Source organism: Pinus tabuliformis, chromosome 1_2 (genome assembly GCF_031772625.1).
Source record: "Pinus tabuliformis cultivar Carrire ecotype Pingquan chromosome 1_2, CPIR1, whole genome shotgun sequence".
In the NCBI taxonomy this organism is placed as follows: domain Eukaryota; kingdom Viridiplantae; phylum Streptophyta; class Pinopsida; order Pinales; family Pinaceae; genus Pinus; species Pinus tabuliformis.
Window position 1 is genome coordinate 337,704,497 of NC_142298.1, and position 72,089 is coordinate 337,776,585.

The window sequence follows — 72,089 nt, forward strand, 5'->3', positions numbered from 1 at the left end:
AAACCCGTCGTGACGCCGCTTTGGCTAACGAAGCCCATAAGAAACGAGTCAAGGCGCAGTTCGACAAAAATGTCAAACCCCGTGTCTTCTCGGAAGGTGACTTGGTCTTGCTTTACGACCAAGAATCCGATAAATTGGGAGCAGGTAAATTTAAGTCTTTATGGATGGGCCCCTATATTGTTAAGCGGGTGTTAGCAAAAGGAGCCTACGAGTTAATGGATTATGACGGAATTCCACTGGCGTAACCTCGTAATGGGTTGTACCTCAAGCGTTACTATGCATAGTAGTAACCAGTATGCTTTTGTTATATTTTTTTTTTTTGCTAAAGTGTTTGTTTTGGTCGAGTAATCCACCTTTTTACATTTATTGCAGATGTCAAACCTATTGGAGCCATGTGTTGGATATGCCGACGGAGCGAGTCGTAGTTCGCGGAACCTGTCCTCCGCAGCCTGGGCCATTTTTGATCCAAGCGGCGAGTTAGTAAGTTTCAGAGGTGTATGTATTGGTCGATCAACGAATAACATCGCTGAGTATAGTGCGTTGATAGAACTTCTCTCTGATGCCATCACTCATGGTATACGCCGACTAATTGTCAGGCTAGACTCACAACTCGTAATACTACAACTCAATGGTATATATTCCATCCGAAACCCAGCTATTTATCGCATGTTCCTAAGGGTTAAGATTTTGGAAAGACAATTTGATCTTATTCAGTACCAACATATTTCCAGAAACTTAAACACATTAACCGACTCATTAGCAAACTATGTGTTAGATAGACATTTGCAACATTTATAAAAAGAAACACATCATCAATGTTTTACATGTGGATCATATATCTCAACCAAAATAAAACCCCGAAAATCAAAAGTGTATATAGCTGTTTATGGTTTACACATAATGTTCTGTAACCAAGACAAAACCGGTCAAACAACCCAAAAACTCAAAATGCTAGGGGGCACCCTAGTCTAATGATGCTCGTGATAGCAAGTCACAGCCTGTGCGATCATGCGTAAGATACGAGTCCATCGTCTGGGCACACCAGTAGTATGCCGCTGTAACTGCAAAGGTAGCTCGTCAGTCCTCACATCTGGTATACCGAGAGTGAGGCCCTCAACCTGCTCCTGTAAAGCTGTGAGAGTCTCGACCACATCAAGGTCACGAAGAATAGTTCTTCCGGCAGCCTCTCCTGCTGGAGCAACAACTGGTACTCTCAGGCGAACTACTGGATGAACAGGACCAACATCTGCATGTACACATGAGTTTGATTAAAGTCTTACTAGAATAAAGCACAAGGACATTATAAACAAAAGCAGTAAATAGCAATATGGTCAGAGATTTTACCAATAGCACCCCACTGCTCGCCATCCGGCAGTACTAAATCTGGATCACCCCGGAAGTCCATGCCAGCATATGGATACTCGGCATAAACCATCTCCTGACGATCAAACCACCTAAAGAAGGTATCAGAAAATGAAATCTGAGATTGGCCAGCATGCCTAGACATATGGTCAACCCATCTCTGCATACGTGGTTCAGTAGGAGAAGGTAAATCGAGTGCAATGTACTGCGGCTGCATCAGTGGTATCTTCTCCAAGGCAAAGGCAATCAAAATAGAACCGAACCCAAAGTTCTTAAACCTCCCGTTCTTTATCTTGGTCAAATATTCTTTCATCACAAGAAGTACTGTGTCGCACCAGTTGAACACCTTCGGTTGGAGGCATTCAAATGCATGCTGCATATAGGATCTGTTGGCTACATGAAGAGACGCACTACCGACCATCCTACCAAAAGTAAACAGGATAGTCCTAAGGGACCTGTCAGTGACATCACGGATGATGATCTTGCCGTCTTTACTCGGCTGAGATCCTTCTCTGCAATACCGGTGGACATAATCTCTCACAGAATCGCCTCCTCGGGCCGAACCTGACAAAGAGATGGGGGCACCCCGCCTCGACAAGCCAGTCAAGAAATAGATGTCTACTGCAGTCAAGGGGATAGATTTTCCCCTAATCTGGAAAACCTGATTGATAGGATCCCAAGCATCGAGCAAATACTGCAGTAAGTTGATCTGCTGTCTCATGCTAGAAATGCGGAAGAACTTCAGCAAGCCACAATTCCGCAGCGCGTTCACTGTAACTGGATCATGTAGGGCAATCATGTCCTCTTCTTCATGCTCACGTTCTCGCCATGTAAGGGTCATTTTGCTCCCAAATCTCTGAAAAAACAAACAAGAGAGGAGTTAGATCCTGATTTTGGTGAGAAACAGGCAAAAATTCCATCAAAAATTGTGCAACAAATTCCCTTTCTGCGCCCAACGCACCTGCAGCAGTGTTCTAGGTGCGTTGAATGTCAAACTGCCTTCATACAAGCCAACATTCAACGCAGGTTTCGATACACTGGGGGTGCGTTGATGGCACAACGAATCCCTCAAACCCAGGGGCTCAGAAAAGTAGGGAATCAGGGTCAAAAAGCAAAATGGAAACCATGAAATGAAAGAGCTCAGGTTTAGCTCCTACCTGGTCCAGACGGCGCCGAGAATCGTCCACAGGATCTCCCAAAATCAACTGATGAAAATCGAGGGGGAAAAGCACCTCCAAAGCTCCAACAAACCAAGTTCAAATGAAATGGTAAAATGAGAGGAAAACACTTTTTGATTACTTTTACGTAGTTCAAAGTAAAATATCAGCGCTTTAATCTCATTTTCAAGCAAATATTGTTCATTTCTGACTAGTTTGATGAAGCAGTTGAAAATACAGTACGATCTTTGGAAGGACAAAGCTATTTATGGTAAAAAATCAAAACAAGACCATCTGATCGAGCAGTTTTAGCACATAGTTCAAGCTCGTTAAAAATTAAACATAAGACATGAGCAAATGTTTCCTCCCGCGTTTAAGCTCGTTAAAAAATGAACTATTCCCTGGTAAATAACCACCGTGAATGTAGCATTTCAGCCATTAAAGCCTTGGTCGTGTTTGCACCGTCACCTCCACCTTTTCATTGGCCGATCATTCACCTCCACTTGATTGTTTACCCATTTTGAGGAACAGCTGCGAAGAGTGATTTCACTAGCCATCCTTGTGACACTGCCGTGATTGGAAAATTCCAAACCTTACCTGGAATCAGCTGCTACCCATTTTATCACTCGTTCCTCAAAAGACGAGTCTTCTTTAAGCTCTTTTCAACTGGCTCGTAAAATATGAAAAGATTGCCGAGTTTTGGCCTTCCAGCTCGTTAAAGCGACGGGAAGTGCTATCCCTCCTCTAGATTTTAATCTTTTTGGACCTGAGGGATTATTGCACAAAAAGATCGAGCGCTTGTTTTGTTCGGCTCGTTAAAACTATCGAAAATTCATCCCTTCTGTATTGTTTTATACTTTTTCGGACTTAAGGGATTAGATGACGAAAAAGGAATTTTGGAGTTACCTTTACGTACCTTTTCAGACTCTCTAAAAATGAAAAGGACCGAGTTATCTTTGTCGTTAAACTCGTTAAAAAGATTAATAGCGACAAACTTGTCTTTAGACAAGAACGAGTTTCACTATCGCTAGGCTCGTTAAAACATAGCGATGGGTTTGCCCGAAGGGAAAATTATAGAACAAGCATATGTTATCCTCCTCAAGCTTGACAAAAATAAAGAGGTACTGGTTAGCAATGACTGGGGAAAAATTGGGAAGAAAACTCAAAGAACCTTTATTGGTAGCAAGTCGCTCTTGAACATGACACTTCCACTCCGTGTCCGAGTCGGGTTGGGTTGTTTCATTAACCGGTCACATCACCATGGTCGCGCCATACCATCCACATTTGGGGTAAATGCTACGAATCCATCACATAAGTGTCGCCGACATGTTCAAGAGAAGTCATCCAGAGAAGTCACCTGTGTCCCATCCACTACCATACATTATACTTCATTCTTTCATGACCGCCATCCTGAACCATATATCATCAGATCGTTTCCACCTCCATCAAAATCATTTGCTCCGTTCCGTGTCATTGATGTGGGATTCATTAAGGCCCTCCTTTTATGGATCGCTTCTTGTCGACATCAGCTCATTATCCAAGAAGTTGATCTAGGAACACCCCGTTCAGTACTTTGAAGCTTGCATGCCTCAATGGCAAGTTTCTCACTTCCGGCGACAGGTATACATCAATGACCTTCGACCGAAAGATTTTGCGTGGTGTTCGACGCCAAGTCCTTTATTCACACCACGTGAATTGTACTGTAGTACCTTGAGGGTCATTATCATTATCGGTGATTCCTCTCGCGCTTGCAAACAGTTTACATCATTGACTGGTAATCAAGCGATGTCTTTCCATGTTCGACTTAAAAACATTTCTCACATGGATCGACTTGTACTTCGAGTAAAGATCGGACGAGATTGAAGACCTCGGATCTAGTTTCATCCATCCGGGCTGCGATATATATTCAGGAAAATAAAGACATTGAAATGTACAGCATTGCAGCACAGATAATCATCCCTACCAGAAGGATGATGGCTCTATCAGAATCATCAATCTACCATCAGACGATTGTCTGTCCTATGTACATGAAAATGAGTTTATAAAGCTGAGCATGGGAATGCCCGCCTCAGCTAGATCATGAAAACAGTATGAAGATAATGTATTGTATTGTATCTTATTACAGGTCTCCTCCCAGCATTGAAAGAACTTCGGATCCTCCTAATAAAGCATTTCACCCGATAAACGGCCTCATACTTTAGGGGGCAACTGTTATAGACATTTTTGTGCCTTACAGCTCTAAGCATGAAATGTCCATAAACCAAGGGATCCTAAGTCCCTAAAAGTGTTGTTCCGGCCCCTAAAGGAACAAGGTCAACAAATTACAGCTTCTCCCAGAAGTTCTCCACCAGAAACTGCTCAGAATCAGTCAAATCAGGATCATTTCAGCTGCTCCACTAGCTAGCTGCATTGCATAGCACCCAAGTACACTAGCTAGGTGCGTTGCAACACACCTAAATGCACTACCAGGGTGCGTTGAGCGGGAAATGACAAATGGCAGTGTCATTCCGCGAGGTGGACAGACAATGGAAGCTTCCAGAATCTTCCCCAATGACACTTGCCTCACTGAGTTCGACCAAGGATGAGTAAGAGGCTCTCAGTCTCCAAGTGGAAGCAAAAACTGACAGAGAGAAGCCACTAGTCAAATCATAAGCTGACTCATCCTCCTTGCATACATCTATATATGGATCCCTCATCCCAGAGATCCAGAGGCTGGAATTTTGTACATTGCAAAGAATTGCTGTTGGTTTTGAGATAGATATCAGAGTATTGGGTGATTTATGCTTTGTTGGAGGTGAAGAGGGGCTTCTTTGCTGGGAGGTTGATGCTGGATCAGGAATCATCGGTTGTAAATCCTCCTGGATCTTCTTGTTATATCAATAAAACTATTTGAGTTTCTCCTACATGCTTGTGTATCATTGATGTTTGTTACATTTGTATGTTTAGCTTAAATCTGATCCTAAGCTTTTTATGAATATAAACCCATGTCTTTGTATAGTTTCCTTCTTTTGTGATCTTGCAGGTATTTGGTGAAGCCAGGCAAGTAAGGGAGCAGGTAGCTGGAAGCTGTCAAAGAGGAGAGAGATTGGATCAAAGGACTAGCGCAAGACACAGGTTGGTTCATCCTATTCCTCTTCGTTTATAGTTCATAAAGAAGAATACAAAAGTAGTTTTCTCTGTTTGTTTCTAAGGTCACTGTCACACCTTAGTGGGATAGGGTCGTTCTGAATAGACACTTTTCCCGTTAACATCCCTTTTGTTGTTTTCCTGCATAAAGAAGGGTAAACGTTAGCTAAATCATAACTGCAAATAATTCCTTCATTTCTTACCATAATTCCTAAATATATTAATGCATTAAGATATAGAAAAGATAAGAATAAAGGAAAAGGATGATGAGATTAATAGTAACTACATACCCATTTCGTGCCTCAACATACTCCTCTGCTTACCCTGCTTCATGGCCTCATGAAAAGCAAGTAATTCGTATACAGAGCAGTTAAAGAATAGGCTAGAGAAGGAACGTCGTAAAGTGGCATAAAACCATGATTCTGGGCCAAGAGCTCAAATATGGGCCCTGTTTGTCCCTCAGGCAATTCATATATAGCCTGATAACCCTTAGTAGGATACCAAATGATGGGGCTACGAAACCAACATCCTAACCAATAAGGACCTTCTTTTAAAATGAGATTGCTACATGTGACAAAACGTTCTATAGCTAGTTTAAAATTTCTGTAATTAAATGGATCTCTATCCTGTACACTACTAGTGGAGACTGTCCACCTGAGCTTGGTTGCAGCCAAAGAGATTTCCTGAATGGAGAGGAAGTATTCTACTCCCTTCTATACAATCTCTTTCTGAATAGGCCCTAAAATTTTAATCACCCCTTCCCTTGTCATCAGACTCTTGTGATTGGCAAGCATTTGCAAAGGGTGCTTGGGTTCACTTCTTACCCAAAGATCCAATCCATGCTCTTGTCTTTGGAACGTGTTATGAGCCTTGAACCATTTCAGTTGATTGACTGCAAACGAGATAAAGGCTTGGAATTGAACATCTCCCACAAAAGGGTTGGGGTTCCTTTCCACCTCTTCCTCTAATACAAAATTGTGTAGGTAAAATTCACAAAGCAACCTTTAAACTTTTACCCCATGCTGTTTGCAACAATTTATAAAATCCTCAATCATTTTTAATTCGATTGGTTTTCCAGCTCTCACGACTTTAATTTTCAACAAGTATTATTCTAACAAAAATAAGGCATAATTATTGGTAGGGGATCTGCATGCTAAGACATCTGTATATAATGAGAAGATAGTGTCTTTCTGACTCATGACCCTTTCTAATCTGAGCTTAATTTTCTCAAATTTTTCTTCTGCTTTTTGGTATCTGTTGGAGGTCTCACTCTCTGATGTATTCATGTTCCGAAGCTGCCTCTGCAATTCTTGGTATTTTTGCTAGGAAACAGTTTCTTGTTCAAGCTGTTCTAAGGCGAGCCAAGCCTATGCTAATTCTTCTTGAAGATTCAATATAATGGGGTCATTGTGTGTCATGACATATTTGGCTTGAATGATTGTCTGAGTACTTTTGCTATGAGAAGGGATTCCTACTGTATGTGTTTCTTTATTATGGGAGGTCCAAACCTCTGTCTGGGTCGCCATGCTGTAGGAGGGTACCACCTCCATCTGAGTAGCTATGTTATAAGAGGGTACACCCTCTGTCTGAGTAGCAATATCTACTAAAATTGCATGCTATTCCTTCTGAGTGATAATAGGTTGAGTGGATATGGGTTCGGTTTGGGTCCCTGTAGCCCTCCCTTCATATGATTCTGTCTATACAGCCGCATTTGTTATTACCGGGGTTTTGTCCGGGATCTTTCTCGCAGATATTTCTTTTATCTTTCTTCTGAGTCTTTTTACCATTTTCTGAAGCCTTTGTTGTTCCTTCCTAAGCTCTTTGAATTTGGTTCTATACTTTTTCGGTGGAGCAACTAGTCTATTAATAGTTTCTGCTTCTAATGAGCCCGATTGCTCATCTTGACTCTGTTCTAAAAGGACCGTGTCTCCAGATTGGTAATCCTTTTCCTGATTTATTTCCACTCTTTCTTTTTGGCCTATTTTTTCTGTGTTTAGGCCTACCTGGATGGTTTCTCTTGGAGGCGTGTCGCCAGGTTGGTTCACCTCTTCTTGAATGGCCTATGCACCTATTTCCGGTGTGCAGCTTACATCTTTTGATAGAATTCTATTGTGGCCACAGTTTTCTAGAGATTGGGTTGCTCCCAAATTAAAATTGAGTGGGCTTTCAGGCTGTAAGAAATCATTCATATTGGCCAGGATTTGGGAGAATTCGATATCGTGCAATAAATCACCTTGGGGACTTGTATTTGGTGTTGAGGGGAGTCCTGATTCATTTCTTTGCTCATCTTCAGAATTCCCTGTTTCTTTCTCATGGTCTGATTTAGGGTTATCCCGTCCTTCTAACTGCAAGTTTTGTTCACTTCCTGCGCTAGATAGTTCTATGGATTGATTGATACTGCCTTGGGGGTTTTCAGCGGTTCCTAATTTTGTCCTCATCCTTGTAGATTGTCTGCGCTTTTGGGGTATGTTCCTTGCAAGGGTAGTCCTTTTCCTTTTTGGAACAGGGTTAGGCGTAGGCAGAGCTAAACCTCCTTCGAGAGCAAATATTAGTTCCTCCCAGCTTGATTGTTGCTAGGCGAGGTTATAGCTAACTATCAGCCTAATGAGATAGAAGTGGCTTACTACAATTTCTATGTGCTGGGATCGTCTTATCCTCTCGGTGGTGTCATGCAGTAAAAAATTCAATAGTGCAGGTAAATTTACAGAGCACTTTTGTTTCAGAACTGCTAAGAGTTTGAGTTTACGCGGCCTTACCACGTCTTTGTGATCGTCGCATGCGATGTAATTATGGACAATTCTTGCTAATTCTCTCCATGGTTCTCCAAGCGAAGATGGTTGAATTCCTTTGCCTTTTTTGATCAGCTCCTGTCCTTCATCCTTAAAGGCTTCGATAGCATCATGCAACTTCAATCGTTTGTTAGCCCATACGGGTCCTTTGGTCGACAACCTGGATACTTCTGCTATCACAACATCTGATACTGTGATTTGCCTGCCCCTTACCATGGATTGTCCATTATGTATATTTCGTAGGAATTCAATGGAAATTTCCTCGTTGGGTGGCTGAAATCGCGTAAAGTATGTTATCCACCCAGCTCGGGCTAAAATTTCTCTGGCTGCATCAGAAACAACCAGTATTATGTAGGAATTTACAGGGTAAGTTCCTCAGACAGAACACTAAAGGACACCGCTCACAAACAAATCACAGATCAATACACCAGTACTTTTGACATGGTTAAAACCCTCAAAGAGGGAAACAGTCCACGGCCTGAGCCAACGCGGCCACTTCAGGCAATTTATTAATAAAAGAATGAAAATTTACATAAGTTTCTCTCATGGATGGTTTACCTACAAATGACCCTCCATGCTCTTTAAATAGAGATCATGGACCAATCGGGTGTTAAGCCATGGATCAAGTGTCGGTAATACCGAGGAGAGAATGAACCATCGGATCACTACATATCGTGACTGTCGGATTGTAAGTTACAAAATGTACATAGTAAAGAAACACATTTTACCTAACTCTATACTAGACCAAGTTATACTTAACTATTTCCTATGTGTCAGAATATCCTAACATCCCCCCTTAAGAACAACTTGGGATAGGATTGAAGGATTTACAAATATGACACAATAGGAGAAGGAAGGAGGCATTAGAGCCTATCCCCCCTTAGTGACAACTTCCTGAACTCCAACCATAAATCGAAGTTTAGTGAACTTCGCCTCTGTGAGAGCCTTTGTAAAGATGTCTCAACTTGATCATCTGTTGAACAATATTGCACTTCAAGAACATGGTCATGAATGAGCTTTCTGATGAAGTGCATGTGCAGTTAAATGTGTTTGTTGCGCTGATGTTGGACTGGATCTTTGCATAGTTGAATGGCACTTTGATTATCACACCAAAGTGTAGTCGGATGTTGCTGCTGAAAGCCAAACTCTGATAGGATCTGAAGAAGCCACAAGGCTTCCTTACTAGCTTCTACGGCACCACGATACTCTGATTCTGCTGAAGAAAGAGAAATGGCACCTTGTTTCTTGCAAGCCCATGTAATAGGTCCTAAACCAAGAGTGAACACATAACCTGCAGTAGACTTCCGATCATCAGGGTCACCAGCCCAATCGGAATCAGTGAAACCAACCAATAGAGGAGATGCTTCGGCACTGTAATGAATCCCAAACTGAACTGTACCTTGAACATAACGAAGTATTCTTTTAGCTGCTTTCCAATGACTTTCACATGGGTTTTGCATAAACCGAGCAACAAGGCCAACAACAAAGGAAAGGTCAGGACGAGTATGGGTTAGATACAAAAGTTTTCCTACAAGTTGACGGTATAAGGTAGCATCAACTTCAGGAGAAGTACAAGTGACTGAAAGTTTGACTCGAGACTGAAAGGGAGAAGGGGCTGGCTTACAGTGTTCCATGTGAAAATGGCGTAGAATATCACAGGCATACTTGGACTGGGAAAGGGAAATACCTTCCTTGGATTGCAAGACTTGAAGACCAAGAAAATAATGTAAGTGTCCTAAGTCTGTCATTTCAAACTTCCTTTTAAGGCTAGTCTTCACATGGTTTATAAGGTTAGGATCACTACCAGCCAGGATAATATCATCAACATAAAGAACATGAATGATAAGAGACTTGCCCACTTTCTTGGTGTAGACAGTATTATCAGAATGACACCTAGAAAAGCCATTCTCTAAAAGAAAGTTATCCATTTTGGCATACCAAGCTCGAGGAGCTTTCTTGAGACCATAAAGGGATTTCTTAAGCTGACATACAAGGCTGGTGTCTGTTTGTATAAAGCCAATAGGTTGTTCCATATAGATTTCTTCATGCAAGTCCCCATGCAAGAAGGCGAATTTAACATCCATCTGATGGACTTCCCATTAGAAAGAGGCAGCAAGGGAAAGAACAAGGCGGATAGAGTTCATTTTGGCAACAGGGGAGAAGGTTTTAGTATATTCAATGCCTTCAACTTGTGAAAAACCCTTAGCAACAAGACGAGCTTTATGTTTATCAACTTTCCCATCTGGTCCATACTTGGTTCTGTAAACCCATTTTCATCTAACAAGTTTTCGTCCCTCTGGTAGAGGAACAAGATCCCATGTATCATTTGCCAATAATGAATGATATTCTTCATTCATAGCTGCTTCCCAATCTGGATGGCTTGAAGCTTCTGCAAAGGTGTCAGGATCATAATTCATTGAAGCTTGAGCCAGTAAAGAAGAGGCTCTATCAAACTGAGAATGTGTACGTCGCTGATCTGTAGGATCACCGACAAGATCACCTGCTGCATCCCGAGTAGCACGGACCCATTTTGGAAGCTGAGGAGTTGAAGGAGGATCCTGAGAAGGTGGGGGAGGATTTTCATCCTCGCTTTCATCATCTGAAGAAGAAATGTTTTCAAAAGTAGAAGATATAGGGAGAGGTGGCACATCCACCGAACTAGGCTCGTAGGCCGATATATTTTCAGCAAATTTTACATCTCTTCTAATGATAACATTTTTGGACTTAAGTGGAATAAGTCTATATCCTTTGACTTCTTCAGAATATCCAACAAAAATACATTTTTCACTCTTAGGTTCTAAAGCTTTATGTTTCTCATCTAGAATATGGGCCCATGCTTCACTTCCAAAAACACGAAAGTGACTTACATATGGTTTAATTGAGCTCCATGCTTCTTCTGGAGTGATATTCTTTAAAACCTTAGTAGGAGTGTGATTTATTATGTAATTTGCACAGTTAATTGCTTCTGCCCAATAATTAAGACTAAGTCCTTTAGATTGAAGCATACAATTAGCCATTTCCTTTAAGGTGCGATTCTTCCTTTCAGCTACACCATTTTGTTGTGGAGTATATGGAACAGTATGTTGCATTTGAATCCCATTCTCAGTGCAAAAGTTGATGAATTTGTTGTTAACATATTCTCCGCCATTATCAGATCTTAGCTTAAGAATTTGATGTCCAGATTGTTTTTCAACAAAGGCCTTAAAGGCCAAGAACATGTTAAATACTTCACTCTTGAGTTTTAAGAAGTATACCCAAGTGCGTCTGGAGAAATCATCAATGAAAGTTAAGAAATACTTGTAGCCAGAGAATGAAACAACTGGAAGTGGACCACATAAATCACTATGCACAAGCTGTAAAGGGGCTGAGGCGTGCCAAGAGGCACGTTTTTCAAAACTGTCCCGATGATGTTTTCCGAGTACACATCCGGAACAAACACCATCTCTGCAAGATACCATTGGAAGACCTGTCACCATATTTTCTTTACATAGATTCTGAAGAGAGCGATAGTTTAAGTGACCAAATCGCTCATGCCAAAGTTTGCTCACTTCATCATTATGAGCGACAAATACTGAGGGAAGATTTGATGACCCAAAGTTGTGAAACTTATACAACCTTGTAGAATCATCAGCAATGCCAGTAGCTAAAATCTGTCTAGGATCTCTTAGGTCCTTAATTACAACATCGTGAGGTGAAAATTCAACGATTTTACCTTCACCTGAATGAGTTATCTAATATACAAATAGAAGGTTGTAGGATAAGGTTGGAACACATAATACATCATTAAACTGACCATTGTCTATATGAACAGTTCCAGTCCCTACAACACTAAGAGATCTATCATCACCAACATATAAATTTTTGGTGTTACAATCATTTAAAGAAGAAAACATGGCTTTGTTTTTGGCCATGTGATAAGAAGCTCCAGAATCAATGAGCCACTCATGAGAATGAGAAGAAGAAGATACATTTAGTGCATAGCCAGACCGAGATGCTTGACAACCACATGCAGAAAGTGCCATTCCTGAAGATGAAGTTGAAGTTGAAGAGTGCTCCAAATTGATGTTATGCTTCTTCATTGCTGCTTCCAAGGCTTCCATCTTCTTAAAGCATTTGGATTCTAAGTGGCCATCTTGATTACAAAAGTTGCAATGTCTATCAGTCTTCTTCCCTTTGTTTTTATTTGTCTTATCATTTTGTTGAAATGATTTTTCATTTTGAGGCTGAAATTTCTTAGGACCCTTGTTTGGTTTAGGACCATTCCTTTTAGGATACAACTTCTTAGGATTCTTTGGATTTGGTTGCTGCTGGGCGGCTAAGGCTTTCTTAGAAGAGTTTCCAAGATTAAGAAGACCAAGGTGTAAGAGTTTTTCTTGTTCTATTATTAAAGAATCACAAAAAGAATCAAAGGAAGGGGACTTGTAGTCTTGTCCTTGAGAAATGAAGGCTTCTCTTGTAGAATGGAAGGTGGAAACAAACACAGAGTAGGTTGGTCCCAACTTAGTAAGAATGGAATAGATATGGTTACTATCTTCTTTCTTAACCTTAACACTTTCCAAGAGAAGTCTAAGGGTCTTGAATTTGGACAAAAAATATTCAATGCAAGAAAAATTATTGGGGTTCAATGTAAGCAACTCATTTTCAAGTTGATGGGCTCTAAGTTCATTTTTTATTCCAAAAACTTTAGTAATCTATTTCAATGCTTCATCAGGAGTATCAAGTTCTGCAATATGGAATCTAAGATCTGGAGAAATAGACATCCCTATCAACCCACGTGCTTGATCTTGCCTATTTTCCCATTTAGCTACCTTATCTTCATCTTTCGGTTTGGTCTCTTGGCCTGAGGCTATTCTGCAAAGACCTTTACTTCTAAGTAAATCCACAATGTAGGACCACCATTGGAAGTAGTTGGTGCTGTCAAGACTAACTTGGCATGGAATTTCCATTTTAACAAAAACTGAAGCTATAGATGCTGAAACTAAGTGTTCCAATGGAAATATCTCGAAAAATTAGGCTGGTTAAAAAAAAACGGCTCTGAAAACGGCTTCCTGATGAAGAAGTTATGGCTTTTTGAAACAAATTTGATGAATATGTTGACGAAGTGCGGGAATGTGCGGAAATGAAAAATCCGCTCCCACAAAAAGGAGACTTGAACTCAAGACCTCTACTCTCATAAATTAGCTTTGGACCAAGTGAGCTATACAAAAATTTTGAGAGAGAGAGAGAGAGGGGGGGGGGGGGGGTTGAAGCTTTGGGTTGCGTGCTTGCTTTGAGAAAGCTCTTTTTCCCTACAAAACAAAAAAGACAAAACCCAAGACGGACATACCAAAAAAAAAAAAAAAAAACGAACCTTACGGCTCGAAGTTAGCTTTAGCCGGAAACTAAGTATTTTCCTCAATGTTTCTGATTTTCCAAGATCACACTAAGGCGCAGCGGAAAAGAGCATACGCATGAGAAAAATCCTTCCTTTCTGTTTCTGATTTGCCCAGATCACACAGAGTCGCGGGGCAAAGAGCATACACAGAAATGAAAGGTATAGATCCGGTAATAAAAGGGCTAAATAAACCGAAACTGAAATAAACAGAGAGAAAATAACTGTAAACTGCAAATAAACATTATATACCTCCAGATCTTAAAAATGATGCAGCTAGGGCTACCAGAAACCTTTTTGCGTGAAACAAAAGGGGTTCCTCACTGGAACAGATGATCGCAACACAACAGAGCAGTCCTCTCGGCCCAAAAGCAGTCAGAAACAGTAGATCTAGGAAATGGTAGTCAGATGCAGTTCTACCGGCCTCAGATTTGGATCACCAACAGACGCGGCCCTCAAATAGCTCTGATACCATGTAGGAAATTACAGGGTAAGTTCCTCAGACAGAACACCAAAGGACACCGCTCACAAACTAATCACAGATCAATACACCAGTACTTTTGACGTGGTTAAAACCCTCAAAGAGGGAAACAGTCCACGGCCTGAGCCAACGCGGCCACTTCAGGCAATTTATTAATAAAAGAATGAAAATTTACATAAGCTTCTCTCATGGACGGTTTACCTACAAATGACCCTCCATGCTCTTTAAATAGAGATCATGGACCAATCGGGTGTTAAGCCATGGATCAAGTGTCGGTAATACCGAGGAGAGAATGAACCGTCAGATCACTACATATCGTGACTGTCGGATTGTAAGTTACAAAATGTACATAGTAAAGAAACACACTTTACCTAACTCTATATTAGACCAAGTTATACTTAACTATTTCCTATGTGTCGGAATATCCTAACATATTAGCGGTTCTCTGTGCATTGTTCTTCCTCCCATACTGTTTGAATTCTACAAACGGTTAGTGTAACAGAGATAGCACAGTAACAAACAGAGCCGAGTGATGGAACAAAAAATTGTTATAATGGCTATATCAGATGATACTTTATAAATATAAATACAGTTATTGAGGATTGTCATCATACCACATGCTCTGTAATCATAGAATGCTGTATCATTTTGCAAAACCCAATGAAAAACTGACAGCACATGCATAAGTATGCTGGAGGTCCCTGCCCCCCTTCAAAATGATAGGTCGCCTACGACCAAATGAATGAAAGGGTAAAGTTCTGGCGGTGAAGTACAGGGGTGATGTATTGGCAAGGTATGCTTATTAATGCAAGGATCATAAAGAATATTGGAGTGGTGAAATCAAGGCTTGTACCTGAGAATTATCAATAAGTGATAGGCTGCCGTGATGTGATATGATAAGGAAAGAGGGACAATATGCGCTAGAAATAATACTTTACTGCCTTATTCCACGTAAAACTGTTGTGATCTGTTTTGTACAAAATTACTCATGCATAAAGGTTCAAGGGACTTTAGGGACATAATCTCTCAAAAATAGGATGTTCTCAAAAATATGGAAGAGAAAGGGGATGTTCTCAAAAATATTCACAAAGTGCTATTTCTTGAAGGAAACAACAAAAGAAAACTTCACACAAAAGGTGTTGTTCCTTATATGGAACATCAAGGAAAGACATGCAAAAAGGTGCTGTTCCTTACAGGGAACAACAAATGAAAAATACACACAGACGGTGTTGTTCCTTGTAGTAAATAAAAAAAAGATATATATGCAAAAGTGCTATTCCTTATAGGGAACGACAACTGTTCCCTGTAAGGAACAATAAAGATAATGCACATGAAAATTGCTGTTCACTGTAAGGAAAAGCAAGGGAAATACACGCTAAAAAATTGCTGTTCCCTGTAGGGAACAATAACTATTCCCTGCAGGGAACAACAAAGAAAATGCACACAAAAATTGCTGTTCCTTATAGGGAACAGCAACTGTTCCCTGTAGGGAATAACAACTGTTCCCCGTAGGGAACAACAAGACAAAATGCATGCCGAAACTGCTATTCCTTAGAGGGAACAACGACTGCTCCTTAGAGGGAACAACATCTTAGAGGGAACAACAACTATTCCTTGTAGGGAACAACAAGAAGAAAAACTGCACGCAGAAACTACTGTTCCTTAGAGGGAACAACAAATGTTCCTTAGAGGGAACAACAACTGTTCCTTAGAGGGAACAATAAGAAGAAAAACTGCACACCAAAATTGCCGTTCCTTAGAGGGAACAATGACTGTTCCTTAGAGGGAACAACAGCTGTTCCTTAGAGGGAACAACAACTGTTCCTTAGAGGGAACAACAAGAAGAAAAACTGCACACCAAAACTGCTGTTCCTTAGAGGGAACAATGGATGTTCCTTAGAGGGAACAACAACTGTTCCTTAGAGGGAACAACAAGAAGAAAAACTGCATGCCAAAATTGCTGTTCCTTAGAGGGAACAATGGCTGTTCCTTAGAGGGAACATCAGCTGTTCCTTGTAGGGAACAACACAACAAAATTCACATGAAAATTGCTGTTCCCAGTAGGGAACAACAATTGTTCTTAGAGGGAACAACATCTGTTCCTTAGAGGGAACAACAAAGCGAAATATACACAAAAATTGCTGTTCCCAGTAGGGAACAACAGCTATTCCTTGTAAGGAACAAAAAATCAAAATACACACGAAAATTGCTGTTCCTTGTAGGGAACAACAAAGGAAAAAAAAACTAATATACAATCTATTATCCAAGCAAATCCAAATCAAATAGAAAAAACATAAACATAAATTTATGTACAAGCTTCAAAAGAATAAATTCTTTACTGGACTGGTGTTGTGGGAGGGTTTCCCTCCTCAACAAGAATTTGTATTGTGGGATCTTCACGTATGTATTGGCAAAAGGATTCCCTTATAAGCGGTTTATGATAGAGGCGCACTTGATGTCCATTCGCTTTAAAAGAGTAATCAGACCCATCGATGGTGGTTAATGTAAGGGTACCGTTATCGTGCACCTCCTTTATCTGATAGGGACCTAACCATCTAGTTTGGAGTTTGCCTAGGAAATCCTAGAACCTAGAATCGTACAGAAGTTCCCAATCACCTTCATGGAATATATTCTTCTTGATGAGGGCATTATTCCATTTCGCTCTTTGTTGTTGGATCAGTGTAGTATGCTGAAAATCTGATTGCTAGATTTCATCCAATTCATTAATTTCATGTAGTCTGTTAATCTGTGCTTCATTCAGGTCCAAACCTACTTCTTGAGCTATCCTTAATGTCTGAATTTAAAATTCTATTGGGAAGATAGGTTCTTTTCCAAACACTAACTGGTATGGGGAGTATCCTGTGGTATTTCTCCATGTCATGAGATATGCCCACAGGGCTTCTAGCAATCAGGTAGCCCAGTCACGTCTATGTGATGCGACTGTCTTTGTTAGTATAGCCTCGATTACCTTATTGGTACTTTCTACCTGGCCATTTGCCTGTGGGTGGTATGGAGATGTGATTCTGTGCATGATATGATGATTTTTTAATGTAGAAGCCATATTATGGCCTACAAATTGTGGCCCTCCATCCGTGATTATTTCTCTTGGCAAGCCATACCACACGAAGATTTGGAAAAGAAAGTGGATTACTGAATCCTCAGTTGCCCTTGGTAATGCTTCTGCCTCCACCCATTTAGTCACATATTCTGTTGCGACCAGTATATATGTCTTTTGATTAGATGATGGGTTTATTGGGCCAATAAAATCTAATGCCCACCATTCAAAAGGTTCAATAACTAACTGTGGATGTAGGGGCATCTCGTCAGACTGTCCAGGGCGGCCCATTCTTTGGCAGCTATCACATGCCTGGACAAACGTCTTGGCGTCCTTAAAAATGGTGGGCCAATAATAGCCCATCTGTAAGACTTTGTGACCAGTCCTACGGTCTGCAAAATGTCCACTGCAAGGTCCATTATGGCAAGCTTTTAGGATGTCAAAGATTTCATCTTCCCTGACACACCTTTGGATATGCACATTAGCTCCTGAGTGAAAGAGGTATCCTTCGATCTAGGAGAACTGAGTGCTGCGTTGTACTATTTGTTTTCTTTCACTGGTCGTCAGGTGCTTGGGTAATTTTCCCACTGCTAGGTAGTTCACAACATTTGCGTACCACGATGTTTTCACGATTACAACAAACAAGTGCTCATCAGGGCACTGGTCTTCTACTACTGCCGAGTCGTTTGTCTTTGGCACATGTGAGAGGAAGTCTACCACCAAATTTTCCTTTCCTGGTCGATCCTTAATTGTTATGTCGAATTCCTGCAAAAGGATCAACCATCTTGTCACTCTTCCATTCGTAACATGTTTATTGGCTAGATATTTAATAGCAGAGTGATCAGTATACAAAACCACAGGGTATCCTGTTATATAATGTCTAAATTTATTAATAGCATAGATTACAACCAGAAATTCTTTTTCGGTCACAGTGTAATTCAACTCAGCAGGAGATAGATTTTTGCTGATGTAGTATATCGCATAAGGTTTCTTATCTTCCTCCTGGCCGAGAACTGCTCCAATGGCTGTATTTGATGCATCAGATGAGATATGGAATGGCAAATCCCAGTTTGGGCCCCGTAATATTGGGGCTGTTGATACTAGCCGTTTTAAATCTTCAAAAGCAATGTCACATTTGTCAGTCCATATGAAATTGATATTTCCTGTTAATGCATATAATGGTGCAGCAATTTGGGAGAAATTATTTATAAATCTTCTATAATATCCAGAAAATCCCAAGAAACTACATACCTCAGTTTGTGTGGAGGGTGTAGGTATTAAGAGAATTATCTAAATTTTTGCTGGATCTACCTGAATTCCAGCTGTTGAGATGTAGTGATCTAGGGTGAGGCCCTCGGTCATCATCATGTGGAATTTATCATGGCTTAAATAGAGCTTGGTAGCAATGCATCTTTGCAGAACTTTCTTTAGCGTTTGTAATGCTGGCACGAAGTCATCTCCATAGGGTGTAAAGTCATCCATGTACACCTCGAGCCCCTCGTTTATCAAGTCTGAAAAAATGCTGAGTATAGCCCTCTGGAATGTCGTAGGTGCGTTTCATAGTCCAAAAGGTAAGGCCCTGTAAGAAAATGTCCCCCAAGGGGGGGTGAAGGTAGTCTTATCCTAGTCTTCAGGGGCAATTTGGATTTGATTGTAGCCGCTCAAGCCGTCTAGGAAAGAGAAGATTTTTTTACCTGCCAATGTGTCTAAGACCTGGTCGATGGATGGGAGGGGAAAATGGTCTTTTTGGGTTGCTTTATTAAGCTCTCTATAATTGACACATATATGCCACTTTCCATTCTTTTTAGGCACCACAACTAATGGAGAAACCCATTTGCTATCAGATATAGGATAGATGAAATTTACATCTAATAGTTTTTGTAGGTCATGTTTAATGATATCTTTAAGGTGAGGGTTTAACCTCCATTGATGTTGTCGAATGGGCCTCACATCTTTCTCTGTATAGATGTGGTGCATACATAATTGGGGATCAATCCCTTTCATATATGGGTAATCCCAAGCGAAAGCCTCTTTATATTTTCTAAGGAGTTGAACAAGCCTCTGCTCCTGGTCATCAGTCAGGTTTTTGTTGATGTTTAGGACTTTCCTTGGCTCAATTTCAATGGTTTTGCTGTTATAAATAGTAGTTGTTGGTATTGACTGGTCATTAATATCTTTTAGGGGATCTTCTTCAATTTCGTTATCTAGGGCTGCTTCGATCATGTGACTTTTTAGATTGGATATGGATTTTGGTTAGCAATTGAAAAAACAATTGCAATAGCTAAATGATGATGAGCCATATCAGTCAGCCATAAACTTTGAGTTTGTGTTAATGTAAGTGTTAATGATGTCATCTTCTGTTTGATTCTTAAATTCGAGAGTATATTCTACAGTTAGCGGTGATTGAATCTTTTCAGTTAAATTTGATACATGTTGTTTTCTAGTTTTTATTATTGTTAGGTTTGGCTGAGCTGGAGGATATAAAACTAGATTTTTCACATTACTTCCTCTTGCTATCATCATACTGCTTGTTCGACAGCTTATGTAAGCATCTGTGGTTGCTAGCCAAGGTATTCCTAGAATTAGGGGATGTCCATCTAGCCGGTTTCTAGGATTAATAATCAGGAAATCTGCTGGGTATTCCTAGGAGTCTACAGGCACATTACATCCTGTAATGTCCCTTCTGGTTTGACAACAAATCGGTTAGCAAGTTCCATTAGGGTTGTAGTTGGATCCAGGGATGTAATGCCAAGCTTTTGATAGGTTGTTTTTGTGAGAATATTAATGGCTGCTCCTAAATAAACTAATGCATTAGGGAAGGAACATCCATTTATTTGTACTGTGACTATAGGGTTTCCTTGGTCCTCATATTTCACGGTGTTTCTTTGCCTGATAATAAATCAGACAAATTTTTGACTACGTGGATAGTTGGGGTTGTTTTTATTTTCATCTTAGGCTCTTTAGTACACAATTCCTTAATAGTTTTTGCATAAATGGGAATGTCCTGAATATCCTGGAGGAGGGGTATTTTTACACAAAGATTTTTTAATTCTCCCAGAAGATCGAAATTAGGATATTCTGTTGGGCGGGGTATAATGAATCTCTCTGGAAATGGTGGAGAAGAGGTAATAGTTTGATCATGGCTTTTATGTGTAACCTTATTCTCCATTTGAGATGTTTGTTCTATAGGTAACATATCTTCTATTTGTATGTTTTTATCCCCTTCTAACTCAATTATCCATCCAGACCTTAATTTGAGTTCATTACACTCCCTCAACTCAGTTTTTGGCTCCGATCCTTCAATAATTTGTACAAATTGGACGGGTCTATTGTTGGGATTTGGGTTGGGCTGGGCCGGGAGCTATGGTCGTAGATTGGTATGAGGGTTTTGTTGCAATGTGTAAGGTGCTGGTAGCATAGGTTGAGACAGGGGGATTGTTCCTACTGGATGGTTTGTAGGTCTTTGCTAGCTTGACTGCCAATTCTGGTTCTGTGAAGTGGAGGGTGGCCATTGGGATGGATATGTATTGTTTTGCCAAAATGGTGGGAAGTAAGGGGAATTTGGCCAACTATTGTTTTGATTTGTTCGATTGGACCAAGGTGGCATAAAGAATCGTTGCTGTGACCAATTAGGGAAAGGTGGCTGGTTCTGCCATGAAGCTCTTGTGTATTGTGGGAATTATATTGCAAGGGCTAAAAGAAAGAATATGGGTCAGTAGGTGTACCTATTTGTCGTGATTTCCATTGGCGACATTGATTTAGTAGGTAGACTGGTTCTGTTTCTTCCTCTACCTCCTTGAAGACTTCTTTTAACCCTGAGAGAGATGGATAACTTTCTGTAGCATGATCTTTAGTGCATATGGCATAGGTCTGTACCATATCCAGTGGGCATTCTTTATGACTATGCTTCTTCCTGTATCTAGGGCAAAATATTACCAGGTTTTGTTCTGCTTCAACCTGCTTCTGCTTGGCTTGCATGATGTCTAATTGCATCATCAAAGTTCCCAAGATATCTGAGCAGGTTGCCGATTTCTGCATGAGTGATGCTTCCACTAGAGATTTTGCTGTCCCTGGTGGTCATATCGCGTTCTGCTGGTTTCAATCTCGTACTGCCTCTTGAGCACCTGATACACAATTTAATAATATCAGCATAGTCTTCTTGATATATATCACCTTTACCCATAACATTTAATGTCTCTATCCATTGGTCTTTCATCCCTTTAATCAATGTAGTTTTTAGCACATTATCAGGCAAAGGCAGAGTTGCATAGGGAGACCTTTGGAGGTTATATTGAAAACGTTCTACATACTCCTCCAACGTTTCACTAGGTCTTGCTACCATTTGGAATATTTCGTCTTTCAGTTTCCTAGATCTGCAATAGTCCTGATATTTTTTAAGGAAAGCGATTTTCATTTGGTCCCAATCATTTATGGTTCCCCTACCTAGTCCCATAAACCAACACAAGGCTGCTCCTTTCAACGTAGAAGGAAACAATTTTAGTTTCTGGGGGTCGGTGGTATAATCATAACCTCGACATAATACATCAAATTAAAATAGAAATGCATCTAGATCCTCTGATGTGAGTCCATAAAAGGTGGGAATATTTTTTAGAGGGATAGCTTTCATGGGTGCGTTGACAACTGTGTCAATGATGGGATACTGTAATGTAGAGGTCTGGGGTGCCTATGGATTATTGGCCATTTGATCAAATATATGCCAGTACCCTTCTGGGATCTCTGGGACTGGAGAATTATTCCTAGTATGTCTAGGAGGGGTGGAAATGATCTTAACATCACTCCCTCGGTCTGGGATACTGGGTGTCCTTTGCTCAATTACTACTGTGGAGCACCTGGAAGGTATGCTTTTGACTAGCAATCTAGTGGTTTTTCAATAATAGTTGTAACCTTTTCTGCATTATGAGTTCAAAGAAGATAAAGGGTTTTGATAAAATGTGCAACAATCGATAGAGGAAGCTTAAGTACTAATGATTGATGTTTTCTATGCAGGAAGACGTGAAAACAAAGGATCGGCGATTGAAAGCAAGAAGCAAAGGGAAAATAACTACTGTCCCGCCAACAGGGAACCGGATGCGGACAAGATCAAGTAAAATTAGAGCCGAATAGCCCAAAGAAAGAAGGCGGGATACTGAGACGGAGAATGCAAGAAGGGAAAGAGAAGAATCGAACGATTAGCGAATCCCTCAGGATCCTTGATCCTGAGGGATCGCTGCTTTAAGTTATCTTTTGATTATCTAGATACCTCCGTCATTTCTGTTATATAAAGGCACCACGCCATTGAACGGAGGAGGACTGTCTTTGTAATTTTCAATTCCAGAACCAACTGTAATTATTGAGGCTCTCTGAGACCTGACTTTGTTATACTTTCGTTGATGCAATTAATATAAAAGACTTGGTGTTCATTTCGTCTCTGCATCTGGAGTAACCTCAGGCAGTGTTCCATTGGTAGCCAAGGGCCCAGCTCCGAAGGACACTTTCTCTTGTACTATTATACTGTGTGGTTTGTTTATTTCCATTATTTCAGTAATATGATACATCTTCTATATGATATGCTATGTTTCGTTATAAATGACATCTGAATGAGTTCTTTTATCTCATGTCTCTGCATTGTATAAGTGGATCCATTCGAATTACGCCCTTCGGCTATCGGAATGTTGGTATGAATATTACTGTTATCAGATCCATGTGAAATAGTATTTGTAAGACTTGAAAGCAATATTACCTCGTTCAGGAACATAGTCATATCATCCATTATTCTCAGATTGCTGTAGTAGTAGAGAACGTGTACATACGGTTGAGGATTGCTGTTCCATTTTACTTTTCGTTGCTTGGTTTACCTGCCTCTATTGTTTTAGTGTGAGAGCAGGCCTAAGGCTGTCGTGAGCCTCAGCAAGACGCTGCTTAGCCCCAGACCTATAAGTCCATGCTCTGATTTCCTTTCTTTATCAGTTTCTAAAGGGATAGGTTATTGTTTCCATACCCTTGACTGATCAACTTCCTTGCGTGATTTTAACTTTTGGGTTAGTTTCGTTACAGCTTAGCATCTGTTTCCTTTCAGACCATTAGGACACTATACTACTGAGCATTACTCGGACAAACAGCCTCGGATTGAGTTACTCCTTGCAATAACAAAATGTTCCCGGATTGACTTATTAATGTAGGATAATTAGCGGTGTGAGAGACCCTAGTTACAGCTCTACATTTTGGCGCCGTTGCCGGGGAGGAGTAATAGCCATTTGCCCTTTACAGAGTAGTGCGCAAATATGCTAGGGGGGAGTTGGATTTTAAAAACGGAAGATAAGAACCTGCGTACGGAGCACGTAAAAGCCCTGCTCCACCGTCCGCTCTCTTAGTAGAATTGCTGGTTGATAGGATTTAGTAGTTCTTAGAGTGCATGACTAAGCAGAAAAAGTTAGAAAAGAATACCAAAACCCCAGCCAAACCTGAGAAAGCCAAAGGACCGGTGACCCTTGGCCGAACGACCTTCATAGACGAAATCTACAAGAAAACTGAATCTCAGCCGTCAGTAGGCCTCAGAAAGACTTATTCTAAGCAGCCTACCAATTCCCTTCAGGCTACAGCATCACCATCTGGAGCCTACGCTGAGGTGCAGAGTCAGACTGTTGAACAGGACTTCCAAGAAATTGAAAATCCTGTGTCTGAACGACTGCAAGAAGGGAACTTAAACAACCTTTGTGAAGGAGAGGGGGAAATAGGGGAAATAGAGGAACCGAAATCTCCTTCCAGGATAATCCAGCCGTTAAACAGCCCAGATAAGGGAAGCACAGCCAGAATTAATACTGAAAGCACCCCATTCCTTCAGATAGAAATCCCTGATAAAGGAAGTGTCATCAAGACAGCCCCTGCCAAGGCCGCCCCTTCTCAACCTAGGAACACCCTCCTAGAAATCCCGAAAGGTTACTGGCACATCTTCGATCCCATGGCACAGAATCAGCCAAATACCCAAACTTCTACACTGCAATATCCTATAGTAGATTCTGCTGCGAATGCCCCCATGAAGGCAATTCCTCTTCAGCACATCCCAACGTTTCACGGACTGACATCAGAGGACCCTGATGCGTTCTTATTTGAATTCAATGTGTTATGTAGAGGGTATGATTACACCACTGATCCTCAGAAATTAAAGTTGTTTCCCTCTACTTTGAAGGGAGCAGCTCTGAGATGGTTTATGGGTCTAGGTGGTGGAGTCATAAACAATTGGGAGCAAATGAAAGAGTCCTTTCTCAAGAAATATCAGGATTACTGTAGGTCAAGGGAACTGAAAGATGAAATCTTCCAAATGACGGCCAGACCAAATGAAACTCTAGAGGAATATGTAGAACGCTTCCAGTATAATTTACAGAGATCCCCTTATGCATCATTACCTCTGCCTGACAATGTGTTGAAAACTGCATTAATTAGAGGTATGAAAGAACAATGGATCGAAACGTTGAATATCATGGGAAAAGGAGATATTTACCAAGAGAATTTTGCCGATATCATTAATTTATGTATTAGGAGTTCAAGGGGTAGCACAAGGATAAAACCAACATAATATGATAGGTTTGTTAGAGATAACAAAATATCAACAGAAGGGGTAACACGGGTAGAACTTGGGAATTTACTAGAAAATTTTAAAACTGATATCCTAGGGACATTAACTACTTAGCTTGATATTGTGCAGGCTAAACAAAAGAAAATGGAGGCAGAGCAAAATCTGGCAATTTTTTGCCCCCGATGCAGAAAAAAACACAGCCACAAAGAATGTCCGCTAGATACAGTTCAAGCATGTGCTATCTGTACGAAAGACCACCTTACTGAAAGCTGCCCCTCACTTCCTGGATTGAAGGCTGTATACAAGGAAGCAGAAGAAGAATCAGAACCAGCATACTTTGTTAACCAACGTCGCCAATGGCAACCGAGGCAATCAGGTATGTTTTCGGATCCAGCTTCTTCTTTTCAACCTCCACAATACAATGCTCAGCAATATGGTATGTGGCAAAATCAATCTACACCCCCAGTCCCGAATTGGTCATCACAGCCATTTCCTTCTCCAAATCCATGGATGAATCAGACAAACCAATTCGGATGGCCAAATTTTCCCTACACCCCACCATATTGGCAGAACAATTCATACCCTCCGCAATGGATTCCTCCCACATCGCAAGGTTCACCCTGGCAGACCAATTGGCCAAGATCGACATATCAGTCAACAGGAACTATTCCACTCCCTCAACCAACTCTGCCAGCCTTACAACAAAACCCCCAGTCTAATTTAAGGCCACAACTCCCAGCCCAACCCAACCCTAATCCTAATAATAGACCAGTCCAATCCATCCAAATCATAGACACATCAGAAACTGGACTTGACTTAAGGGAGTGTAATGACCTTCAGTTACGATCTGGACGTATCATAGAAACAGAGGGAGACAAAATAGGTTACATTGAAGATCAGTTACCAATAGAACAACCGCTACAACAAAAGGATGTAAATAAGGAACAGGCCCATCAACAAACAAATACATCCTCTCCTCCTTTCCCGGAACGATTAGTCATACCGCGACCAGTGCAACATCCAGACTTCGACATTCTGGGAGAATTACAAAACCTGTATATAAAAATTCCATTCCTCCAGGCCATTCAAGATATTCCCATATACACAAAGACTATAAAAGATCTGTGCATAAAAAAATCAAGGAGGAATATAACTACTAACCCTAGAGTCCAAGTAGTTGGAACTTTATCCGACCTGTTATCAGGAAAAGAGACACCTATCAAATACGAAGATCCCGGGAACCCAATTGTAACTGTCCAAATCTATGGTCAAACCCTGCCTAATGCTTTAGTCGACTTGGGAGCTGCAATCAATATTTTGACAATTTCCACCTGCCAAAAGCTTGACATCACATCGGTAGAACCTACTTCTACTTTGTTAGAATTGGCAGATCGATCTGTAGTTCGACCCGAAGGTACTCTATATGATGTCATGGTTTCCGTAGATTCCTGGGAGTATCCAACCGATTTCCTGGTAATTAATCCAAAAACCCGACTAGATGGACATCCGCTAATATTAGGAAGACCTTGGCTTGCTACTTCCGATGCCTACATTGGTTGCCGGTAGGGAAACATGACTATAACTAAAGGACCAGATGTTAAAAATCTCGTTCTATATCCTCTAGCACAGCCAAGCCTGCCAATGATCAAAACCAATCAGTATCCTGTAGCATACCTTACTAACAATATCAGAGCCCCATTAACTGTACAGAAGGCTTTAGATTTTAAAGATCAAATAGAAGATGATGCTATCAATAACTTCATCAGTCAAACCGAATCTAGCTCTCACACACAGTGTTTTATGATAGAGGCAGCATTTGATAGTGAGCTAGAAGAAGACCCCTTAAAAGATCCACATGACCAAACAATACCAGTAACTGTTGTTGCCAATAGTAAAGTAGTGGAAATCGAACCTGGTAAGACTCTAAATATTAACGTCAACCTGACACCAGATCAAGAAATGAAGCTTGTTAGTCTGTTACAAAAATATAAGGGAGCATTTGCGTGGGATTACTCTGACATGAAGGGGATTGATCCTCAATTATGCACCCACCACATCTATATAGAGAAGGATGCAAGACCTGTTCGCCAGCCACAAAGAAGACTCAACCCCCATCTAAAAGAAATAGTAAAAGCCGAACTTCAGAAACTTTTAGATGTTAATTTTATTTACCCCATCTCCGACAGTAAGTGGGTCTCTCCCTTAGTGGTGGTACCCAAGAAAAATGGGAAATGGAGGATTTGCGTAGATTACAGGGAATTAAATAAGGCCACACAGAAGGATCACTTTCCCCTCCCATTTATAGATCAAGTACTGGACACTTTAGCAGGGAAGAAATTTTTCTCTTTCCTGGATGGCTTCAGCGGATATAACCAAATCCAAATCGCCCCTGAAGATCAGGATAAAACTACCTTTACTTTCCCTTGGGGAATGTTTGCCTATCGAGTACTACCCTTCGGCCTATGCAATGCCCCTGCTACATTTCAAAGAGCGGTTCTCAGCATCTTTGCAGACCTAATAAATGACGGACTTGAGGTGTATATGGATGACTTTACACCATATGGAGATGATTTTGACCCAGCTCTGGATACCCTGGAGAAAGTCCTACAACCACTACAACAAAACCAGCGATTAGCGTCCCTTTTTACTTCTTTTTTTGCATCTAGAGCCCATTTTTGGTGCTATTTGCATCCATTTATCAAATATGGTGCAAAACTTGACACAAAATTTGCGTCAAGTTTTGCACCAAATCTTACACCAAGTTTAGCACCAGGTATTGCAATAGGTTTTGCACCACGTTTTGCACCAAATTTTATGCCAAGTTTTGTGTCATCCTTTACACCAGGTTTTGTTCCAGGTTTTGCATCAAGTTTGGCACCTAATTTTGTTTGACATACTTTTGCATCCTCATTTGCATCCACTTTTTTCACCTACACTTGCATCAACTTTTGCATCCACTTTTGCATCCTTTTTTAAATCATTTTTTGCATCCATTTTTTCATCCATTTGTGCATCCCTTTTGCGCCAAGTTTTACATCGTGTTTTGTGTCTAGTTTTGCATAAAATTTTGCATCTACTTTTGTTGCATCCACTTTTCCCTCTTGTTTGGCATCCATATTTACATCCTCTTTTGCATCTATTATTGTACCCACTATTGCATCTAATATTTTTGTGCCACAATTAGCGCCTAGTTTGGCACCTCCTTTTGCACCCACTTTTGATTATAATTTTGCATCCACGTTTGCATCCTCATTTGCGTCTAGGTTTTCATCAACTACTACATCTATTTTTGCATCCCTTTTTGTATCCAATTTTGGACCGGGATTTGCATCAGGTTTTGTGTCTCGTTTTGCATCTACTTTTGCATCGACTTCTATTGCATCCACTTTTGCACACAATTTTGCATCCACTGTTGCACCCATTTTAAATTTCACTTTTTGCATCCCTTTTTACATCTTCATTTGCATCATACTTTGATTCTTTTTTTGCATCTATCATTACATCCACTTTTGTTATGCCACAATTTGCACCATGTTTTGCACTCACTGTTGTATCCACGTTTGCTTCCAATTTTGCATCCATGTTCACATCCTTTTTTGCATCAAATATTGCATCTATTTTTGCATCCACTTTTATGTCAGGTTTATGCATTGGGTTTTGCATCTCGTTTTGTATCTACTTTTGCATCTACTTACATTATATCCATTTTTTGCATCCAATTTTGTTTTGCCTGTTGCATCAATGTTTGCTTCCACTTTTACATCCATTTTTGCATCTTATTTTGCATATTTTTTTGTCTATTGTTACATCCACTTTTATTTTGCATATTTTTTGTCTATTGTTACATCATCATCGAACATCTGTCAAAAATAGAGTTGTTATTTCTCTTACGTATATCAATGTGTCCTAAACAACCCTTTTCTAGCACTGATCACATTTTTTGGGTTGATGATATTTCTTACAACATCTACAATTATGAACAATTGCAAACAATGTCCATAATGATGATGATGATGGCATGAATGGTGATTATGATGATAATGTAATGATGGCAATAACAATGACAAGGATGATGGTGATGATGATGACAATGATTATGATAATGAGAATGACCTTACAATCTTATGGATTCGTGAACAATTACTAGTTTCAATACCATCTTCTGGATACGTATTACTATCATACTTTTTAAATTTTCTGTCTCTCTTGAGGTATCTTACTATAATGGTGTTGTCAACACTAGAAAGATATCTTGTTGTAATGGTGGTTCTAATGTTAGCACTAGCAAAGTTTAATAGGGAGGATGCTACTACAAGAGGAATTCCTTCTAAGTGACTATGGCATTCAAAATGAGGCTTTATGGGCTGCTTGTTAACACATGTTCTCATGCTCATATAAAATTAATGTGAAAAGTTGCTTTAATTGGTTCCCATGCATAATTGATATTGATAATGGGGTGGTATAAAATTGTAATGGGCATATCCGTTAGTTAGTTATGATGGGTCAACAACATTGAAACCATCCAAGTGACATTTCACCTTGGAACAATCGTCGCTCGTGCGAAAACACGAAGTTTATGTAAATGAAAGTTGTGATTGTAGTGGAATTAAAACCATCGAGAAATATCAAAGAAGACGCTACCTACCAGTTTTGAAAGACAACCAAGGCATTGAACAACTATTTGCGTTAGGATGTAGTGAGGGAATCGAAGGAAATTTGGCAGCCCTAAGTTGCCATTACTATTGCCAATCACACATTCAATAGTAACCATAAAAGGTAGCCACATATAAACAGAACCTCGAGGTGTTGACAGTTAGAATCTATTGTAATAGCTTTGACGTATATATAGTTTTGTGTTTAGATGAGAATGAAGTGGGTTTCATCCAGGGTTCAGCTCAATCCTCGTCCATTCCATGCAGTGGTGTTTAATTCGCCAAGCAAGAGAATATTACGTGAGTGTTCAGAGTTAAATCAACAGAAATCAAGGACGTGTGATTGTCAAATTATTGCTCCTCCCTTATGATTGAGCGCTTGATGCGATGGCCATTATCCTTGGGTGATACTTTTATTCCCCATTTTCTATTGAAAAAGTAGCGTTTTTCTGTTCGATTATGATAGGATTGGATGAACGCCGGTTTGGGTGGATGTAGACCCATGTTTTTTTGTGGTGATCTTCAAATGTCTTGAGGATAAGAAAAAAATCCTTGACCAAGGTCCATGGTTTTGGGGATGAGTTGGTCTTCTAGTGAAGCCATGGTTTCCCAACTTCAATCCTCTCACTATGTTGCCGATGACTACTCTAGTATGGGTAAGATTCCCAGTTTTCCCATTCACTTTACCCATCTAGATCTCTTAGAAAAAGTGGGCAATTTTATTGGAAGATTCGTCAAAGTAGACAGGGAAAGACTTTTGAAAGGCATTTTCACCTATGTTTGCATATGTGTTTAGGTAGATCCCAATGAAGTTTTGCGAGATAAAATTGAGCTCAAGTGGATGGGAATTGTGTATTCCCAACCCCTGGACTATGAAAATACAACTTTTCAATATAGGAATTACCAACAAGATAGACACCTTCAAACTGTCTGTCCCTTTCCAATAGGGGCTTCCTCCTTACAGTCATCTAAGAACTCTAGCTGCAGTTGGAGGGATCTTAAGGAAAGAGAGGGATCCAAAATGTAACACCCCTCCCTTGTGTGTCAAACTTTGCAAACCTAAGCTAAGAAAAGCTAGGTATGATGTGTAATATAAAAAGTAAATACATTATTAATAAATTAATCACTTGGAAAAGCGAGACACCAAGAGATGAGATTCTTGCCAAATCACATTGGTGAATGGGAAAGGATAATTCTTTCATGGTAAAGCTTCTCGATTTAATTCTAGATAAGTTGGATGGATTGGAGATAAATAGCCATTGAGAAAAACATAAAAGTTGTGCGGGAGAGAAAGGCAATCTTCTATGAGGAAAATCCTCATGGGAGAGAAAGGTGAGCTTTTATGAGATAAGCCTACGCAAATGGATAAAAAGATCCATAAAAGCGAGACACCGCTAATGGAAACCATATCATGAAAGAAGGTATTAAATACCCATTGCATAGATCAATTGGAGGCGGTTGATCCATGGCAAGAACCTCGACTCGGTGGTGAACTGAAGAGTCATTTCTAGGTTGGGTAGCGGTGCTCTGTTTTCCAAGTGTCGTTCTCTCTTTTGATCTAGTTTGACTCACTTGCGTGGACTGTTCTGTATGTTGGTTTCTTACCCTCTATGTTATAAATTCCTTAGCATATGAGAGAATTTGCTTGAGTTTTAAATGCACTGCATGTGGCGTTAATGAGATGATTTTATGGATGCACATAAATGAAATTCTAATTACAGTCACAGTATGTGGATCTTATGTAGAATTGGTGTTAACCTGTCTTTTGTTAAGATAGTGAATAGTCGTGCTTGAGCCGCTATGCAAATTTGTTAACTGTGGTTAAGGCTCGACTGTATAAACTATGGTACAAGTTATTTGTGCTACGCATCCAATGCTGCGCTTCTGATTAATTGTGCATAATCCCTAAGATACACATGTTAACGTGTCATGCAACTGTGGCAGACGAATTATTGATTATGTATGATAAATGATTTTGTTTTGAAACGGTAGAGCCTATGGTTCGGGTTATCTAATATATGCATTATGCATTATAGGATGAATTGCATCCATTGAGGCGTTCTAATTATTTATTCGTATTGCATAAGATATATGTCGGTGGTACTTTCGGCCATGACAATAGGAATATGAACATGCTATATGGCAAAGCTAGTTATTGTAAATGGATGACCTGATCTCCATAAATGTTGGATTGAATCCTCGAAGGAGGGATACTCGAATGCGGGATATTGAATAATATCGATTGATTCCTCCTCTGTGATGTGATGTAGGCATGGGTAGAAGTGCTTGTGTTAGCTTTGTTATGAGGTAGTTGTATATGAACGCGTGTGACAACCATTACATCTAAATTTATTACAAGCTAAAATTAGTAAAGGAAACCAATATGTTGCCTTTAATACTGTGGCTAGGAGGTGTCTACTGAAAGAGGACCCAAAGTTGATCATAATTCGTGGAACAAGGTACCAATCAACCTTAAGCACAATGCAAGAATAGGATGAAAACCTTAAGCATGACCACCAACTCATCGAATGGCCTTGATGCTGCAATATGCAAGAAGAGGATGAAAAACATTGACTTTGAAAGCTTTTACAACCAGAGAACCTTAAAACCCCAACTCCCTCCTTAGGACAAGTGTATTTGAGTTTACCAAGAGTTGGCTTCCAACACACCCAACGCTCAATGCCAAACATGACATGGTACACTAAAACACAAAGACCGTAAAACCTTTCAACATATCGACAAAGTACACATTCTTCCTTGAAATACACATTCTAAGGAAACCCACAAATGACTTCTCCTCATTTTGAGGATGGTACCTAAGTTAAATTGGATTGCATAGGGATTTCTTAACACAGGGTTCAAAATTATTACAACAATATACTCATTAATCCCTAAATATGTCATTTGTAGGAATTGCAGTTAGGTGGGGAGGATAACACTCCTATCCATTTTTAAAGCTACACCCAATTAATAAGTTCTCCATGTGCCACAATAAATGCAATTTTTATGACTATAGTGACACATCCCTCGAGATTTCCTTCCACACCAACACTTTTATCCATGAACTAAAGAGTGACTATTTCATTATTATATTATACATACATGTTAATATAAGCATTAAAATTTGTATTCCTTTGTAAAAAATGCTAGTCCAAGAGATACATTTGATCACATTGTCTTGTATCCAATATCCAATGTTGACCCCTATATCCTTAGATCTAGAGTGAAGGTTTCATTTCTAAAGTTGTGTTTGAGCTTAAATTCTAATTAAATATTTGGGTTAGCCAAGGTCATTACTTAACTTAATGGCTTTGCAATATACAATGTATCATATTTTTTTTAAGTTCAATTGGTGAGATATGTCTGGGGGATTGAACTTTCGATCACTTGGATACACAAGGGCTTGCCAACATGCTTTTTTCCAATTGTGCTACTACCCTCAGAAAATATACAATGTATCATATTAACATCCACTTAAACCAAATTGACTTTTGGGACACATGTCTCTTTGATGATGAAGGGAATCCAATTATGTGATGTCAAACACATTCCCTCACAAACACTCACAAAGACCCTACACTTTTTAGGGTTCGAACCTAGGTTGTCTGTTATGAAACCAACTCACAAAAAGATAGAAAAGATAGATCAACAACTTAGAAATCAGCCTCTTCGAGGGGGCAACCTCCTTTACATTACACAAAAGAACAATTATTGGATGATACAAATGACAAAGCCTCATTTCTATATATAGGAGTCTAAGGGGTCACAATATAATCAAAGTCAACATAACAATAATAATATAAGGGCACAAAAATAACAATAGTGGGCTTCTATGGGGCACAATAATAACAATATGGGGACAATAAGGGCACAACAATAACTGTAAGGGCCACAATGACACTAGTAATGGGGGAATCACTAGTGTTATAGGGACCTAACATTGTCTATATGGAAACACTGTATAATTTTGAATTTATTTATTGTAGATTTGTACATAGATGGATATTCCTTTCTTTGCATTTATCTTTTAGACTTCTTGCTTTCACCAATTGATTTAGAGCTTATGGAGTCTCAAGTAGCACCAATCCCCTTGCTTCTATTGGATTGAATAACATGATTTCTCTTTTGAAATCCATAATATCTCATTCACATGCTTCCTATTTCTCCCATAAGACTTTAGCACAGACTCCATGATCATGTTTGTGTCCCTCTTAATAACACACTCCTTGGAAGGGGCCATAAAATCTTTTATTAGGACTAAACTTAGATGTCTCTTCTTTCTTGCCCTTTGATTCTTCATTCAATCATACCACCCATCAACTTGTTATTTTTCCATTTTTCTTATAATGACCTTTGTTGTTGGGAAGGTGCCTTTCAAGTATTTTGTCTTTGCATATAGATACACATAAAGTATCATTATTTTAATCTAATGGACGTGGTTGTTAAAATCACCAATATTTAATTAAATATGCATTGTTATACCTTTGCTCAAGTCAACTTCAATTCAAATTCTAACACATGTGTGTATACCCTTCCTTGCTTAGTTTGTATATTGTTGTAAGTCCCCAATATATTTATGTTGGCTTTTGAAAGATCATCTCATCCCAAAATAAGTAGGGGGGATTCAATATTCAAATCCAGAGTGGGGTTGAAGAAATGGATATTGAAGATGGATTCAATTATAATCTTTTGAAAAAAGGTTAGTTTTGCCCCAAAAAGAAAGTCCCTCCTTTGAGACCTTGCCACAACTTCCATAGTTGTGAAATTTTACAATAATAGAACCTCTAGAGTAGAGGTTTACCATATACTTAGAACTTAGGTTGGAATTGATTTGATTCTTGAACTCTTTAGATGATGACTAGAGATCATTAAATACATAGTTTGAAGTGTTTTCTTGTAGTTATTAATGAACTTGTTAACCATCCATAGATGAATACTTCCCTTGCACATGTGCTTGATTTTGTCAATAATGAAAGAATCCTACTATGTTTTTGGTATATTCGACAAGACTACATCTTTAAAATAAAGAAGATTCAATTCTTAATGCTTTGCAATCGTGTAAGAGGGAGGGACAATCGAAGTCACGCAGGAGGAGGTATTCCCTTTGTTTAGCGAAACTCTACAGAGATAAAGCACTAAATGCAAGATTAACCCCTTGTTTATGTGATAATTAGGGAATATATATCTATTCTCTCAAAGATTAGTCTTATATATTCAAAAAGAATTTCTCATTTATTCTAAATAACACTTAACACTGTTTATAGAATAATTTCTCACCATTACAATCACAATAATCATTTTTCAAGGCAAAAACTACATCAAAACTTTTTGAATATGCAAGTAGATAATCTCCACAAATGAAGATGAAAACATATTTTGAGCATGTTTAAAGTGGATTAAAATATAATAATAAAAGACACAACAAAAATCTTGATACAATAATAGCTCAAATAATTATCTTTAACAAAAATCTATTAAAAATTACTATAAAATTATAAAATGAAATTAACATTAATAAATAATCAATTAATTTATATAAATCCCAATTTAATAATGAATAATTACTTAATTCTTTAAGTTCCACTTCAAAGAAAGCATTGACACATCAGCTAGAGAAGGGTGCATTATTGTTTTGGAGTGAGAGAAGGGTGCATTATTGTTTCGGAGTTCTATGTCCGTCGCATCAATATTTTATTTGATGTGCCCAATTATTTTTCCAAAGTAAAACTATTATTCAGCTTAAATAATAGAATGTATAATATTTCAAATTCTATAAAATGTATAATATTTCAAATTCTTTGAAAATCCATTTTACTGAAACACAAATATATGGCTGTCGATGACATTATGGGACGGTAGATATTCTATCCCGCCTTTAAATTCAAATCCTCTTGGTAGTTTGGCGCCATTGCGCGTATCCCTCTCAACGAGCTCAGTAGCTCGCATATGAACAATCATGGTTTGCAATCGCATAAACATTGCCCCAGTATCGATCCACGAGCCACCAGATCTCTCTCTGCACGACTTCCAACAGTTCATCTGCGTTTCTTCGTGGTCAAAACGATTTCAGAAAAGGTATTTTTCTGCAAGAGAGTGCTAAAATTGCAAAGCGCCATTATTTTCTTGTCGCTGTGAATCCTCTACGCCTTCTAATGAAATTATTTAGAGTTCTTGATTGGAAAAATTTGCCATATTTCAACTTTCTGGAAATATTTCATTAAATAAGCTACCCTATTATCTAAAATAAATCTGAAGAAAGAGGCCGTGCTCAAAACAATGTTTTAAGCAGCAAATTTCAGAAGGGTTATTTCTGGTTCAGTTATTCTGAGCTTTCAATGGAAAATTTTGACTCTATTTTGGCTTACAGGCAAGATTTCATAAACTAACGCTCTCTATAAATGGACTAGACAAGGTTGTGCTCAAAATTTTGTTTAAAAAATGGCAAAGTTTGGGAAGAAGTTCTTTAAGTTAATGGATCAGCATTCAGATGCATTTCGAGTGGTTTGATTGAATGATTTCTGTCTCAGTTCCGCACATTTAAAAGTTTTGGAGAATGGGAATTGATAATTCTGGTATTTGATGGTGTTCTATTCAAATTACACAGAAGAAGATAGAAAGCTAGGGCTTTTAGAGGCTAAGCGTACACAATGGCACAATCTTTACAGGTTTTCGTGAGATTTTTAAGACAAGCAAATAGGATAGAAAATTAGGGATTTCACTAAGCCAAGAAAGCTAATGCTACATTCTTTACAAATTTACTTCAGAGTTTTGAGACTGAACATTTTTGATGTTCAAGTGGTTCGTAGATATCTTCATGCGGTTTCTATTTCCATGGAACCAAGAATTTGATACCTCAACATGAAATACTGTGCTCCGAAGGGTTTTCCCTTCCAGCTCATCTTTGTGTAATGGAATAGAATCGTTAATGCTCTTTAGTGTATGGAGAAGTCAAAACTAATGGATCAGGAAGCAGGGGCTATTGGAACGGTTAGTAATTGAGGGAAACACTATCCTTCACAATATAACAACGTAGAGGAAAACTCATGGTACATTTTTGTAGTTTTGGTCAGATTAGGCCATCCAAGCACGCCGTTAGAGATTTCAGAGAGAAGCTCTTTGTTTTCTTTAGCACCGGCTGAAGGGGAGAACTTTTGCCACATTCCGGGGTCATCTCTGTTCATTATAGAAGGAGGTCTTGTAACCTGCTCCAAACTGCCAGTTTCTCTCTTTGAAAGTTTGTATTGAAAACCAGTGCTGGGTCGAAGGTTTACTCATATGAAGGATGCAGAAAATGAGAGTCCTTTAGTGAGTCCATGAAAAAGGCTTGGCGAAGATTTGGGGCAAAATGATACCTGCAGCAGAGCCAACAAAGTTCCAAAATTAGAGCCAACCTCACCAATTAAAATCTGCAAACAACCTGGAATCCTATCTTTAGGACGAGATTGTTTGAAGCACCCCGAAAACTCAAGTATGTTATTACTATGCTACCTTTCTATAGACTGGAATTATTTCTTTTATTGCTGCAATATCCGTGATATAGTCCTGGTTCAAGCAATTGAAAGATAGACTTGATTTTTCTTCTAGTTGATTATGAGACTCTGTAGTTGAAATTTAAAAAATGATATGCCCAATGTTGCATGGCCCATTGATTTATGCAACAAAGGTTTTATGTTGACCTAACAGGGGAATGAACTCCAGTGGGCCCAATTCTGGGCTATACAATATTTTTTGTTTAATAACAGAAATGATAATTTGAATAAATTATTTAAATAAGCAACCTTACTATGGGCCAGTGACACAAAGAACAATAAACTTAGTAATCTATTTTGCTGAACAAAAGAAACAAGCTTGGAGAATATTGTTACTCTAAAGATTCAACTTCAACTTCATATGACACAAAAGATGGGGTGTTAACTTACGATATTTAGCCAAAGTAAATCTGATAGGAATGACTAACTTGGAAAGTAAACAACTGGGCTCCCAATGCCATTTAGCGGCCAGCCTTTCATGAAACAAACAACGCAACCTTGCAGGTAGTACATTCCCACAGTGCAAGTTGTTTATGAATAGCAAAAGGAAGCACTGCAAAACTGGTTTATGTAGACCTTCTGTGTTCAGTCCTCCTGTCTATCTGTTTTATACAATTTGACAGCAGTATTAACTGATACTCACATGGGGACCAACATGAGAAGCCATAAAAATTCAAAATGATTAAGCACTGAGAGAACTCTTTCTGCTCATACAGACCTGTAAAATGTCATCAAGATTAGAAAGGGAATGGCATATATCAGGAAGATCATAGATCACAAATTTCACCCTAATCTACACTGTTTGTTGTTTCTGAAGTGAGGTTGTTTTTCTTTCCAGTGAGAAGATATACTTGAATTCTGAAAGGATATGTTATAATGCTGATACTACTTGTGACTGCACAGAGAGTCCCTGAGTCACTGAACAGCCACCATTCCTCTGTGGAAAACTGGCTTCTGTATGAAGGGGTGTTACCTGCAACAATGCCTATGGACAATCCTGCAGAAAAATGGGCTCTGCTTGAAAGGTGTGTGATCCCTTCAACATGCCGATAGCTGATGGTTATAATTTTGAAACATAACCCAGAGGAGAAAGAAAGGAAACTTCTTCCTAATCGTGCACAGGGCAGCCCTTTCATATTGATTAAGCCAGATGCAACTACAGTTCCATGGGAACAAGACCAAAAGCCATCATCAAAACACAGTGTTCCATGACACTAGGAAATAGACCTTGAGTCAATCTGGTAAATGCATTATCTGTAACAGTAAGAATAGATGAACCGTATTCCTCAGTAACTGCTATTCCTCACATCTAGAATTTTGCACCCCTTGGTATCCTTAGTGAGTCTTTTCCTTCTTTCCAGAATGGAATTTTGAGTGTAGGTGCTTTTGTGATTGTTTCATTGCCTTCTTGTATATTATTGGTCTCTCACGTGCATTCATGGACAGGCATAGCCCACTAGATATCTGAGAGTCTGAAACAGGCTTGACAATTCTCAAAGTTTTGTAAACTTTTCTTGTCATTTTAGTATCTAGAGTCTTGTCTGCTATGGTTTGGAACTTCTTGAAAAAAATGTTGGCATTGGGGGTACACATGCTAGTTTTACATTTTTACCCAATATGGTGGTGTGTAGGGGTATCACAAGATAATGTTTTGTTGGAAACACATCAGGATGGTTTTCCTGCTATTGATGTGAATGACTACTTCTGTTAAGTATATTTTGCTCTATGCCATGTTGTAGGAGGATGCATACCTGGGATTGAGGAACACATCCTATGGTCTGAGGGATTTGTCCAAATTTTGGGGACATGTCTTCTGGCAACATATCATAGTTAAAATTAGGCTTAACAGCAATAGCCATTTGTATCAACAGCAGGAAAACCATCCTGTTCTATTGTCAACTGTGCGCTCTATAAAAAGTACATCGCAAATTAAAAAGTTTTATTGTGCACGCATGGCAAGTTGTTAGATATGTGTGTGGTTGTCACTGAAGTATTTTACAGAAAAGTCTCTGTCCATATCGTAAGAAATTGTTTTATTTGATGGGTTCTGGTTTACAGGTTGGCAAGGGGTTATCTAGAGATGAAAATGCTCGTGAACTAGCTATCCAGCACTGGCTTGAGGCTGTAAGTCCTTATCAATTCCCAAGATTAGACTAATGTGGACTATGGGTATAATGTTTTCTTCTACACTCTAGTTTCAACTTTCATCCTTGGGACCAACATTTCAGAGCTCAGAATTATCGTAAAGCAGAAATTCCAGTAAAGGGCATACAACAGTATTGATTGTGGTGTAAATTTTCACATTGTTGTAATAAACACTCATATCATGTCATATGATTAATTTAATTTGTTGTTTGATAAATGCAGATCGATCCGCGGCATCGTTATGGACGCAATCTGCATGTATATTATAATGAATGGGTTAAACGTGATACAGCTCAACCTTTCTTCCAATGGTGAGTTCTGTATTAAACGCTGTTTTCATCATACATCTGATAATGTGTACAGTGCTAGATACTTTCCTACTTGACATTGCCCTAGTAGGTCCAATACCCTGCAAATGTTTTGAGATTTCTTGCAGTGTCAACAACAAGGGAAACAGCTTTTCTCTTCATATGAATGAGATATTGTTTTACAAAATTTCATCCACCCTACCTTTAGTGGGTCTATTACCTGGTCCTGTAAATGTTTTTAGATTTCTGGCAGTGTCATGAAGAAAGAAAACCATTTTCTTTTTCATATTGGGACGTGCTAAGCTTGTTTTCATTCTATCAAATTTATTATCTTGTTGGTTTTACACAAAGAGACTTGAGGACAATAGGACCTCCGTCACATTAGACACAATTCAGTCATTTCATTTGTCACTGAATCTAGTTATTTTTTGGCATGTTTAATGAGCGATGAAGCTGAGTCAATTTAAAATATCAATGCAGGCTGGACATCGGAGATGGCAGAGAAGTAAATCTTCCAGACAAGTGTTCCAGGTCAACGCTAAAAAAGGAACTCATAAAATATCTTGGCCCGGTAAGGCTTTATCTATTCTTTTGCTGCGATCCTATCTAGTATACAACACTAGCTGACTGAGAAATTTTTAGCCTGGTGATTATGTCACGGAAGCAAGGGGAATTGTTCCCAGGGGTGGGGGATGTTTCCTGGGGATCAGGATACTAGGGGATGCCTTGGGGACATCCACTGCCATAACTAATCAGCAGCTGATGCTAAGGGATGCCCCTGTCATCGACAGGGAGCTGCCCAGCGACATCCTCTTCTGTTTGGGTACACCAGGATTCCCCCTAATTCTATGGAGATTCATAGGCATTTTTCACGGGGCCTGATGCCTCTAGATGAAAAATAGTCATTTTCCAATTTATTTCTCCCTAGAATGTTAAAGGCCGCCGCACATATTTAATGATAGTTACGGTGGCATTGACACCGATGATGCCAAAGACTCGTTGCTCTGCATGGCAGCAGAAGATTGAGCATACGCTCTTTAGGGTTGGCTAGTGGCTTTGCTATTTTTATTTTTTATTTGGTCATTGTGCATTTTTATAATGTGAGACTATGATTTATGGATGCATCACTGTATTTCCATTTTTCATTTCGTAATGATAAACCCAATCGTTCATATACTTGAATTGCAAATTGTGTATTTGGATATTCCATCATCACTAATTATTGATATATTTTTTCTATATATTGCAGAGGAGTGGTTCTCCTATATCCAATCCTCTGCTGTCCCCTGAAATTTGGGGGTCTCTAGCCATCCCAAAACTTGTACCCTGTCACTGTATCTCTGAACCTTTCTGAAACATTATGTTGGCTTTTGCTATCTATACAAGTAATCCTGTTAGAGATTGCACATAAATATGTGGTCTGCATAATAATAATAATAGTAATAATCCAATTTTAATGTCACAACCAAGTTAGACATCAAATTGATGTATAACGTTCTCTTATTTGTGGTATAAGAAACCCATCTTGATGAAGTGATTTGACTGTTAAATTCTATGAAAGCATACATACTCTACTTTTTTCTATATTTGAACCACACCCACCCATTGTTTAGACAGCTTGCCACATGGGTTCTGCTTTGTAAGTAAATAAATCATAACCTCCCTTAAATGTCATTGAAATCTTGCAAAAGTATTCATCCGGGTAAGAGGAAGATGTTATTTATGGTCTTGTCTAAATTTGTGTTGCACTACAAAACTAGAATATCATTCGCACACATAGAAGTTGGATATGGAAGAATAGTAGTCCTGTGTTCGGTGGTTGTTGATGGCCGTAATGTTCGATCACGCTTATTTGGTTTTGTCCCCTGCATGGCATGACTGTTGCCTTTTAGGAGTTTAGACCTATATCTTAGTCTCCTATGGAGCAATTCATCTATATATTTTTGTACAACGGAAGAGCCATCCATCCATCAATCATGCTTTCTTGTACCTAGTTGTTTGGAAATGAAATTATAAGGAGACATCAAACTATAAATTATATTAGCTTGCTTTAATGCCTTGCCATCTTAAGAATTATGATATTATAGCCATTGATTTCTCAAATGTCATGGGAGGAGATGAGCTCTGTGTGGAACATTGTAGTTCAGCTTTCAATATGGACATTCAAACCATTGTAGCTTATTTTTTCTTTTCTACTTTTGAAACTCATTAAAAAACTAATTCTCACTTGTTCTGCAGAAAGAGAGGGAACATTATGAGGTTATTCCTGAAAATGGTAAACTTGTATACAAGCAAACTGGGCTGTTGGTTGACACTACCGAAGGGAGTGACACCGAAGGGAGTGGAGAATCACCCTGGATATTTGTTATGAGCACGTTGAAAAAGCTATATGTTGGAAAGGTATTTCGACATTAACTAGATGAATCAACAATTCTGTAATAGTATTTCAATTTCCAGCATAAAGTCTTTTTTGGATATTTTAATGGCAGTTATAAATGTTGTCTTCGCTTTTGAAGCGGACCTAGAAGGATCTATGTTTTCAATGCAAGGTGTTTTTTAACATGGTCCGTTTGTTGCTGTGTGTACAGAAATTGAGGGGGACATTCCAACATTCTAGCTTCTTAGCTGGAGGGGCTACATCTGCAGCTGGAAAACTCACTGTACAGGATGGAGTTCTCAAGGTAATCTATCAAATTCTTTGAAGATATTTAATATTCTTCAGAAATATAAATATCAGGGTTTTGTTCAGTACATTCAGCATTGGTAAAACTTATTTGAGTATTTATTAATTTTTCTTATGCACTCAGTTGAGGCATATCTGAAAATGTTTATCCATCTGTATAGAATTGCTGATGGGATTTGAGTAGCACGAACACTATGATCAAGTTTCTGCCAACTTAAACAGTCACTTTAATGATTCAAACAGATCTTGTCACATGTAGATGTTATGCATGGTGACATTCCTTATGGAATCTTAGCACGAGAGTAGTCACAGACTGCATTCAGGAGTCAAGAGACAGCTCCACAAGATCTGGTCTCATTATTCATTAGTCACAGACTGCTTTCAGGAGTAAAGAGACAGCTCCACAAGACTGGTCTCATTGTGCATGTTATGAACTTGAAACAGTCTGTCCACTTATTGTTAGAATTGGGACAGTCCAACTATTTCCAAAATGCATTAGCACTATAATTCTACCAAAGTCAATAATAGGGCATTCTTGCTTAGGAGAAAAGTCTTCAGATTCCTGCGTTTTATAAATACTGAATAGAAATTCAATAAACATCAGAATTTAATCAAGTAGGCTAAGCTTACATAGAAATAATAGTAATTAGTTACCTAGGGAAAAAGGAAGAAGGTATACGGTATTTACACATTCAAAAAAGCAAAGCTACGTCCAAAGCCACACATTAACAAAGTGAAACGGCTTCCTCAAATCTAAGATGGTCATCAAAAGGAACCGTCCAGAAGTGGATGGGGATTTGAAATTCAACAGCTAGTGAGACATCCTTTTTCATTCTGTGAGCGAATGGTAGGATAACCATGAATCTGCATGGATAGAATATGCTAAATCAGCCGACAATCAAATACATATGAGATTAAGTCTTCAAATTAAATAACTTTAGATTATAATTTGAATTTACGAGCAAAGGTAATATGCGAGTCGTGCATTTTGTTAAAAATGTAGCATTTCATGTTAGAAAACTTTGATGGAGTTTTTGGAACACTATCAATGTTTAATCCTCCATAAATATTGTAATTGTAATTAATTATGTTAATGATACTTGTATGGGCATGTAAATGTAAATGGGTCAAAAGACTCATGATAATTGTAATTATATTTTAATAACAACTGATAAAGAGGTGGAGCCTTGATACCAACCATGAGAAGCCCTGAGAGGGGAGGGAAACTAACACTAGGGGTCAATGGAATTAACCCTTGCCAATAAGCCAAATCTTCATAAAGTCGAGATTTTCAACTTTCCCCAAGAAATATCTATAATGGGAAGGATGTGGTAGTAACTTCCATATTTATGGAAGTGGTTGGGTTGTACCCCAATTGTCTCATCCAATGTATGGGTAGAGTACCATTCACAGATTTCTAGCCCCTGGGTTCTAACCTCAAGATACACTTGGATTTGCCGAGTATTCATTGTAAACTTTTCTTGTCATTTTAGTATCTAGAGTCTTGTCTGCTATGGTTTGGAACTTCTTGAAAAAAATGTTGGCATTGGGGGTACACATGCTAGTTTTACATTTTTACCCAATATGGTGGTGTGTAGGGTATCACAAGATAATGTTTTGTTGGAAACACATCAGGATGGTTTTCCTGCTATTGATGTGAATTACTACTTCTGTTAAGCATATTTTGCTCTATGCCATGTTGTAGGAGGATGCATACCTGGGATTGAGGAACACATCCTATGGTCTGAGGGATTTGTCCAAATTTTGGGGACATGTCTTCTGGCAACATATCATAGTTAAAATTAGGCTTAACAGCAATAGCCATTTGTATCAACAGCAGGAAAACCATCCTGTTCTATTGTCAACAAATTTTACCTCAAGATACACTTGGATTTGCCGAGTATTCATTGCAAGCAGGTTAAAGTTAAAACTAGCATTAGTACCCATTGCTAACATTTTTTTTCAAGAAGCTCCATACTTTATTTGCAACTCCTATATCCAGGATTCAAGATTTGTCGGGGGGGGGGGGGGGGGAAGGTACAGAAATGTCCTGAACAGCTCGAGATGCTCCTTGGCTTGCTACCTGATGTCTGCATGATGCAAAATTTAAAGTTGGGGGACATCCCATGTTATGGTCATATGCATCTAATTTGTAAATTTCATTTTCCTTCACACCATGCATCTAATTTGTATTCTGTATGAGAATTAACAAAGGAATGATGCTCTTTTTCCTCTTTTCCGCTTTCCACAATATTTGTTGTTTTTTTTGGTGAGTTTTCCATGTTCTAGATCCCACTTTGTTCCCACACACTCAAATTTTAGTTGCCTTGCTCCGCCACAATAATAATGCTTCAAATTCTTAGTTCTGGATTTGCTTATTCTTATTTTTAGATTTGCTTTAAACCGAATCTTTACCTGTAAATTGAGATGTAAACTTAGAGTTGTGTTTATAGATTCAGAAATAAAGTTGAGTTTTTGAAAAGTTCTCAAATGAGAGGCAAACGTTTCAGGCTAAGCACAACCATACCCTTTATTTTCCTCCCTTCCTATGGATTACAATTGATAATCTAATATTTTTTAACTTCATTTGATTCTCTGAAGTTGATTCCCTTCCTCCATTTTCATTAAAATCATCATGTTATAAGGCAAAAGGGCATACCTTTATATGAAATTTTGCCAGCAAAGAGTCCAAAATTAAATTTTGGACAATCAAATTTTCATGCAACTAAGCAACATTGCTTTTTAACAATACTCTTGGTTCAACATTTTTTGACAATGGTCTTGGTTCAGTACTTTCTTACGAGCAGAGCCCTCTCCATTCCTTCAAGCAAGAGTGGTCTCCTTGGAAAAACAATAAATCTGACCATTTCAATTTTTTCATAATGTAATACCTTGTACCGGATATCTTTGGTTTATGCCTTCTAAAATCTTGGATACCTCATCAATTTTTCCCTTAGAGAAACACTGTTTTACAGAGTCAAAAAGTTAGTTTCACAACCTCTTCTAATTATTTTGCCTTCTAATTGTAATGATTTTTCCACTTCACTGGTCTGAAATAGAGCATACATTACTTCTGTGTATACTTTAACATGTACAGAGGATTTACGATCTATCACTTCTTCAAGAACTTTTTATGCCTCAATTTTTTTTCCTACCTTCCCAAGATGATGCATGCCATAGATAAAACTTGCATGACTTGGAACAACACGTTCCCTAAGCATTTTGTTCAGTATCTGGGCAGCGGCTTGAACTTTCTTTGATTTGCAGCAAGCTTTGATGAGTGAATAGTACAGAGCATATGTGGGTGAGAGACCCTTTCTAATCATTATCGCCAGTTGATTCACTGCCTCATCCACCATACCCAACTTGCATAGGCCTCCAATGAATGTCCTCTAGCAAACTATATCATGATTTAAATTTTTTCATCTCCATTAGATAGTTCCTTGCATGGTCCACTCTACCAGCGTTGCACAAAGCATTGATCAATGCATTCAAATGGATTGTCCACTCCGAGAAAGGATTGTCCCTGATTTTAATATATAGTGTGACAAACCGTATGTGACAGGCAGGTGGAAAACTTTTCTCGCAATTGACTAAGCGACGTCCTGCGAGCCAGACTTGAGACGGAAACCCTCGTCAGAAGTATATGCTTGGCTCTTTTCCAAACAAATGAAGAGTCAATGAGGTTTTGTGTAATCACTTCTGGTATCGTATTGGGTTATTGTTAGAAGCGATAATTGGATTCGGATTCTCATCGAGTGAGTTGTTCTGCTTTCTCAATTTGAGAGGGTTTGTTTGGAGGGAAAAACGAAAGAGGACATACAAGAATAGTGAGGGGAAAGATGCAGAGGAAGAGGATTGAGAACATCGCCAGCAGGCAGGCTACATTTTCCAAACGTAGGTGGATTGCTGAAGAAAGCTTACGAGCTCTCAGTGCTCTGCACTACAGAAGTTGAACTTGTGATTTTCTCCCCAGCAGGAAAGCTCTATGAACTGTTTTTTAGTGCAAATCCTACTATTTTGATTCTAATAATCATGGCTATGCAAACCTCATGAGATTCTTACTAATAACCCCGGTGGTGCAAGCCCTAGTAAGCTCGATGTTGAAAAACTTAGTGTAAAACCTCCAACAACAACATAATCAATACATGATGTCAAAAAAATGGAGAAGCATCCAAGGTTCTTAAGCAATGATGTAATGAATGAGGTGGAGAAGCATCCAATGCTATTGAGCGATGGTTAGCTATACGAGGAAACATGCAATGTCATCTTCCTTTCATTTTCATGGATATAACTTAATATAACTTTCTTATGTAGAAAACATGGCTTATCTTAGGCTTAACCATGCATATAAAATACCACCTATCATCTTTTTTTTTTGTAAGCTTAGGTGGGACCTTCTCATTTTCCAGTTTTTACATGTCCGTTATTCACCCCATTTCCAGGGAGGGTAGCACAAGAATCGAACCCAAGATCTCCGGTTCGGTGAGACTTCATTTCCACGACCATTGCCACTTGAGCTACCCCATGCGGACACCACCTATCATCTTCATTGAAAAAAGAATGGTGTCTTTGTTCATAAATATCAGTGATTAATCGTAGGAATGGCTATTATTCTCTATCAAACAAAATCAAGGACTAAGTAATGAAGATCTTGGCCGACAACAAAACTTATGATTATTAACTTCACATTAAAATTCACTTCATCTCTGCCACCTTCAAGGAAATCTTTGTTATCCATCACCATATTGATGTTGTGACTTGGTCCTTGAAAAGCATTCAGCATGTTTGATTCATGGAAACCTTCAAGTTAGACAGTATATGTCATGCTAACTTGCAAGAGATTGGTGTGAGGTACATTGAGGCTTGCAGGGCCTGCCCTGCAGTTTGCCCTCATGAAAGCATAGAAGTAGATTATAACCAGTTTCTTAGGAAACCATGAATCCTTTCTAGCCTTGACATCTCTGTGACCAACAAGATATACAACTCCTGATAATTCAAAACACTTCCATAGTTCCAAATGTACATCACAAGAAGGAAGCAGGTGGCAAAAACCATTTATCCAACCATTTTCCCCCACTTTCATCAAAACTGCAGAAAAATAAATTAGCTCAGTTGATCCAAATAGAACAGGAAATCCAATCGCAAGGAATATATTTTTTGCCCATATAAGAACCATGACAAGAGTCACTAGGCTTGTAGTCACCATAATCATCTCTACCTTTGCAATGCCATATGCATTTGATATCTCGACCGTGCTCTTAAAACAATCACATACCAAGACACACATTATCATTAGAACCCAGTTGATGACAAGAATGTAGATCTGTCCCATGAACTGTCGGGATGTGTGAATTATTTTCAATCTGGGAAAGCATCCTAGGGCCATGGACATTTTAATAGATGAAATTGTTGCTGAGATCATTTCCTGGCTTGCAATCATGGCAACAACACTAGCTATCACAAAGACTGGCCAGATAAAACCATATGGAATTGAAGCAGAGAATACGTTCTCCACCACAGAGAGATGCTTCATAAGATATGCAACTTGATCCATGTAAGCCAATAGTAGGCATGGGAATACTACACATGTGAAGGCTATCTGGATGGATCTTACTGAGAAGTGACCCAAATCAGCAAACATAGCTTCAGCTCCTATTATGCATAACACGCAACCTCCTAGGGACATCCATGCTTTGATAGTGTTCCTCTTGAACAAGTAATAGATATAAACAGGATTGAATGCCCTTAAAATTGTCATGTCATGTTAAATAATATTGTAAAGTAAAATAGAACCAATAGAGAAAAACCATATCATGAGTGCCAGAGAAAATGTCATGCCTACTTTGCTTGTACCAAACTGTTTTATGCTGAACAAGATCACCAGGAATATGATTGAGACAATGACCATTGTTTTCAACTTTAGTATTTTGTCAAATATTAAGAAATGCGAAACATAATATATATGTTAAAGAAGAAACATATTATATATCTTCAAGGAGAAACATATAATGGTAATGCAAAGTTTTAAAAGGTATGTGATCCTTAGGCTTATTGGAGAGTATATAAAAAATTTCACACCTTTTTATGAGATATGGGAGGAAAACATGTTAAAGATTTTTAATAAATATAAAATTTCCAAAATGATGCTAGTTACGTGTGATTCTTTTTCATTGTTTGTGATTATGAAAAATGAAACTCAATGTTTTTTCATTAGTGCACACATATTTCATTATATAATTGCATATAGAAAAATCATTCCAGAGCCGATAACAATAAAAGTGAAGAATTTATGGTCCAACGTTATATTTAAGGGAGATGTTTGAGGATGACGTTTGAATTTTGTTTTTCATTTTAAGACATTTGGAGCAAATATTAGGAAGGACTTTGAGAAAGGATTGTCCTTGATTTTCGAAAATGGAGTTGTTCCTTTCCAGCCATATGCCCCAAGTGACCATCAAAGGGAGAGCTCATATGTTTTTTGGATGTTTTCTTTATAGCCATTTTTTTACACATATCCATAGAGTCCCCATGCCATTGATGTGAATTACTTGTTCGGTTTTTTTTAACCAAAATTTTTAACCAAACAAGAAAAATTAAAAAAATGCCTCAAGATCAAAGACTGAAACAAAGACCTATTGACATACCTTTTAAAGTATGGAAAGAACTTGTAAAATCATATGAGAAGTTGGATGCACAAAGAAAAGCCGGCAATGAGAGCATTCAGGTATTGAATTTTTCATTAAACATTATTTAGAATGTATTAATACTTATAAGTATCTTAGACATGTATTTGTGTGAAAATAAATTGAATTGGTTTATGTTTAAGGACAAGGCATCCAAGGCGAGGTTAACCAAGACAAAAGTCACTCATCGTAGTGGCCAGAAAGGTTTAAAAGCACTGATAACAACCTTTGTAAGTATATTAAACATGTGATATTTTTTTAATAAATTTTGTACTAGAAGAAAGTCATTGTTATCTAATTTCTCCCTATTTACTGATTGATAGGAACTAAAATATGGAAGACCTCCAAATCATTTGGAAAAGGAGGTGCTGCAGCAAAAGAGATGGGTTGAATTTGTTGTTTGGATGGACTCTATGGTATGTAATCTTAGTTGGATTTCCAATATACTTTTAAACCATATTTTCATTTTATTTTTTAGTACTATTAGATATTATATCTTACCTCATTTTATGGTTAACATTGTATAACAAAAATATGTGTTGTGTTATGTAATTAATACTAACATGTAATATTGATTTTTTTTGTCAGAATGCTATAGGTAATGATTGCCAAGACGATGATCCAAATTATGTTCAACATATATCAGGAGATGATGAGGATGAGGATGAGGATGATGGTGGTGAAGGAGGAGATGATGATGATAGTTGCGGTGTTGGTGATGATGTGGATCAGAGTAATGAGGATGGTCAAGATGATCATGAGGATGATCTTGGTGGTGGTAGCTAGGCATGCACATGCATTGTTTTTTATGAAGAAATTATTGTGTAGAATGACATTGTTATGTTTAGATGGGTGTTGTGAATTTACCCTATATCAATGAGACATTTTGATTTTGTAATCATACGATGAGTTTGATTTATGTATGTTGTTAATTTATCGTAGAATAACAATATTCATGAAATATTTTGATTTGTTAATCATATTTGAATTTTACTTGTTTTGATTAAAAATAATACTGATTTTATTAGTATTATGTTGCTATTTTATACATGTTTTGAAAATTGTTAATGACACATTGTTATTTTTTTGGATGGATGTTGTCAATTTCTCTTAAATTTCTTTACAAATGATTTTGAATTGTGATATCTGCTTTAATGATATTTAGAAACTATCATATATTTCACTATGAATCTATAAAGGGGGTCATATATGTAAAGAAAAATATACTTTATATAAGAAGTCAAATGCGGATGTAACCATGGATGCAAAATTGAAAGTAAAATTGGATGTTAAACTAGGAATTAATACAAAATGCAAACAATTGACATACAAAGTGTTTTAAATTAGAAGTGAAAAATTGTGCAATAGTTGACACAAAGAAGGGAACAAAACATGGCATACAAAAGGATATCAAATTGGGCAAAAACAAGGACACATAAATGGGCACCAAATTAGATGCAAAAAAAGACAACAACTAGATGTAAAATAAGATGCAAAGTTGAGCGTTAAAAAGAAGCAAAAAACGTTACAAATTAATATGCCAAATGATGATGCAAATAATGGTGTAAATTTGGGATGCAAACTTGGGTGCAAAAAAGGAAAAAAAAAAGATGTAAGAAAAGACATAAAACAAGATGCAAAATGGGGCTGAAAAAGGGTGAAACCAAGGATGCCATATTGGATGTAAAAAATGATTCCTAATCACATGCAAATTTAGGCTCAAACTCAGACACAAAATTATATGCAAATGTGGACACAAAATGAGGCAAAAAAAGATGCAAATTTGGATGGTGAAAACAATGTAAAACTAGACACCAAAAAAATGCAAAATTGGATGAAAAAGTTGGTGTAAATAATGGTGCAACATTGGACACAAGTAGACACAAAAAAATGGTGCAAAAAGGGGCATAAAATAGCTTAAAATTGGATGCAAAACTTGGTGCAAAAACAAATACAAAAGTAGACGTAAAAAATGGATCTAAATTGAATGTACCATTAGACACAAAATAAGATGCAAAGGTGGACACAACACATGACTCAACATAAAATGCAAATTTGGATGCTCAAAATGATGTAACATTAGATGCAAGAGATGGTGTTAAAAATGATGCAAAATTGGATGAAACAAATGACTCAAAATATGGTGCAAAATGAGATGGGAAAAATGGAGACAAATCAAACGTAAATGTGGATGTAAAAAATGGTCCCAAAAAAAATGCAAAAATGGGCACAAAAATGGATGCAAAATTTGGTGCTAAATCAAATTCAACACATGGTGCAAAGATAGGCACCAAAGCTGGTGCAAAAATAGAAGCAAAAACTAGTGTAAGACTAGATACTAAACCTGGCGTAAGACTAGATGCAAAAACTGACACAAAATGGATGCATAAAAAGACGTTAAATTGGATTCAAAATACAGTGTAAACTTGATGCAAATGATGGTGCAAAAATGGAAGCAAAGAATGACACAAAATAGGAAGCAAAAGAGAATGAAAAATAGATGCAAAAAATGACACAAAACTAGAAGCAAAACTTGTCATAAAATAAGATGCAAATCTTGGTTCAAAATTTGACGCAAAAAATGATGCATAGTTTGGTGTAAAAAATGATGCAAAATCTAGTGTGAAAAAGGATGCAAAATCAGGTGCAAAAAAGGACGCTTTAAAAATTGTACAATAGAGCCAGATTTAGCGCCAGGTTGCTCATCACAATTACAAAAAAAATGCACTAAAATCTGGCGCTAAATCTGGCGCAAATCGCTGGTTTTGTTGTAGTGAACGTTGTATCGCTACCAGACTTTGCCTGAGTCACAAAAAGTATTACATGATGATGACAGAAGGGCTCATTCTAGGGCACTACATCTCAGCAGCTGGCATCCAGGTAGACCCGGCTAAAATTCAGATTCTTTTGCTGCACGGTTTTCTTGGATTTTCTGGGTATTACAGACGATTTATAGAACATTACTCACGTATTGCTGCACCTCTATATGCTTTGACTGGCAATGTTGATTTCTTGTGGACAAAAAAATGCGACCAGGCTTTTAAGGAATTGAAGAACCAGTTATCAACAGCTCCAGTTCTTCGAGGACCCAACTGGAATTTGCCATTTCAAATCTCAACTGATGCCTCGGACACAGCAATTGGTGCAGTCCTGGGACAAGAAGAGGATAAGAAGCCATATGCTATTTACTATATCAGCAAAAATTTATCCTCTGCCGAACTTAATTATACTGTTACTGAAAAGGAATTCCTGGCTGTAATACATGCTGTTAACAAATTTAGACATTATATTACAGGCTATCATGTTGTGTTATATACAGATCATTCTGCTATCAAATATTTGGCAAATAAACCTGTTACGAATGCTAGAATAACCAGGTGGTTGATCTTATTGCAGGAGTTCGACATCACAATTAAGGATCGACCTGGCAAGGAGAACCCTGTAGCTGATTTCCTCTCACGGATGCCGAAAGCAGTCGAAACAGCAGCAGTAGACGATCAATTCCCTGACGAGCACCTTTTTGCTGTTGCTGTTCGAACACCCTGGTATGCCGATGTCGCCAATTACCTCGCAGTCGGTAAGTTACCAAAACACTTAACCCCTCAGGAACGCAAGCAGATTGTTCAGAAAAGCACTCACTTTTCATGGATTGGAGGCCATTTGTTCCATACAGGGGCAGACATGCAAATCAGAAGGTGTATTCGAGAAGACGAAATTTTCGACATTCTAAAAGCTTGCCATAACGGGCCATGCGGGGGACATTTCGCTGAAAAAAGAACATCACATAAAGTATTGCAGACCGGATACTATTGGCCTACAATCGTCAAGGATGCGAAAAAGTTTGCACAAGCCTGTGACAGCTGCCAGCGAGCAGGAAAACCTGGTCAAGCCGATGAAATGCCTCTGAGACCACAATTGGTCATTGAGCCATTCGAACGATGGGCTCTGGACTTCGTTGGGCCCATCAATCCATCATCGAATCAGAGGACATACATTCTGGTGGCAACAGACTATGTTACTAAATGGGTCGAGGCCGAATCATTACCTAGGGCTGCAGAAGACTCTGTGATACAATTCTTGTTCCATTTGTTTGTACGTTATGGACTTCCGAGAGAATTAATCACCGATGGTGGACCACAATTTGTTGGAAATAAATTAGCTGCAACACTTAACAATTACCATGTCCAACATAAGATTACTACCCCATACCATCCGCAGGCAAATGGGCAAGTAGAAAGTAGTAATAAGGTAATAGAATCAATTTTAACAAAAACCATTGCATTGCATCGGCGAGATTGGGCCGCTCGACTACCTGAGGCGCTGTGGGCCTACAGAACCACATGGATAAGCACTACAAGCTATTCACCCTATCAATTAGTGTTTGGAAAGCAGCCAATTTTCCCCATAGAATTCGAAATCCGAACGCTACGAACTGCACAGGAAGTCGGCCTAGATCTGAGTGAGGCACAAATCAACCGATTACAGCAGATTAATGAATTAGACGAAATCAGGCTCTCTGCATTACAGAATACAACATTGATTCAACAGCAGCGGGCTAAATGGCACGATGCACTGATCAAGAATAAAGTCTTTCATGAAGGAGACTGGGCTCTGTTATACGACTCTCGGTTTCAGGATTTTTCGGGGAAACTCCAGACTCGATGGCTAGGACCATACGAAATCCAGAAGGTACACGAGAATGGGACCCTTACCTTGGTCACAATTGACGGTTCTGGATATGCATTCAAAGTAAATGGCCACCGAGTTCGCCTTTATCGAAAGCCACTCACTCGGGAATCCTTCTGTCAACAGCTGCGACAAGATACTGATATGAAAATTTTAGGAGAGGAAGCGCAATCTTCCTCACCTATAGCTTAAGAAATTCATTTTATAACTTGTACATAACATCTTGTATATATGTTTCCTTGATTTTTTTTCCAAGTGTTCTTGCTGTTCCTTTGCGAAAAGGAACAACACTGGTGTGTTTTTGCTGTTCCTTTGCGAAAAGGAACAACACTGGTGTGTTTTTGCTGTTCCTTTGCGAAAAGGAACAGCACTGGTGTGTTTTTGCTGTTCCTTTGCGAAAAGGAACAACACTGGTGTGTTTTTGCTGTTCCTTTGCGAAAAGGAACAGCACTTGCGTGTTCTTGCTGTTCCTTTGCGAAAAGGAACAGCATTTGTGTGTTTTGCTGTTCCTTTGCGAAAAGGAATAACATTTGTGTGTTTTGCTGTTCCTTTGCGAAAAGGAGTAGCATTTGTGTGTTTTGCTGTTCCTTTGCAAAAAGGAACAGCATTTGTGTGTTTTGCTGTTCCTTTGCGAAAAGGAACAGCACTTGTGTGTTTTGCTGTTCCTTTGTGAAAAGGAATAGCACTTGCGTGTCTTGCTGTTCCTTTGCGAAAAGGAACAACATTTGTGTGTTTTGCTGTTCCTTTGCGAAAAGGAACAACATTTGTGTGTTTTGCTGTTCCTTTGCGAAAAGGAACAACATTTGTGTGTCTTGCTGTTCCTTTGCGAAAAGGAACAACACTTGTGTGTTTTGCTGTTCCTTTGCGAAAAGGAACAGCACTTGCGTGTCTTGCTGTTCCTTTGCGAAAAGGAACAACACTTGTGTGTCTTGCTGTTCCTTTGCGAAAAGGAACAACACCTGTGTGTTTTGCTGTTCCTTTGCGAAAAGGAACAACACTTGGATGTTTTGCTGTTCCTTTGCGAAAAGGGACAGCACTTGAGCGTGTCTGCTGTTCCTTGTCAAAAGGAACAACATTTGAGTGACTTTGCTGTTCCTTTCTCAAAAGGAACAACATTTGCGATTTTCAGTGGCTCCTCTCAAAGAAATGGTATCCTACGAATGCCATTGTCATGTTTTCGTCCTTATGGAGGATGCTTTGTGACCATGGTTTCCTCAATCTTTTAGATATAGCAATGAACTTATGCCGTGAACATAAACCATGAGATACCGAAATCAGCACATCATAAATCACTATCACTATGAAGCCAGTATGTATAAAAGAACAGGAGGAGGGACGTGAACTTTTAATCTTCACTGTCATTGTCATTTACCGGTACCATTGTTATTGGTGATCTTTATTTCCCTAAAATCTTTTTTGATCACTACTTGGGAGTAAGAACGAATTATTTATATCTATCTGTTGGGATTGTAAGACTTCTTCCACCATTCCCCGCTCTTAAGGAGCGCGGAACCACCCTGATGTGAAAATAAACAAAATAGATGCTCTGTAAAAGAAAACAAAATCAAAATATGAAAGTTGTCAAATGCAGGATAGGAGGTCTCATTCAGAGCTGGCCTACCATGATCATAAGGGTGGAAGCGAAGTGGCATTCCCATAATGGCCACCACACCAGCGATATGGTCCAAAAATAAATTAACAAGCAAATCTTGGAACAGGAGGTCTCATCGCGAGCCAGCCTGACCACGTTTCGCGCCTACCTTGTGAATGGCATTATGACTATCTGGTCACCAAGCCAGCATAATGGCCTGCATTTTGACAAAGCACTCTTCAAAATATACACAAAGGATCATGGTTTCGGAGGGTGAGATAAACAACTCTGCCAAGGTTATGAACACCTGTTGGCAGCAGAGCTCTGTTAATGGCATCTAAGTCGTAATATTTACACCAACAGGTATGATATTAAAATCTTTCTGTCTCTTATATCCTTTGCATGTATCATATGTCACACCCCGATATATTTATCGCATGAACATTACCACCAATCATGGCAACGGAACTGACAATGACTACTGGAGACTTCGTACAGTTGACAGACGTCCAATCCCCGGTTCCTCATTATATCACGCAGGCTTATATAAAACGCGATCCACCTTTTTGCCTCGGTTTCGGCATTTCATTGTTCTTTTACAACATGGCATACTTTCATATGATGTACTTGATGATTGCACTCCCGACTGGCTGTTGCTCCTCTCTTTGACGGCTGTGGGCAGCCTATTAGATCGCGGGGGGGGGGGGGGGGGGGAAGTAACCTCATTACTCCATGGATTACGTGGCTGCATACCATTCGGGCAAAATAATGTACAAGGAAATGGCATGATTTAACGGTATGATGCTTCCATCTTACGGAGACTGCCGTCCACGATCTCTTCTTTTTGTTGCATGCCCTGTGTAGTCCTTTCCTAAATTGGCATTGATCATCCTTTTTGCGTCGTAAATACCGCAAACAGTTGCTGTTTTATTTCTGAGTCCATTTCTTAGTTGAATCATGGGCGGAAGGACGGTCCGGAGCGAACCTCACAAGCTGACAGTCTCCGATGCTGCTCACAAAATCCTGGAAAACGCAGGGTGGTTGAATTATTTCAACCGCCTGCAAGAATCAAACGAAGCAGTAGCATTGGAATTCCTGCAGAATTTGGGGAAAACTACTCCGTAGTAGGAGGAAAGCGGATAGAGGTTACAGAGGATATCATCGCGGAAGTCTCAGGATTACCAGCTGCTGGACCCAAATGGGCGCCGAAGAAGGAGAGATTACAAAAAGCTATGGAAATTTTCCAGGACGAAGCCCAAAGCTTGATAGTCAAAGGGAAAGGAGTTCTGCCGGCAGCACTAGGGGACCCCTGGACCGAGCTAGTGAAGACAGTACAAAGCTATATCACCTGCGAAGGGAGAAAAGACGTGGTAAGACCTCGTCACCTGAAACTCTTAGCTGTTTTAAAAGGAAAATGTTCTGTAAATCTCCCTGCACTTTTAAATTCGTTACTGCATGGCGCGGCCCAAAGCTTGAAAAAGGCCCAGCACATAGAAACAGTCGTTAGCCACCATGGGCTGATTCGGTTGATAGTGAGCCACGGTCTCACTCAACAGCAAAGCTCTTGGGAGGAATTGGTCGCAATAGTCGAAGGGGGATCGGCTGTACCACCCCCAAAACCTGAACAATCCTCTGGCACGCCGGAACGATTAGAGAAACGCAAGAAGTCAGCTGCAGAGAGACATGCCGCTTCAAAACGGAAGCAACCTCCCGATACACCAGAGAAACTAGAGAAACCCGCAGAACCTACTGATACTCCCGACCAACTTGAGAGGCCAAGGAAGTCAGCTCGGCTGGCCCGGATACGAGGAAGGTTGGAAAGAATTCAGGGAACAACAGCTCAGCCAATTGAAATTGCGGATGAACCTCCAGAATCAGAGGGAAGACCCTCCGAAGGAAATGCTGAGCAATCAGAGGCCGAGACTGACCAGCCGGAAGGAGAAATTGAAAAAGGACATGAACCCTCTGAGGGAGAAGAGGCCACCAAACAGGGCAATCAGGAAGAAGAAATTGCACAGCCAGGGGGTAGCCCGTTGCAAGACCCTCCAAGTGAGGAGGAATTGGCAGCAGTTCTGGCTAATATGGGAGAATATGGCCAGGACTCCAGCACAGGAGGTGTCCCTGACGGTCACACAGAAAGAGAATTACCCGAGGAAATGCATGCAGAAGAGGCAGGGGGAGAAAACCTGCCTGGCCATGATAATGAAATGGAAGATAACAGTCTGGGACAATCTGTCCCCAGGATGCCGGAAGATATCACAGAAGACGCAAGCCTGAAAACCAAACCCTCTGCCGAAACAAGGGAAATTGCGAAATTGAGAAAGAAGCAGCAGAGGTTGCTGGGCACTATAGCCAGACTCTGGCAGCAAATTCGAATGCTGAAAGCCAGTCTGAGGATACAAAAGACTGCAGGGAAAAGGAAGAGGACCACGGTAGCAAGAACCCCAAGGACAAGAATTCGCTTTGATGGACGAAACCCCATCAGGAGACCTACTGCCGAGGAACAGTCTGCTGTTCCAAATAATAATGAGGAACAGGGTGCTGTTCCAAATGATATGGAGGAACAAATTGCTGTTCCAAATAGCGTGGAGGGATAGACTGCTGTTCCATCTGGCCTTGAAGAACGAATGGATGTTCCAATGGAACAGCAAGAGGCTCCGATGGCAGGAAGACCACAGCAACCCTTCATTCGCATTAAGAAGGAAACAGAAAACAAAGAAGTCCAAACAGAAGCACCACCCTCGGGCGTAATTCGGGTCCGAAACTCAAAGCAACGTAATAGGAAGGTCCAGGTTAAAATCCCAGCCTCTACGGCTGTCTGGAAGAAGGACCCAAAAACCAGAACCTTGCATAAAATGATGAAGGAAGCCCAGCAGGAAGCCGAGCAATTGTGAGAACAGACAGTCCCCAAGGAAAGATACGAAGAACTCCAACAGCAACTTCGAGACATCAGTCAGTCCGAGAGCCAGGCCTTTGAAGGATGGCAGAAGGAGCAGGAAAAGGTTGCTAAGGTAACTCGTCGATTAGATAGTGTTGTTAAGCAGATGGACACCGTGTGTTCCTTATATAATGATGTTTTGACTTGTAGGGCCCTTGCTAAAAATTATGCTTTGTTTTTGCTTGAACGATATCTGAGACTAAAAATAAAAGCCGTTAGGGCAGGAGCACCTATCCACATCAACACTGTTAATGATTTTATAGACTGTTGCAAGCACTATGGAGTTAGAGTTCAAAGGTTATTATGCGAGTTTTACCTGCACAATCTTATGCTAGACAGGAAACTGATTTGAATCCTGGCCCTTTTGTTGGTGATGTACAATTCCAAGCCTTCATCTCATTTGGGGTTAATAAGGTGAAATGGCTCAGAGCTTATAACACCTTTCAGAGACAAGAAAATAGCCAAGACTTGTGGATACGAGCTGAACCTAGAGACCCAGTGACACTATGGAGAAAGCATAGGAGTCTCATAAGGACCCCAAGAGTCATTGAGATAATAGGGCCCATGCACGAAGAGTTGATCCGAAACGGTCTGGAATATTTCCTGACTATTAAAGATCTTGCCCTCGATGCTGCAAAATTTCGATACCGGACTTCTAGTCCAAGCATCCAGCTCAGGGAACCATTCAAATATGAGAATTTTGAGCTGGATGCCAGCCGGTTGAACCTTTATGGGGAACGGATTCTGCAAGCAGGGCCATCCTGGTTAGGGTATCGATTTCGCAGTCCAATTATTTGGCACCCTGCACCTGGATATCAGGCCTTATATGAGATGCCTGCAGATCAAATAGACCAGTTCTTTGACCATCTAGTTGCTCATCACGGTTGCCGGCCTCCTCACGAGATCCCTTCTCCGGCCTATTCTCTCACCGCCTTGCATCTCAACTACAATGTTTTCATGAGGCCATGAAACAGGGTAAGCAGGGGGGTGTGTGGAGCACCTGGAAGGTATGCTTTTGACTAGCAATCTAGTGGTTTTTCAATAATAGTTGTAACCTTTTCTGCATTATGAGTTCAAAGAAGATAAAGGGTTTTGATAAAATGTGCAACAATCGATAGAGGAAGCTTAAGTACTAATGATTGACGTTTTCTATGCAGGAAGATGCGAAAACAAAGGATCGATGATTGAAAGCAAGAAGCAAAGGGAAAATAACTACTGTCCCGCCAACAGGGAACCGGATGCGGACAAGATCAAGTAAAATTAGAGCCGAATAGCCCAAAGAAAGAAGGCGGGATACTGAGACGGAGAACGCAAGAAGGGAAAGAGAAGAATCGAACGATTAGCGAATCCCTCAGGATCCTTGATCCTGAGGGATCGCTGCTTTAAGTTATCTTTTGATTATCTAGATACCTCCGTCATTTCTGTTATATAAAGGCACCACGCCATTGAACGGAGGAGGACTGTCTTTGTAATTTTCAATTCCAGAACCAACTGTAATTATTGAGTCTCTCTGAGACCTGACTTTGTTATACTTTCGTTGATGCAATTAATATAAAAGACTTGGTGTTCATTTCGTCTCTGCATCTGGAGTAACCTCAGGCAGTGTTCCATTGGTAGCCAAGGGCCCAGCTCCGAAGGACACTTGCTTTTGTACTATTATACTGTGTGGTTTGTTTATTTCCATTATTTCAGTAATCTGATACATCTTCTATATGATATGCTATGTTTCGTTATAACTGACATCTGAATGAGTTCTTTTATCTCATGTCTCTGCATTGTATAAGTGGATCCATTCGAATTACGCCCTTCAGCTATCGGAATGTTGGTATGAATATTACTGTTATCAGATCCATGTGAAATAGTATTTGTAAGACTTGAAAGCAATATTACCTCGTTCAGGAACATAGTCATATCATCCATTATTCTCAGATTGCTGTAGTAGTAGAGAACGTGTACATACGGTTGAGGATTGCTGTTCCATTATTGCTGTTCCATTTCTTTACTGCTGTTCCATTTCCAGATTGCTGTTCCATTTTACTTTTCGTTGCTTGATTTACCTGCCTTTATTGTTTTAGTGTGAGAGCAGGCCTAAGGCTGTCGTGAGCCTCAGCAAGACGCTGCTTAGCCCCAGACCTATAAGTCCATGCTCTGATTTCCTTTCTTTATCAGTTTCTAAAGGGATAGGTTATTGTTTCCATACCCTTGACTGATCAACTGCCTTGCGTGATTTTATCTTTTGGGTTAGTTTCGTTACAGCTTAGCATCTGTTTCCTTTCAGACCATTAGGACACTATACTACTGAGCATTACTCGGACAAACAGCCTCGGATTGAGTTACTCCTTGCAATAACAAAACGTTCCCGGATTGACTTATTAATGTAGGATAATTAGCGGTGTGAGAGACCCTAGTTACAGCTCTACAACTACCTGAGGGGATATTGGTTCCTTTGTTTCCCCTGTTTCTCCTCCTCCTTCACGAATATTACAAGAATACCCTTCTTGTGAGGGACTTGGGTGTGAATTTTCAATATCTTGAAAACTCTGCTCAGTTCCTTCTATTTTGCTGTGGACCTCAGCATAGGCTATAGATGGTGAGCTTGTGGCCCGAAGGGAGGCAATATGTTGTCTGGAAGCAAATTTTTGGGGACTTACTAATGGCTGAGATTCAACTTTCTTTAAGATGTTGTCTATGAAAGTTGATCGTCCAAGGGTCACTGGTCCCTTAGATTTTTCAGGTTTGGGTAGTGGAATTGGATTGTTTTTGGGTTTTTTATTCTTAGTCATTCAAGCAAACAATTCAAATGTTTATCTCTACCCTAAGTTCCTAACAACTCTGCTGGAAAGCGGGGGAGGGAGCAGGCATTTTACGTGCTTCGTACGTAGGTTCTTACCTTCCATTTTTAATACCTAGTTCTCTTTCAACAGATAAGCATCAAATACCTACTTCATTTTTCTGTAATTGTGTTGGAGCGGGTGGAGGAGCAGGCACTTTACTTGCTCGTTATGTAGGTTCTTACCTTCCGTTTTCAATACCCAATTCTTCCTCAACAACAATTATCAGATATACATCACTCTTTGTAAATGGCTACACTCTCCCCGGAAACAGCGCCAAAATGTTGGCTGATAAAAGGTTCCTTTTAAAACTCCTAATTATCCCACATTAATTATCAACCTGGGCAAGTCCTCTTATTTCAAGAGTGTACATAGTATGTGGCTGCTATTAATTCAGAGAGTAATGTTTCCTAAATTGTAGTATAGATCTTTTAATACAAGAGTAAATGGATGCATCTAATAAATTCCAATTGCAATTAAAGAAAACTCAATCCTCTAACGAAATCAAATCTTACAGCAATTCAAGTAACAACAACATCAGTTGAGAGTACAGTAGCAATAACTCATCTCTTCTTAACTGATTTTAATCTAAGTCAAACTCAATCTTCATTAAATAATCCAAATAGCAATGATATCAATTTGAGAGTCCAATAGCGATAATTAAACTCTTTACAGTTGATTAAATCAATTTGAAACTAACTCGATCTCCAATGAAGGTAACTGAATCAAACGACAATGTTGTAAATCATATAAAGCAGAGATATTCTGTCAACATAGGAAAACAATAAATAGTGAAGGAGATAAAATCATATAAAGAAAGAAAACTATCAAACCATTACACTTGTGAGAATCAGAAATATATGGCAGAAAGAAAGCAGTTAAATCCACCAGAGGCTGGGCCCTTAGCCGCCAACGAACACTGCTAAGTTACTTTAGATAATGCGAGGGAACAACAACTTCAATTATGTATTAATCATCGAATGTAAGTAACATTACAATATAACCGTGTTCTCTCAACAGCGAGAGTCTGTAATTAAAATTACAATTCCAATAATAACAGAGATTCCCCCCTTTCTTCTTACAATCGTCTCCTTTTATAATCAGAAAGGGTAAAAGATAAATGGTAAATGCGATCCCTCAGGATCTCCTGATCTTGAGGGATTCACAACCAATTTCTAACTTTAGACATCCTTTCCTTTCTCGCACTGATCCTCCTGATTCGCCTTTAGCCTTGTCCGCAACCGCCATGTTCCTTCCTTTGCTTGTTGGTTTTTGCTGTTCCTTCGTTAGGGAACAACAATTGTCCCTTTTTTTGTTTTCTTGCATAAAGAAGGGTAAAAGTTAGCTAAATCATAACTGCAAATAATTCCTTCATTTCTTACCATAATTCCTCAATATATTAACGCATTAAGATATAGAAAAGATAAGAATAAAGGAAAAGGATGATGAGATTAATAGTAACTACATACCCATTTCGTGACTCAATAGGTATTGAGCTCAAGAACTTGGCACTATTATTTTTGACTGGTTATGTGATGTATTTGACATTGATGTAATGATAATGAGAAGATGCTTATTTTTTAATCACCGAGTTAGTTTCAGAGGGCTGAGGCTCTTAGGTTTAGGACCAACCCCAGTGGCTTAGGTCCCACTTGTGTATTGGTATCTCTTTTTAGTTTAGAGTGCTTATTAGTTTGCTGCATTTCACTAGAAAAGAACCTATCAAAATATTGTGATTTCAACCTCTATCTCATCTCTCCCATGGGAGCATGAATGGAAGTATCTACAATCACATTCCGAAAATGATATGTTTATGATTTCTTGGAAGAAGGTATATGTTAGTCATATTGTTTTTCATGTGCCTACTGTAGCTTAGGAGTTGATTTATTGACTAGATTAGAGTATTTGGGATAAAGTAGATGGCATTTAAATTCAACACATATATTCCACTATTAGTTGTTTCATTTTGTCAATGATTAAAGGGCATATGCATGTGATGTTGTAGAGCTGTTTGGATATGTAGGCAAGGGGCCTTTTACCAGCTCCATATTAGGCTTCCTCACCCTCTTTTATGAACCCCAAATTCTATCTCCAAAGTTCTGTTCTTGAGATCATTCTCTTAGATCATCATGAGCATCTCTCCTAGTGCAAAATAGGCTTTCCAAAGACTCTGATCTTGGCTAGGGGTTTTGGCCACCTTTCGCCCATTTATCTCAACCTCTATCCACCTTTCCATCCCTTAAACCCATCATTCCTACCTCCTAAACCTTCTCGACAACATTCTTGTAGCATTACAGGCCTTCCTGTAGCAATACATGTTGGGCACAACCCAACTTGGCTAGATTTTGGGCAAGGAAGCTGAATTTTGGGGATAAAAAGCACAATACAAAGTATGAAGTGGACCATGCAGCAGAGCACACAAGGACCATGCAGAAAACTCACTGCACAGTATGGGGGCTTCACAATGAAGCCCCTCCCTTTTACTAAAAGAATATAATATTGTAAAAGTTGATGGTTTTGGACCATAGTCCCTTGTATTTTGGAAACCATGGTATCAGATCCATAGTAATGTAGAAATGTAGTCCATCATGTAGTAGTATATAAAAGAATAAATAATAAAGAAGGAAGGCATCTGAGTATTGATCAAAATCTATTTTTATAGTTGTATTCTGTTGATCCGTACTTTAGAGAAAGGGGAAAGGCTCCGTAGCTGTGTGCACAGAGGCTTGGGTCTGCAACTGAGTACGTAGACCATCTTCAGCTTAGTGCGCAGACACCCTGCAGCTGTGTGTGCAGGGAAGGACTATCTATTGCACCAAATTGTATATTATAAGCAATATTTCTTATGGATGTAGTCCCACATTGGAATGAACCATAGTATAATTTGTGTCTTCATGTGTTTTTATTATTATCTGCACTTTAATTCAGTACTGTAAATCTTATGAATGTTTATGATATGTTTAAGTGATAAATGTAATTCTATGAAGTAAAGTATGAGTGCAAAGTATTATGTGAATGCAAAGTAGTAAGTATGTGGTAACACATAAAGAAACTACAAAATTTCCACATCACATCATCCCTCAGGCTGTAGAAACCTAGTTCTGCAACCTCCCATAATCACTTCGGGTGAGACTGCGATATGCTTGCAGGTCATTGCTAAGAGGGCCAGTGGTTGAGGGTTTTGTTGGTGCATAGTAAAATTTGAACCTGGGTCAGCCCAACCTAATCCAACAAAGGTTCTGTTGTTGGGACCGGGATCTATTTGAGGGATGTTTATCTGGCATCCATCGAAGAAAGAAATCCAAGGTTGGGTAGAATAGAAGGAATGAGAATTTGTAGAAAATGAGATAATATCCCTCCTCTATCAACTAGGAGGTGGTTGGAGAAGTATATTTTCGAAGGTCAATATGAAATATTCTTTGGCTCGTTCCATGTAGAGCTATACGAGTGGATATCAAGGTTGGCTAAGTAAAAAAGACTGATTTAAAGGAGATGAACCTAAGGAATGGAATCCTGAACTAATACAGCAACTCAAGAACACTGACAATAGGATCTCAAGAGTTGTTGACTTCTGGATTGACAGCATCTTGGGAGGATTCATTACTGAGTTTGCGGTAGATTTGATTGTGTCCTATAGCGAAGCAGAACGAAATTTTTTCAAAGGACCACGAGGTAAGTTCTTAAAATCTCTGAACCTTTGGATTAAGATGATTTTGTGTGAAAAGGGGATTTTATGAATGCAGTTAGACTATTAGTTACTTATGTTTGGGAGAATATCTGAAGAAGAAACTGGAACAACGCGAAGTGAAAAAATATATAGAATAGACACTAGAAAGAGATCTCATGACCAAGATCCAAAGACTTTTATAGAAGCTGACTATAGCCCTCTATTAAGTGAGTCTGAAAGTGAAGAAAACCATCTTGAGAACCCTGAAGTAACTCCGCAGTATTCACCCTTCCAACCTGAAAGTTCACCGAAGCCAAAATCAAGTAATAATTAGGGTATTTCTGGTTTTCCCCTCCCCCCTACCCTCACTACCCGTCATCCCCCTCCCCCTCCCCCTCCCCCACCATGAAGAAATATGGCTGATGATATTAAGTTTCTTGTTTTTAAAGGGACTAGATCAGAGGATCCAAAGAAATTCTAGTTCTTATGTGAAGCAGTATGGACAACGAAGCAGGTCCATGATGAAAATATGAAGAAAGCGCAACTTGTTACAACATTTCGAGATAGAGCGCTAACATGGTACATGAAGTATTTGAGAAATCAAAATAGACCATTTGCAGACATTAAAACAACGCTGATAAAATAATTCAAGAAGCCAAATTCTGAGTCACAACATCACAAAGCTAAAATAAATAAAAAAAAAGCATACTGAGTCTGTTTGGGAATTTGATCAAAGATTCAAGATACCATTGGATCATGTGAGATTTGAAATAGCTCCGCAACAACATAAAGAGTGGTTTATAGCTGTGCTGCTTCCACATATAAGATTTCCTTTGTCACAACAAAAGATAGAAACTCAAGCTGAAGCCTTAGAACTTGCGATGAAGTTAGAAGCTTCCCCTATAGTGGATACCAGTGTAGGTATGTATCAGATTTGGATTCAGCTGGAAAATTTGACTCTGCAGATACAAGATATGAAGAAAAGTAAAGACGTTCGAGAAGAAATATGGTGTACTAAGTGTAAAAGCGAGGGCCATTCTAAGGAACAATGTCCTCTCTTCAGAAAATACATGGCTAGTGGAGCACCGAACCCTTTAAATCCTAGATCTAGCTTATGGTGCGAGATATGTAAAACTAGGGGCGAATATCGCACTGAAGACTGTTATCAGTTGCAAAAGTATGTGCAAACTCCAAGGAACCTATATTGCAAGTTTTTCAAATCAGTGGGACATGATGAAAACAATTTTCGAGCTTATGAACATTAAATGATGGATTGAAGTGCTGATGCATATACGATGCAAGCTGAGGAACATGGACATGAGTAGTATGGAAAACACAGTGGTGAAGGTGGTTATCAAGGTCGAGGAATTGGTCGAGGTGGCGGAGATGGTCGAGGATGAGGAAAGATTATTTTCTATAACTACGGCTAGGCAAGACAATTTGCAAGAGACTGTCAGAATCCTACCACGATATGTAAGTATTGCAAATATTTTGATCATGTATTTGAAGAGTGTCCGGTACTTATAGAAAAATGAAAGAAAAGAGGAACTAGAAGCCGACACAAAACATCCAAATGATGACTCCAGAACCAAGGACCGATGATCCTCGCATAAATATTGTAACAAGAAATAGAGTTGCGACTAGGGATGATAAAGAAAATGGGAAGAAGGAAGTCGAAGCTACACGGGTAAGAAAGACTATTGAAAAAGTCCCTGTATTTGATATTCAAAAGGAAATATAAGTCTTTATGGAAGTGAAGTGAATATTTATGGATATAGGAGCTTCAACATCCATCGCACAACAAAATCAGTAGAACAACTATGATCTATCATCTTTGACACAAGGCCAAGCTCTGACAATACAGGAACAAGATGCAACATATCAGGTAGATACTCTAAAATATTTTCTTCAAACTTCTATGAAATTGTTGCGAAATCAAAGAGTTGTAGAAGGACTTCAGGAATTGATAAATTCTTGCACATCTAAATAAGTATCGCGAGGTGATATGCGCAAAGTTAACAATTTTCATAGATAAAAGAGAACTGGAAAATAAATGAGGCTTAGTGCACAAATAGGAGAATGTGACATGGACCAAGTTATTTTAGATATGGGATCTAAAGCTAATGTCTTGACAAATAAAACATGGGAATTAATGGGTAAACCGAAGTTGCAATGGTCACCTATTCAGCTAAGAATGGCAAACCAACAAAAGATTATTCCTCTAGGAATATTATCAGGCATTACAGTAGACATTGAAGGGGTGCACACTACTACTGATTTTGAAGTGATAGAAATTGTGGATGACAGTAACCCTATCCTGCACTACATGGACTAGATTGGGCATTTGATAACATGGCTATAATCAACTTAAAGAAGAGGAAAATTATATTTGAAAGAAAATGCATGAGAGTCATTGTTCCATCAGATCCATCAAAAGGATAAAGGTATACTGAAACCAGTTAAATAAGAGTACAACGTAGAAGACATAAAAAACATTTATTAGATAACAACCAAATAAGAAGAATGGATTAATCCCACTGTAGGTGGAAAATTGGGTTGGGAAAAAGACAGTTCCTTCACTTCAGATTCAAAAGAAGAATTGGAAAATTGGCAAAATAGGTTACATGAAGAATCTACAAGGCGATGTGAAAAAATTACTAAAAATGTTTGATGTATGACAATTGAGGTATGTGACTTACCTTTTTATGATGGCTTGGGTGATATAAATACTTTTATGGAAGAATATGGAGAACAGGTACCAGTGTGTCAAATATTGTTAGCTCTGGATCTAGCATTAAGAGCTACTCCTGCTAGATGGTGGGGTACACATAAGAATAATATAGGAACTTGGTAGGAATGTCGAAGGTTGATATGGATAAGGTTTGGTCAGGTAGAAATAGAATTGGTAAATAAATATGATGGTTAAACTGACCCTAGAGAGCACATCCAACTTTGTATGACAACATGGAAGGAGATTCCACAAGAAGAATGGGTGCATGGGTTCATCCATACATTGGAGACAATTCCTCAAAATTGGTACTTGGAAATAGAACTTTGACATGGTATTGCAAGCTAGGAAGAGATGGTTGATGGGTTTATATTAACATTTAGCTTCAAAGATGATTGTCCATATATAGATTCAACCCTTCAGATAGTTAAAAAGAAGATTTTTGAGAACAAAATTCCACTCACTTGGCAGCCTGATTGGGCTTTGCAACTACATAATGTACTAGAATGCTACAACAATAGATGCAGAAGAAGATGAAGACCCTCACAATATTGACATAGCAGAATCTGAAGGCTACTATGAAGTGAATGGACTTGAATTAGAAATGCATAATATAACAAAGCCATTAAAGACAAGGAAGGTGAATATAGGGTCAGAAGATGAGCCGAAGTTTGCAACGATAGGAGATTACTGGGATGAAGAAACAATCAACAAAGTGACAGATCTTTTGCATGAATACCAGGAGTTATTCCCCACTAAGTTCTTAGATATGAAGGGCATAGTAGGAGACTTGGGAGTTATGAAGATTCCTTTAAAGCCTGATGTGAAGCCTGTCAAGCAAAGACCCTACAGATTGAATCCAAAATATAAGGAGAAAGTAAAAGAAGAGTTAGATAAAATGATAGCAGTAGGGATCATTGAACCTATGGAGGAATCAGAGTGGGTAAGTCCCATGGTAGTCCAAGAAAAGAAGGCTAAAGGAGAAATCAGGATTTGTGTGGATCTAAGGAAATTAAATGATGCATGTGTGCATGATCCCTTCCCTACACCCTTTACAGATGAAGTGTTGGATAATGTAGGTGGACAGGAGGCCTACTCATTCACAAATGGATTTTCAGGATACCATCATATCATAATTGCACTAGAAGATCGATATAAGACTACCTTCGCTATAGAATTGGGATCATATCAATATACAATGATGCAACTTTCAAAGAATATATTCACAAGTTCTTAGAAGTATACTTCGATGATTAGACTGTATTTGGGTTATTGAAGAAACATGTTGCGAGCTTAAGGTTGATGCTCGACACATGCAGACAGTATCAAATTTCTCTGAATATTAATAAGTTAATATTCTATGTACCTTTTGGTTTATTGTTGGGACATATTGTTTGCAAGTAAGGATTGATTGTGGATCTTGCAAAGATTGCTATTATTTTGAATTTACCTCCACCAAAAATAGTGAGATAGCTTCGTACCACTTTGGGACATACAAGATATTACAAAATTTTTATCAAAGGATATTGTTGGCCGGATAAATCGTTCTTGCAGACAAGACCAATCTCCCTAGTATCACAAGATAATCTAGAAACAAACAGACAAATATATCTATCTAACTCTAGACATATGCAATTTACAAATAAAGGCTATAAAGGTGTTACTATCCTACCTTAGATCCAACGCTTGTTCGTTGTAGTCATCCCTCGATCATCTGAAAGAGTTATCTTTAAAGACCTGCAATCACAAAAAACAAACATCAAATAGCACCTGCATAGCAAATATCACAAATCATGTCTATTATGGTGATCAAGGAATCCATAAAATAAACCATTAATGAACAACTTATTGAGAAAAACAAACTTATTTGTATTAACTTTGAAGTAGAAGAACCTTACAACCTTTTCAGCCTTGATGTTGAACAAGCTCTTCCTGGGATCTGAAACAAGAGTTTCCTTTACTTTGACAAGCCTTGCACTCTTCCAAATGAGATCTTAGAGGTATGTAATCTTTCCTCATAAAAGCTCAACTAAGAAGACTAAGTTCTAGTAGCATTTCACCTCAAAAATATTCAGCTTTCAACCTCTCTAGTAACCAGCCCAATGCTTCATTTTATAGTGCAAAGGAGGAGGTTACAGGTCCATCTATGAAGGGATAGAGTCCTCCTTCAATGGGATAAGTTCCTAACATCAAGGGGCTAGATCCTTAAGGTATGGGATGTATGAACCTTAAGAGAGCAAACTTGCCACCTCAAGGTTCCTTTCAGAAGCTTATAGAAATGACCAAAAGTGAGTTTTTTAGAATAAACTCGTGCCTTTTTAACTTTTACAGGGGTCCGCACCCATAACACAAGGATAGAGCGGTTAGGTGTGTAGGGAACATGACCATTAGGTGCGGGACCACAGGTAAGACTAAGAGAAAGTGTAGAACCAGAGTTTTAAAGACTTTTAGGGATTTTCTCTTACTTTCAAGGCCTGATATGAAGAACTGAGGCTTTAGACTTGCAAAGGAGGTAAGTATGAGTGGTAATGGACTCACATATATTGTAGAATGTCAAGGTGACAATTTTTAGTGCAACAGATTTCCCCCTAAAGTGCGTAGTCTGTAGTAGATGAAGATGAAGTCTTTCATGTATTGAAGAGTGAAGTACTTTATCATTTCAAGGATCATCCTGCGGACACCCTAGTCGGAACCTGTAAAAACATTCAATGCAATATATATATATATATATATATCATCGCTAAGGTAGGCATTCCCATACTTAGATCAAAGCTGACCAAACTGTTCTGATATAGGAATGATTTTGTAATACATCAAGGGTATAGACATGTGTAGACACAGTATGGACGCAACCATCTATTTATGAATAGTCCATTGCATAATGAATAACAAAATTTCTCGCAGCCTGGATGGTAGAAACTAGATCTAGGGTCTTGATTTCCGCTTCTCGAACTATTACGATTCTATGCATGTGAATGAATGTGTCGAAGTCGAACATGGTAGAAACCACTTGATTACCAGTCAATGATGTGAACTGTTAACAAGTGTGAGAGAAACCACCAGTAATGTCAATGGCTCTCAAAGTACCCAGTACAATCCATGAAATGTGAATAAATGAGTCGAAGTCGAACATGTCATGGAATCATTCGATCAAAGGTCAATGATGCAACCTATCGTCGAAGGCGAGAAAACTGCCATTAGGGCATGCAACTTTCAAGGTACTGATGATTTCTAGATCAACTTCCTAGATAATGAGCTGAAGTCGATAGAAAGTGATCCATCATAGGCAAGCCCACAACACGAAATCATAGATCAAGTTTTGAAGAAATATATTAGCAAGGATTGACTCAGGGATGGTCAAAATGGATGATAGATATTTTGCAGATGAATGGTTTGTTTGAACTGATCTCTTGAACACATAACGACACTGCAGATGGTTTGGTGACAATTGACCCAAAGCTAATACCCAGAAACTGGCTGAAGACTTTCAATATGGTTTGATTAACTGTTAGGAAAAGGATTTTCCCAACCCAGGTGAACAAAAAGTGTCGTGTTCAAGAGTGGTTGACGGGTTTTTATAAAACAAAGTGTAACAAGTAGGTTCATTTTTCTCTCTTTTCCCCCACCATTTCTGGCAAGTACCTCTTTATTTTTGACAAGCTTGAGGAGGATAACATTTGCTTGTTTATAAGCTCATCCTTCGGATGAGTCCAACTTAGTTTAAAATTCAAACCCTAAGAAGGAGTGGTTCGTTCCTGTTTGAAATTGAATAGGTCCTTTACTGTTAAATTTTAACAAGTCTAGTATAGGAAAAACTCGGTGTTTTTCAATTTTAGGGAGTCAGAAGAAAAACTTAAGAAAACTCCATGGGGGTACTTTTTCGTAAAATAATCCCTTAGGCCCGAAAAAGGATAAAATAATACAAAAGGGATGACTTTTCAATACTTTAACGAGCTGAAAAAGACAAGCGCTCGACAATCTTTTCATATTTAACGAGTTTGAAAAGGGTTTAAAGAGGACTCTATTGATCGTAATTAGTCAACGTGTACCTTTTTCATAAATAGTCCATTTCAGTCCGTAAAAGGGGTAAACTTATACTGAAGGGATGATTGTTCATTTATTTTAACGAGTTCGAACAATCAAGTGCTCGACAATATTTTCAATTTTCGAGAGTCTGAAAAGAGCTTAAAGAGGACTCCAATGTTTTGCTTTTTCGTAAATTTTTGAAAGAGTTTGAAAAAGTGATAAAAGTATGCTCTTTGTTGAAAAATGATAAATTTTCCCGAAAAATCCAATATTCTACACAAAAACTCAAAACATTACACATACCTGTTTAAGATAAATAAAAATGATTTAAAAATTGCCTTTTTAAAGTGAAAAATAAATAAATTAAAAATTCATTTATTCGAAAAAACTTATAAAAAGGGGTTTTCCAACTTCATTTTTACCATTTGAGTTCAGAGTGAAAAGTGAGAGCTTTTGGGTAAGAAAGTTCCTATGAAGATTCTGGAAAATCCATTTGTCGGAATCGAAAATCGTCAACTCCAGGTAATCCACAGACCTCCTTATCTTGCATTCTATCTGTTTACATTTTGATTTTAGGCTTTAGATTTAATTTTTAAGGGAAAAATTGGTTTAAAAATTCGCTCGCGGGGGTCCACAGGCGCAACATGCAGCCCCTGCGGACCCCGAATTTTTTCTACAAAGAAAAAAGTTGTGGGTCCACACCTG

The 72,089-nt window shown here is 38.9% G+C and overlaps 1 protein-coding gene across 1 annotated transcript; it reads left to right on the forward strand.

Moving 5' to 3' along the window:
* The first annotated feature begins 35,474 nt into the window (after positions 1 to 35,474).
* Positions 35,475 to 49,911, forward strand: LOC149205761 (IQ domain-containing protein IQM2-like). Its single transcript, XM_089395149.1, has 9 exons — positions 35,475 to 35,641; positions 39,154 to 39,219; positions 39,463 to 39,551; positions 40,029 to 40,119; positions 41,787 to 41,948; positions 42,137 to 42,229; positions 49,061 to 49,147; positions 49,241 to 49,333; positions 49,506 to 49,911. Exons 1-9 carry the CDS (start codon positions 35,513 to 35,515, stop codon positions 49,701 to 49,703), a joined length of 1,008 nt encoding a protein of 335 aa, XP_089251275.1. The 5' UTR covers positions 35,475 to 35,512; the 3' UTR covers positions 49,704 to 49,911.
* The last annotated feature ends 22,178 nt before the right edge of the window (positions 49,912 to 72,089 follow it).

Bases quoted from the DNA above. Each gene is read 5' to 3' on its own strand.
- LOC149205761 (XM_089395149.1), top strand. From the start codon at position 35,513: ATGAACAATCATGGTTTGCAATCGCATAAACATTGCCCCAGTATCGAT. The intron at 49,148-49,240 runs GTAAGTATATTA...ACTGATTGATAG, and splicing joins AAGCACTGATAACAACCTTT to GAACTAAAATATGGAAGACC. The intron at 49,334-49,505 runs GTATGTAATCTT...TTTTTTTGTCAG, and splicing joins TTGTTTGGATGGACTCTATG to AATGCTATAGGTAATGATTG.